We start from the raw sequence: 66,403 nt of genomic DNA on the forward strand, positions 1-66,403 counted from the left end.
TTGCAACCAATCTTGCTTTATATTTATCTATAGAACCATCAGGAAAGTATTTTCATTTAAAAATCCATTTGCAACCAATAGGTTTTACTCCCGGAGGCAAATCAACAACCTCCTAGGTTTGATTTTTTAATAGTGAATCAATTTCAATTTTAATAGTTTCTTTCCATAATAAAGAATCAGAAGAAGAGATAGCTTCGAAGTAAGTCATAGGATCCTGATCTACAAGATAAGTATGAAAATTATCTCCAAAAGAAGTTTCTTTCCTTTGCCTTTTAGTCCTTCTCAACTTTTCAAGATGAGTTTCTTCAACTCTATTATCATCTTTTGTATTATCACTAATTGGTGCATGAGAAATCTTTTCAGATAGTGGATAAATATGTTCAAAGAATGTTGCATTCTTTGTCTCGACTATAGTGTTGCACTTAAAGCATATCACTTTTAATAACAAGAAATCTATATGCAACACTATTTTCAGCATAAACAATGAACATGTAATCAGAAGTTTTAGACCTTATTTTCCTCTTTTTAGGATCAGGTAATATAACATTAGTTAGACACCCCCACACTTTTAAATGTTTCAAATTAAATGGATAACCCTTCCACAATTCATAAGGTGTCTTACTGGTTTTCTTATATGGAATTCAATTTTTAAGATGATTGTTGGTCTCTTAAGGTATGGTCACTCAAAAGGGGGGTGAATTGAGTAATTAAAATTTTTCTCTCTTTTAATAAATATTATTGATTAATTATTTTCTCTAAGAATATATATAAATTGTTTTCTTTTAATTAAATTCTTGTTATTTAATTTTAAACAAATTAAGATTTTATAACTATGTATATGTAAGTTTGAGATTAATAAATTGCAAGTCACAAGATATAGTAAGAATAAATAAATGAGGCATAAGACAATTTATAGTGGTTCGGTATCTCTACACACATCTATTCCACTCTCCCAAAGTCTCAACCACCTTTGGGGTTCCACTAATCTCACTAAGGTTTTCACACTAATTCACTTTGAAAACTAGATACACTCCTAGATTACAATAGATTTTAGGAAAACCACCAACACTAAGGTTTTCTCCCTAACTTACCTTGGAAACTAGATTCACCTAGATTTTAACGGTTCTAGAAAACCTATACAATCCACAATAGTAATTTAAATGTTACAAATAATTTGTCCACACTTTGACATAAATAAGCAATTAAGAACAAATTATACAAGGAAATAATATTTAAATAAATAAATAAATTTGTAACTTCAAATGGAGAAATTTGGATTTGCCGTAAAAGACTTGAAGAACTTTTCTCCTCTTTCCTTGTGTCTCTTCGGTGGATGTGCAATAATATTTCGAGAGCCTTGGATTACTTGGATGCTTTTTTTAAGAGCGTTTGAAAACTTTTGAGTGCTTTAGATATGCAATGGAAGTACTTGGATACTAAAAAAATGAGTTTGGGGGGTATTTATAAGTATTTTAGTCACTAAAGAAATGGTTAATATAAAGTTTGAAATTCAAAAAATGTTTAGACTTTCTCTGTAACGACCCGTTAGTGGGTCTAGAGTTTTACTTGAATTATGAATTCTTATATATGATAAATTAACCTCAAGAATTAAGCGCTATAGAATTGTGATTTTGCCTAATTTAAGGGGTAGATTTTTTAAAGAAAAATTTGGGGTGAGGCTTAGTGTATTGGGTTGTGTTTTATTTAAGAATGAGGTTGAGAAGCCCTTGGGCCTAAGAATATATATTGGGCCCATTGTGTTGGGCTAATGAAATGGGCATTGGGCCTATGAGCATAAGGATTTGTGTATTTTAATTAATCAAAATGAATGAATTATGAAAAGTCTAATGAGGGCTTGATGTTGTTCATTGTGTGTGTGAAAAGTAAGGGTGAAATAGGAATTTCATAAATGGGTATTATTATAAATGAATTTATGAGTATTATGGAGTAAAAAAGAAAATGAAAAAGAAAAGAAAAAGAGGTAAAAGACCAAAATGGGTTTAATGAGTTGTGGTATGTGTGTGTAAAGGAGAGGGTCGAAGTGGTAATTTGGCCAAGGAAGTGGTTGGAAAGCTGATGGGCGGCCATTCCTCCCCCATGCTTCTTTCTTTTCCATGTCTCTTCTCTCTTTCCTTCCCTCCTCTCCCGATCGGCCATCTTCTTCTTCTTCTTCTTCTTCTTCTTCTTCTTCCATTGTCAATCTCTATTGAAGCTCAAGGTGGAAGTTACAGCTGGTTATTCTTCTCTTTGGACCGAGCAGCATTAAGGCAAGTTCTTCTTGCATTTCTTTTTTGGTTATGCAAGTTTATCCTCCATTTCTTTTACATGGAAAGTTCCCTACCTCCTTGTTTCTTTTTGGAGGCAAGTTCTCATTCTAAATGCAAGTTATTGTTCCTCCTATGTTGTTTTAATGCAAGTTCATGTTGATTCTCCTTGTTAATGCAAGTTTTGGTTCTTTTTCTCTTAGGTCAAGTTGATTTCCTTCTTGGTTCCTTTGTCTTTGAATCTTCTATTTTATTAGAAGATCTAATCATGAGTTTATATTGATTGGTGGATTATTTTCTCATTTCCTTAACTTGGTGTTTTATCATTGGTGGGTCTTTTTGAGAGTTTTCATTAGGGTCTAGTTCACCCTAAAGTCTCAAAGGAATGACACTTGATTGATTAGGAATGTTAGAGAAGCAAGGTTTGGTGTATCTTGCTTGGGATGTTGAGTTTTGTGGGTTATCATTGTTATTTTTAAGTTTCAGGCCTCTGTTAGTCGACCAGGTATTTCTATCGGTCGACCAAGTATGTGTTTTGTTCTCTGTTAGTCGACCAAGTGTTTTAGTCGATTGACCAAGTGGGCTGTTAGTCGACCAAGTAGTTTCAGTCGATCGACCAAGTAGGTAATTTAGCTTCTGTTAGTCGACCAAGTGTTTCAGTCGATCGACCAAGTGTTTTAGTCGGTTAACCAAGTGGGTTGTTAGTCGACTAAGTGATTTCAGTTGGTCGACCAAGTGGGTAATTTAGTTTCTATTAGTCGACCAAGTGTTTCAGTCGATCGACCAAGTGTTTTAGTCGATTGACCAAGTGGGCTGTTAGTCGACCAAGTGGTAATTTAAGCTTCTGTTAGTCGACCAAGTGTTTTTACTCGGTCGACCAAGTCCCTATTTAGTCGACTAAGTCTTTTTCATCGGTTGACTAAGTCCTTAGTCGGTTGACCAACTCTTTTATTCGGTCAACCGACAGAATGTATTAATTCTCTCTTTTTGGTCTGATTCATTTCTAATGCTTGTAATTCTTCCCCAAAGCTCTTGTGATGTTTTAGTTGACTTCAAAATCATTTCGGGGATATGTAGGTGTTCCAAAAAATGGGGAAGTTAATTAATGGTGAGAATTGAAAATGGAAATCATGAGTTTTTAATGGTGAATTCATGTAATCAACTTGTTTGACCTTGAGAAATGGTATGGAAATGAATTTCAGTGAATGATGCTAAATTATGTGATGAAAATACCATTGGCTCATGTGAGGATATAATCTTGAAATGTCTAAGTGTGCATGATGATCATGATGGGAACATTTCTAATAATGAAGTATGTTTGATATGTTCACTTGAAACCTACATGAGCATTGCATGGTATTATTATTTGCGCACTTATTATTTTGCGCTGCGGCTATGTACCGCGGGGTGAGAAAAGAATATCCTAAAGAGCGCCTGATGCGGGTAAGGTGGCCATAAACCTGGTAGGCGATGCTCAAGCCAAGTGAATAGCTAAATGATTTTTTTATGTATATGTATGCATGCATGTGAATGAAATACCTTGAGGGCCGATATGCTGCATGGAAAATTATATATTCATGAGAAATGAAATGATGCATGAAATGCATAACGACAAAGGCATGGAAATGATAATAATGATGGGATCTAATGGGAAATGCTACTCGTACTTGGGAAGTCGAGTCTATTCCACTTTGGTTTATCCATGCCTTAACTCTATTGCTTCATTTGTTGTAATATATACTTGCTGAGCCTTGTGGCTCACCTTGTTTATTCATGTCATTCCAGGTAAGGGAAAAGCAATTGCTGAGGGCGAGTCCAGTAAGGCTAGAGCCCGGGTTTAGTTGTGTACAGAGATATCTCAGCCGAAAAAGTTCATGGGAGTGATTTGTTTTGAGGACATGTAGAGTGAGATTTATTTTGTAAATGATATTCGCCTTTATATTTTGATTGTATGGCCTTGAGCCTAAAGAATTGTGTAAGTTAAATCGCCATTGAAAATGCTTTCTTTTGGCTCCTGATGATTAGTGATCAAGTAAAATATATATATATATATATATTTGATGTTTAATTTGAGTTTTTGTTTCTGTATCCATTTATGTGACGACCTCCTTTTGGATTTTCCTATGCTAGCGGGATTATCCAGGAGAGGGCCGCTACATTCTCAAACAATAAGAAAACATGTCTTACTTTTAATTCAAAATAAATTTACTTTTTGCATGAATAAGAAAAAATATTTATATCATAAAAATATTTTTGTTAATCATCAAAACTTAATTAATATGAGCAAGTTGGCTCAACATTCTCCCATTTTTTTATGATGGCAAAAAAACATAATTTATGAGGTGATTAATGTGATAAAATGTTTTTAAACTACCCCTTAATTTTATACTATGAGCTCCCCATTCCAAAAATACTAATAGCACAAAAATATTTTGGATATAGCTTAATAGATAAAATAATTTTTAAGAGTTTTAAAGACCAAACCTGATTGTCAAATCTGATTGCCTTGATTGCACCTGCTTGATGTCCTATCTCTCATATATACTATTTCCTCACATACAAGAAAAAAATATCATAATACATTTTTCTCCTTCATACAAAAATAATATACAATTCACACTCTCATACATACAATCTTTCATCTCATAACATCTTATTCTTCTCCCCCTTTTTGTCATAATCAAAAAGACATTGTTAACAAAGAAAATAAAGATTTAAACAATACAGTCCATGAGACACTACAAGAAATTTGGACATTAGTGACGACACAAAATCGTCACATATGATTAGAATTTCGTCACAAAACTGTATTGGTGACGATTTTATAGTGTCACAACCATCGTCATGTTAGGTCCGTAGAGAAAAGTAATTAGTGATGTTTTTTATATTTCGTCACAAATACATAAAGAAAAAGTGACGAAATTTTTGTCGTCACCAAAGGAATCTCCTTTAGTGACGCGTAATTTTACCACGAAAACCAATAAAATTGCGTCATTTTAGAGTTCAAATCGTCACAAAATTATTGTGATAGGGTTTGTTATAGTGACAAAATTTCTATCGTCACTAAATACTATGACAATAGTGACATTAATATCGTCACTAATACTATAGTCTTTTTATATTTCATCACTATTAAATCAAATCGTCACAAAATATCATGTAATTAATGACACAAAAGATCGTTGCGAAAATATTGATTTTGTCACAAATATTGATTTTGTCACTAATAAATTGGGTTGATATCTTAATTAGTGATGCATAAATATCGTCACCTATCAAATATATTTTTTTATATAATTTTGTCACCAAAAATAGAAAATTTTTGTCACAGATAAACCTTTTCATCACTATAGGCATGACTTTTGTAACGTTAATAAAATTGTCAAAGAATAGAATAACCAATTGATGACAATTTAAAAATGTCTTAAATTCATATAATTATATATTTTCTTTAGTGACAACAAAACAAAATGTCACTCAAAATTGTATGTATAGATGGTGGCCAAAGTTTTATTGTCATAAATTCATAAATTAAATTTGTTAATTTGGTGACAAAAACAAGTCGTCACCCAAAATTGCACAATCTAATAAGTGACAAAATTATTTTTGTAGCAAATTGTATAAGGCTGTAATTTTTTTCTTTGATAAATATTATACTCACTATCAATTAATCTAAAATTTGAAATTAAAAATAGTAAAATCATATTACACAAAATAAAATGATATATGATGAACAAATCTCTATCGCAAAAAATAAATCTCAATATGACACATCTAAAAATATAAAAAGTAATTAACATCTAATTAGTATCTCAATAAAAGTTCTAAATTAAAAAAGTAGATTTTACAAAACTTGTTCAAATGTGACGATACAAGTACCACGACAATATACTTCAACCTCTTCACTCCAACCCTTTAGTTGATTGTGCATACGATTCATTTGAATTTGAAATCAATCACAATGGTAATTGTATTGTGGTCATAGTGGTAATTGTGTTGGAAGGATAGAAACATGCAATGTAAGATATAAATTTTATCAGGTTGGACACATATAAAGTTTATTTAATAATAAAGTAAATAAAAAAATAGTTATTTTATTCTTAACTTGATTTGGGGTTAAAGGAGCTGATTGGATCTCTGAACTCATGAAAAATTATAGTAACTAACTGTAATTGCCCAACAAAAATGGAAAGACAACACAACAAAAATCACAGAATCAGGTGTGGGCAAACCTTTTTGACATCACATCATTCCACATGCAATGAGTTGCCAAAAATCCAATAATAGTTAGTACTGTATATAGTAATGCAAGCTGAACACGTAAATAAAATGTATATAAGCCTTAGAATAGTTGGGGGGGGAAAAAGGAATAGAAATGATCCAACTACAGAGTAAAATAACAAAATTAAACCTTAAATGGCTAAGGCAATGACCAGTTATATAATGGCAAAGGCAAAAGCTACACACCTGTGCAGCTTGGAACCAATTCTTGACTATAATGGTAAGGACAAAACCAACCATGTATTCGAGAAAAGCACTCTTGAAATGCTGGCTTGCTTTTCCCCCTGGAGACACCAAAACACAATGCCAGTGCTACAAAAATGTCTGACAAGAAAGGGTGTGAGGAAACACTAAAAATAACCAAAAGAAAACAAACAAGTGTAATTTTTAAAAGCACCATTATAACCATCTATATATAGGCTAGCTAAGGCTGCTATATGAGACAACTTATTGTCGCTATTGTAAATGAATTGAGAATGCATGCCTAACAGATTAAAGTAAATTACGTGCATTAGGTAAATGTAAGCTCATACTAGAGAGGTTACTGATTCCAAAAGGTTAAAATATATTACTAGTCTTAAATTTTTCACTTCATAACAAAGTGATTAAACTATGCTTTAATTTTGGTCGGTATAACTAATAAATTTTAATTTTTGTTAAAATTCAACAACTCTTTTAATTTTCCTTCAAAGTTTATTAACAAATTAATATTGAAGTGACAAATATTAATATAAACCATGAGATTACTTGATTATGAGGTTTTGGCTAGCTAATTTTAACATTAAATGATATATTATATAATTAACAGTAGGGAAAAAATATATATTTATGGAATTTTTTATTCTTAAAATATATTTAATATGATTAATCACACTCAACACCCTTAAAACTTCAACCAGATGATTATTAACAAATCCTAGTAATTTTACAGAACTTTTAGAGTACCACTTGTAATATAAATTTAACAGTTAGGAATATATATAATATTATAATATATAATATGTAACTTACCCTATTTAATAAGTCACACTATTTACTATAATAAAACTAATATGTGTGTGTGCATGCTTGTGTATAGATATATGATTTAGCATGAATAAGAAAAGGACTGTGAAGAGAGGACAAGATTGTCTCCTTCCTTTTTGCAATGGTGTGGATTCAACAAATATAACTAAAGAGGTACCTTTGCTTTTTGTATAATTAAATTGACATATCTCCTCTCATTTTTTATGTCTCAACAAAATCAATTGTTGTCTTGACATGCAAATAGGAATTGCATCCAATATGCATGCGTATGAGTTCCTATCTATGAACTGTGGACAAAATTTCTCAAAAGTAGCCGGATAGATTTTCAAACATTTAAATACGCTACATGGCCAACCTTCAGAAAGATAGATTTTTAAGTTCAACATGAATATCACACCTAGGATAACTATGTCCCCAAGTCCAAGCTTCGAATATGGGTGCGTAGCATCTATTGTTGGGAATAAAAGCTTCAAAGAGTTCATGTTATTACAATCAGAATAGTACAACTACAAACCTAGTGATTTAAGAAATAATCAGATTTATGTATCTGCAGTAAAATGCGAGCAAGAAGAATCAAACCTTATACAAGTGATGCGACTGGCGACGATGCGAGTGACGGCGATGATGAGGCTGGAGCGACGGCAGCTTAGGGGCACAGAGAAGGATGAGAGAAGAATTTAGGGATTTTGGGGACACATAAGGATTTAGGGATTTTGGTGCTCCGACGAGGATATGGGAGGGGTTGTATTTGGCCATGGGAACTAGGAGGGAAGATTCCCACCTCTTTCCCTTGGTTTTGTTTTTAATATTTAATAATTAAATAAAAAATAATATTAATAATTATTTAATTAATAAAAATAATATAATTTAAGATTATGATAGCTGGTAAAATAATTTAAATTATGATAATTATTAAATAATTTCAATATAATAAATTAGTTTAATATATAATTTTCTAATTATAATTTTTTAATATATCTTATTATCAATAAATAACTAATGTTCAATAATAATAGTTTAATAATTATATTTATGTATTTATAAAAAAATATTATTATATTAAGAGTTGTTTATATAATGTTAGTCAAATCTTAATTTTTTTATTATTTTATGATTAAAAATAAAAATTTTAGTCAATAATGACGAGAAAATTTTTTTTTAACAATGTCAATGAAAACTGCAGCATGCTCAAAAGAGATGAGCAATAGGGATTTAGGGATTTGGTAAGGGAAATAGGCGAGAATCTCTTGTTACTGTTTTTTTGTTGTTTTATATATATTTTTTTATTTTTTATTTAGTTATTAAATAAAATAAAATAAATTATAAAAATAATATTAATAATTATTTGATTGATAAAAATAAAATAATTTCATATTATGATAATTGTGTAAAATAATTTAAATTATCATAATTATTAAATAATTTAAATAATAATTTATCATAATAATTTAGATTATGATAATTATGCTTTGTTTCACATAAAAGTGTGCAAACGATTGGTTCGATTATAAAATCGATCGAAAAGTAATAACGAAAATAACTGAATTGCATGTAATAACCGAATCGAACTAACCAACAAACCCCAAATAATCAAACTAACCAAAACTGAATAATTAATCAAACAAAATTAGTAAAAATTGAACTGAATCAAGAATCGAACTTTCCAACAAAATAACCAAACAAACTGAACTAAAATCTAGCCTTATTGTTGTTGTCGGCCACCTAATAGGGTGGTGATTCCAATTATATATCAAAACTAATCATTGGATTCCACTAACCACAAAGGTTTATATATCTAAAAATCAAATTGATTTAAAATAAATAAATTAAACTTAAAATAATATGACATGGCAATATATTCATTTTTATAGCTTATGGTAAAAACTCATTCTAAAATAACAATAATAAGAACAATAATTTTTAAAACTCATTCCACTTTTTTTGGGATTATTATTATTTTTGTAGTTATTATTGTTATTATAGTGCACTATTCAAAGTTAAGTGTGATTAATAACAATAAATTAATTTTATTTTTAAATAAGATACATTTATTACATATTATTTTTAACATTCGAATAATTCTATTAGTTAAATAAATAATTTAAATCATAATATATTTATCATTAACCAATAAAATTATTTCAATTTTGAAAATAAAATACAATAAATGCATATAATCTAACAAAAAAAAAATACATTTATCGATATTTAAACATTGCCCTAGTCATTCAACTTAAAGTTTATTTTCTAAAATAAAATTATATTATTGTCAATACGTCATTGTTTATTCGTCTCATTTGTTTATGTCTTAGACAAAAGACATGAAACTTCAACATGAATATTAATAAATTTATGATACTCACAAATGTGACTATTTGTAATGTGTCACAAATAGATATTCTTCCATATCTGATACCAAATAAATCGTCACCCAATGTCTTCACCTTATATATCAACATAAAAAATTACTAACAATAGGTGACGAAACTCACCATCACCTAATACTATTCACCAATATGACGATATGTAATGTGTCACAAATAAGTATTTTTAAATACGTGACGCAATAAAATTATCACTAAATGTAATACTAATTAGTGATATTTCTAAAATCGTCACCATATGCATCAAATTAAAATATTACTGACAAGGGGTGACGAAACATAATGTCACATAATACTATTCACACATGTGACGATATGTAATGCATCACAAATAGGTATTCTTGCATACATGACAGAAAGAAAATCATCACCGACTGTAATACTTATTATTGACATTTCAAAAGTCGTCACCTTATGCACCAAATTACAATATACTAACAATAGGTGTCGAAACTGAACGTCACCTAATATTATTCACAAATGTGACAATATGTCAAACATCACAAATGGGTTATTCTTGTATACATGATGCATATCATATCGTCCCCAAATCTAACACTCATTAGTGACATTCCTAAAGTCGTCATCTTATGCAACAAACTAAAATATTACTATTAATAGGTGACCAAAGTTAATGTCACCTAATACTATTTACAATTGTGACAATATCCAATGCGTCACAGATGGTCATCCATTTATTTGTGACACAAACATATCGTCACCCTATGTAATATTATATGCTGACGTTTTATTTTTCGTCACATACATATACAAAGCGTCACAAAATCACTTTTTGCAATCGAGTGTTGGCGCTAAAAGTTGGTGCTAACTTATGCATAACGTTTTTTTGTGACGAAATCTCAAAATCATCACAAAAAAATAACAGTTCACGAATTTTGGTGAAGAAATGCTTATATCGTCACAAAAAAGTATTTTTTGTGATGAAAATTCATTGCGCCACTAAAAAATTGTCATTAATAGCAAAATCTGTTGTAGTGAAAGACATGTACCAAGCATAATCCACAATATGATGGATAATGAACAAAGAGTATTGAAAATATAGATGCAACGTTAAGTACCAAAAATAGTACATCATAACCATCATGGAATTTTGTGCTAACCATTCCAACCATAGATCCAAGATTACACAACATAGAATATATCTGCAAAAAAAGAAATCATAAAATAACATTATAGAATCTACAAAGTAGTAATCTAAGTCACCTATGTTGATAGTTTTGGATTTCACCGATGCTCAGTGCTGATGATGGTTGCCGAACACGACAGGTCCAAGTTCATCGATATTACCTGGGAATGGCTACTGGCCGTTGCTAGTTTCAACTGGGTAAGGTTGCGAACTAACCTCTTGGAAATAAGTAAACGATACATTTTCTTCTTGGATGACTAGGTTTTCAAAATTTCAAATAGGGTTTGGATCATCTACAAGAAAAGATCCATTGTCATAATATGGGTTTGAATTGGTTTATGGGTGAAACCAATTTTGAACATTGAGAGAGTTTGCATAAGAGTTTGCAAATAGTAATTTCTCCAATAAAGCTAGATGAAATTAAAGATCGACGACTTGCTGTTTGAGGGCAAAAATATAGGATACACAACCATAAATATGATCTTGAAGCTTAGCTTGAACTTCATACAAGAGTGTAGCGACAACCCCATAACAGTTACTAACTGGAAGGTGAGCCAAGAGCTTTGAGGCATTACTGGCACCAAAAACCTTATGGATAGCTACAAAATCAGTAGGTCCTTCTTCATGGAAGAAGAAAGGGGCAAAGACACATGATTGGGTATATTTTCTTCTTAATATTTTACAAGCACCGCACAGAGAACTCGGTCTTGACATGATCTTCTATTTTTAAAAAAAAAACTAGGTAGATCTGGGTAGATTTAGCTAGATTTGGGTACTGGGTAAATCTGACCGAATCTGGGTAGATCTGGCTAGATATTAGGACTGGGTAGATCTAGCTGGATTTGGGTAAATCGGGCCGGACAAATAGACAAATTGACAGACTTGGAGGCCGGATCTGGATAGATTTTGGCAGGAACAACGAATAACTATGAAACCTTAATAAGAACAATCACAAAGATAGAAAAAAATGAAAAAAATGCAGATGAAAATGAGCTCACTGTGAATCCGATTGGTGCCATGGATCTGATTGCCTACATAATAGAGAGGTGGCGACAAATGCAGACCTAGGTGGTAAAGCTTGGCGGATTGAGTAGTAGTGGCCACCACGGATCTAGGCGGCAGGAATAGAGGCCGTGAGCTTTGAGGCATTACTTGCACCAAAAACCTTATGAATAGCTACAAAATTAGTAGGTCCTTCTTCATGGCAGAAGAAAGGGGCAAAGACACATGATTGGGTATATTTTCTTCTTAATACTTTATAGGTACCGCACAGAGAACTGGGTCTTGACATGATCTTCTAGTGTTTTTTTTTTTTTTTTAAGACTGGGTAGATTTAGCTAAATTTGGGTACTGGGTAGATCTGATCGGATTTGGGTAGATCTGGATGGATGTTGGGACTGGATAGATCTAGCTGGATTTGGGTAGATTGGGCCAGACAGACTTGGAGGCCGAATCTAGATAGATTTGGTAGGAACAACGAATAACTATGAAACCCTAATAAGAACAATCACAAAGATAGAAAAAAAAATGAAAAAAATGCAAATGAAAATGAGCTCACTGTGAATCCAATCGGTGCCGTGGATCTGATTGGCTACAAAACAGAGAGGTGGCAGCAAATGCAGACCTAGGTGGTGAAGCTTAGCGGATTGAGTAGCAGTGGCAACCAGGGATTTAGGAGACGGCAACAAAGGCCGTGATCTAAAGGCCGCAACGATAGAGAGGCAAATTTGAAGGCCATGATGATAGAGAAGTGGCAAATAGTGCAAATCTAAATGCTGTGACAACGGAAAGGGTTTAAATCAGAGGCAAAGGAAGAAAGAGACGATGGAGAGGCAGATTTGAGTGGATATAAACTCACTATGGATCCGATCTGGCGAGAGCAGCGGCCGACGCAGGTTTGGGCAACAGCAACAGCGATGGTGAGTGCAGATCTTGAGGCCGCAACAATGGTGAGCGCGGATCTGGGCGGCAACAACTACGACAAGAAGACAACGAACGAGGGAACGATGGAGACGACACGAGCGATGAGAGACAGAGGGAGAGAACAAATGGGTTTCAGATGACTTCTTCTTTCTTCTTTGTTTTTAATTTAATTAATTAATTAATTAATATTATTATTATTATTATTATTATTATTATTATTATTATTATTTTTATTTTTATTTTTAAACATAAATGAAATTTGCACAAGAAATTTTCCCACTTCAATATTTTAAGCTAATTAAAGAGATTTATTATCCCTAATTCCCTTCTAATTTATTCTTGAAAACTTATTGTGTTCCAAATATACAAAAATCTTTTGATTTTGGAACTCATTTCCAATCTTTATTTTTTTTGCACAATATTGATCCAAAATTCATCTTCTAAGACTTGATCCATGCAAGTTGGCTCAATCATTAGATATGAATGCCACATTGTAAAGCATATAGTCCTTGCACCTTGACTTGGTTCTCCAATTATTTGATCTATTGGATGATTTTGTACAAATTTATAATTCTTGGGAAGCATACCTAAATCATCCTTGTCTTAAAGAGATAATTTTATCATCTAATTCTCTTAGTTTTCTTTCTAAAGATTTGAAAATTTTTATCATTTGAAAACAAAAGCACAACCAAGTAATCCTAGAGAAATTTTCTACTACAACATATAATGTTTTCCACCCAAACTTTTAGTTTGTGTGGGTTCAAATAGATTTAAGTATAAAAGTTATAAATGCTTACTGATTGATATTTCACTCATAGATTTAGACTCCACTTTGCTTACTTTAATAGCAAGCATCACAGAAAATTTCTTCACTAATTTTCATTTTAGGAAGCCCGGCAACTATATCAAAATTTTCTTGATTAGGTTTGGATTTACATAACTTCATATTTCTTTTATGCCACAAAAATAATATCCTTATTCTTTACTATTTGGCATTATCTTGGAAAGAGACAGACTTTCCATCTTTGGAAGTGAGATCTTATAAATAGATCTCTCACTAGTCATGTGACGTAAGCATCCACTTATCCATATATCATTTATTACCCATTGTGGTCCTCACGCACATTTACATATTTGATAAGATCACATTTTAGATTTGGGTACCCATCTAAAAATGGGTCCCTTAAATCTTTGTTCATTAGGATCAAATGATTTAATTATTCTTGATGTATGTGGATGAAGAGCAACATTTAAGATTTTATGATCTAACTCATTCATTGTTTGTATTACCCCTTTGGGTATTTACATTTATACTATGTTGTTTCTCTTAGTTTGGGGTCTTTATCTAGATTGTTTTCATTCTCTCTTAGGTGTTTTATACCTTGATTTGGATTTTGAAATTTTCTTTAAAATTAATGTGGCTAAAATTTTTTCTATGCCTTTCTTTTCTACTAATAATTTATCATTTTAAATTTTTAATATTTTGTTTTCTTCTTCAAGATTAATTAATTGATCTTTTAATTTATCTTCATTTTCTTTCTTAAGTTCTTGTGATTTTTCTTTTAAGTTTTTATTTCACTCTTTAATTTTCATTTTCTTCTTTATGATTCTTCTTGATTGTTTTTATTTCTTTCTTAATAGATATATATTTTATATATAGTTCTTCATATGCTTTTTGTAATTTTTCTAACTCTAAGTTATCTTCTTTTTCTTCTTCTTCTTCTATAACCATAAATCATACATGTGCATTTTCCTTGTTGGATTAGAATGATTCACTATAATCATCCATATCCCATGCAGGAATGACATTTCTCTTTGATTTCTTGGTTCTTTTTTCTTTCTTCTTCTTTTTCTCCTCACCTTTGAATGCTAATGTTTTCTTTTCATTATACTTTTTAGCATTTTCATTGATTTTCCTTAGCATTTTAAAAATATTTGAGACTTTTTCAAACCATCCATTTAAATTACTAATTGTCTCACTAAGTTATAACTTACATCTTTGATATTGAGACATAAAAAAACTCATTTTAGAATTATTGGTTCCTTCATGAATTCTCTCTAATTCTTTCCATAATTCATGAGATGTGGAGTATGATGACAATTTTTCATACTCACTATGCATTAAAGAACTAATAATTAAATACCTTGCCCTATGGTCCATTTCTATTTTTTAAGGTCTTCCTTTAACCATTATTTCTCATATTGAGATGATAGATCAAATCCATCCCTAACAAGTCTCCATAAAATATAGCTTATGAAATGATATAGGATTCCATCATAATCTTCCAAAAAACATAATCCTTTATAATGAGCATTGGAGAATTATAGGGGATTGAGACATTACCTAGGGATTGACTAAAATAAGAGGCTATTATAAGATATTATCCTAAGATTTGAGATTGATAATCACAAATATTTTAGGACCCGCTCTGATACCAAATTGTTGGTCCCTTAAGGTATGGCCACTCAAAAGGGAGAGTGAATTGAGTGTTTAAAATTTTTCTCCCTTTTAATAAATATTATTGATTAATTATTTTCTCTAAGAATATATATAAATTATTTTATTTTAATTAAAAAAAATTTATTTAATTTTAAACAAATTAAGATTTTATAACTATGTATATGTAAGTTTGAGATTAATAAATTGCAAGTCACAAGATATAGTAAGAATAAAAAAATGAGGCACAAGATAATTTATAGTGGTTCGGTGTTGTTGGTCTTTTAGGGTATGGCTACTCAAGAGGGGGGTGAATTGAGTGATTAAATTTTTTTTCCCTTTTAATAAATATTATTGATTAATTATTTTCTCTAAGAATATATATAAATTATTTTCTTTTAATTAAATTCTTGTTATTTAATTTTAAACAAATTAATATTTTATAACTATGTATATGTAAGTTTGAGATTAATAAATTGCAAACCACGAGATATAATAAGAATAAATAAATAAGACACAATACAATTTATAGTGGTTCGGTGTCTCCACGCACACCTATTCCACTCTCCCAAAGTCTCAACCACCCTTGGGGTTCCACTAATCTCACCAAGGTTTTCACACTAATTCACCTTGAAAACTAGATACACTCCTAAATTACAATGGATTTTAAGAAAACCATCAACACTAAGGTTTTCCCCATATTTTACCTTGGAAACTAGATTCACCTAGATTTTAACGGTTTTAGGAAACCTATACAATCCATAATAGTAATTTAAATGTTATAAATAATTTATCCACACTTGGACACAAATAAGCAATTAAGAACAAATTATATAAGACAATAATATTTAAATAAATAAATAAACGGTGGCCTCAGTTTGAATGGAAAAGATCGGATTCGGCTTTGCGATCTCTTTTTCTGCTCTTGCCTTGTGGCTCTTCGATAGATGAACAATGAATTTTTTAGAACCTTGAAATGCTTGGAAATTAGCTTGAAAGCTTTTGGGAGTTTTGGACGTGCAATATGTGTAATGGATACTCAAAAAATGAATTTGGAAGGTATTTATAAGCATTTTAGCCACTAAAGAAATGGTTAATATAAAATTTGAAATTCTAAAAATGTTTAGATTTTCTCAAACAATAAGAAAACATGTCTTACCTTTAATTCAAAATAAATTTACTTTTTGCATAATAAATTAAGATTTAAAAATTCAAATATAAGCTTTTAAGACATAAATGATTAAAACAAAAAAATATGTCTAAAAATAATCTTATTTAATTCAAAATAAATTTACTTTTTGCATTAGTAAGAGAAAACATGTGTAAAATCAATTCTCTTTAATTCAAAATAAATTTACTTTTTGTATAAGAAAGAGAAAATATATTTAAAAGTAATTTTTCTTTAATTCAAAATAAATATACTTTTTGCATAAGTAATATAAATTTTTTTATCAATAAATGAAAATTAAAACATAAACTTTTGAAACATAAATAATCAAAAGAAGGAAACATTTTTAAAGATAAACCACATTTAATTCAAAATAAATTTATTTTTTATATGAGAAAGAAATACATTTATATCATAAAAATATTTTTGTTAATCATTAAAACTTAATTAATATGAGCAAGTTGGCTCAACAAGTGTCTCCACATACACTTACTCCACTCTCTCAACCACTATTCGGATTCCACTAATCTCACTAAGATTTTCACATTAGCTCACATTGGAAACTAGATACACTTCTAAATTATAATGGGTTTTAGGAAAACTACCAACACCAAGGTTTTCTCCCTAACTTACCTTAGAAACTAGATTTACCTAGATTTTAACAGTTCTAGGAAACCTATATAATTCACAATAATAATTTAAATGTTACAAATAATTTATCCACATTTTGACATAAATAAGCAATTAAGAATAAATTATACAAGTCAATAATATTTAAATAAATAAATAAATTTGTAAGTTCAAATAGAAAAGTTTGAATTTGTCGTAGAAGACTTGAAGAACTTTTTTCATCTTGCCTTGTGACTTTTCGGTGGATGTGCAATAATATTTCGAGAGTCTTTGATTGTTTGGATGCTTTGCTTGAAAGTGTTTGAAAGCTTTCGGGTGCTTTGAATATACAATGGAAGAACTTAGATACTAAAAAAATAAGTTTGAGGAGGTATTTATAAACATTGTAGCCACTAAAGAAATGATTAATATGAAGTTTGAAATTCAAAAAATGTTTAGACTTTCTCAAACAATAAGAAAACATTGTTTTATCTTTAATTCAAAATAAATTTACTTTTTACATGAAAAATCAAGATTTGAAAATTCAAATATAAGCTTTTTAGACATAAATTATTAAAATAAGAAAACATGTTTAAAAATAATCATCTTTAATTCAAAATAAATTTACTTTTTGTATGAGTAAGATTGTTGTATATATATATAAGTTATAAATGGAAACTTGCGAACAACCCAAGGCGTGTAGGAACACTATCTTTAAGAATATTATCTCGTATAGGATATCCCCTGTGATTCAATGGGTGCTTCCTCGAGAAGAGGGATGCAGGAACAACTAACAATAAAATATAAGCCCAACAAGAGCAAAAAATGAGGTAGAGTTCAATCAATTTTTTTGTGTATAATAGCTATTTATAGGTTGAATTTTTTTTTCTTCCAACAATTATTTGTTTAATAAACAAGGTTATAAAACCTATGTAATTAGTAGCTGTTAAAGAATTTAATTAGTTCAATAAGTCCAATAAATATTGTAGCTGTTAAAATTTGATTTCAAAGATTAGTAACTGATAGCTATTGGTATAATGAATTTGACAGTTAATAGAACAATGAATTAGACAATTTTCAGGTAAGGAAAAAATAAATAACACAAGAGAAAAGGTTATGGGTATTAAGCTTTTGAAATACTCTTATATACAACAAATCTAAGAAGTATTGAAGGGATTTTTCCTTTGTGAATATTTGGTAATATATTTTTATTTTTCTTGTTATATTCAAATTTTGATGAAAATGACATAAACATATATATATTTTTTAATTTTGAACAAGTACAAGAACTCTATGCATACGATGAGTATGAGAATTAATAATTAAATATATTAACTGATGAGTATGAGTTTAAATAAATACAGCTGCAAATATTACATTATAAAAATGATACAAACACAAGCACAAGGAAAGATGCAATTATGCCTTTTTCAATTTTAAGAATGTTGTTGAGAAAGGGACGGTGGTATAAGTGATATATTTATAATCAAGGGGTCTTTGTCAATTAAGCAATTCAAGTAGGGATTCTCGGCCAGAAAAGTCTCTGCCATCTGGACATCGAAACGCTTCGTCCCCAAGGAGCTCGATTCTGCAGTCTCATGAACAGAACAGTGATCCAGCGAACTCTTTTGCCCAAGTCTGTTTTGCTTACTGGTAATTCCTTCGAGTTGACCCTATTTTGCTTATTTTATACGGATATGAATATGCGTGCAAATGCACATGATTTCTTCTTTCTTTTCTTTTTTCCCTAGGTCTGTAATGTTTATCCTGGGTGCATCGACGAGCGGCGAAATTTGAGGGCCGATTGGGTAGTTTCTGGTAAGATATTCAACAGCAAAAGATAATGGTGTTAGTGTTGGCAATTGGGGATCTTCACATCCCACACAGAGCACTAGATTTGCCTCCGAAATTCAAATCCATGCTTGTTCCTGGCAAGATTCAGCACATAATTTGCACGGGCAATCTCTGCATCAAAGTAAATTGTTCGTTCCTGTTGATCTTTTAGTTTATTCTTTTGAAGGAAATTTCTGTTGATCTTAATTTTTAATGTAACCCACCATCTCTGTGTCAAAGTATATTCTTCCGTTCTCATTGAGCTGAGTTACGCAGTCTCTTGATGCTTCCTTGTCATCCAATTACAAATGCGAGGGGCATCACTTTGATTGTTTTTTTGGCTAAGCATTTTGACTGGTTTTGATTGACTTGAATACAGTCTTTAATGTTAGAGGGGGCATTCTGAGAGAATTTTGGATGTTGTTTCTGTGTTGTGATATCTAACAACAATTTCTCTGCGCGATAAGCATTTGCAAGCATGAAAAATAACTAATATGACATATTCAACTTACTTAGACATGTTAGTCACACTGAATCCATATCCTTGGCCATCAAGGAGTGATTCCTTATCTCCAGTTGCCTTTTATACTTGGCTTATTGCTTAAGCCTTAGACTGTCTGGTCTCGGGATTTTTTTTTGCTTTAACATGCCTAATGCAAAAATGCCCTCTGGTATTCACTATTTAACTAGGTCATCATTGTAGTCTGTTCTTCTTTGAAGAGCTAGGCCTGGAGGAGTATACTTTTTCAGCTTGCTTGAGCCATTTTTTTTTTGTTTGGCTGGTGGTTCTCCTGGACAAGGCCAAAGACCTGGTAAGTTTAATGGTCTGTTTGGCTAAAAGGAAGAAGGGAAAGTAGGGCAAGGAATATGGAGGAAATGACAGGGTACTTAATGTTTAGTTGGTAGAAGTGAAGGGAAAGGAAGAGAGAGGGAGTGTTGTCCGGTCATTCCCACCAAATACTTTCCACCTTGAAACGTGCAAAAAATAGGAGGGAAGGGACTTTCTATTCTTTGCATTAGAGATGATTGCAAAAATAGAGGTTTTTGTCTGTACTCTGGTCTACAATTGGCTATGATTTCTTTTTCTCCCCTTTTCTACACATGTTGTTTTGAACCCAGGGAACTTTCTTATAAAAGTCAATTGTTTCTGGTGTTCAATATTTATTAACCTATTATGCTGTTGATTTAATAGCAGCATAAATATGGAAAAAAATTGGATTACTTTGGGAGTTTAGAGGCGATTATATTTTAAGAAGAACTAAAATCACCAGTAGACACACCTATAAAGCTAGCAAGTGAAGTGGAAGAAACTCGTATAAAAACAGGTAGATGAAAACCAAAGAAAATTTTGTTGGAAACCTCTGAGCATAACATAAATATAATGGCCTTACAAAGGATATGACATTGGATAAGGATGGTCGAAGAACTAGACTTTATGTAGCCAACCCCACCTAGCTAGATCAAGATGTGATTGTTGTTGTATTTTTCCTTTCCTTAAAACAGTTTTTGCACATATGTCGTGTAATGCTATTGGCTTCTCCTCTATGCAGAGGCACATGAATCATGAAATGTCTTGAAAGAGCATACATAAACAATTACACACTAGACTTCATTGTCAAGGAAACACTCAAATAAACCTTGTCTTAGAATGCCTCGTTTTGATTGCTTGAATTCCCACTAATATAATGAAATTTCCATGAGGAATCATGGACTGTTCTAGCATATCCTTAGATTACGATATGATTAGAATCTCCCAATGGTGGAATTTTTTTTGAGAGAGTATTCTAATACTAGTAATAAAGCTCAACACTGCCCCCCCCCCCCCCCCCCTCTCTCTCCCTAAAAAAAAAAAAAAACACGCACACACACAACACTTCATCTTCATGTGCACTTGTATGCCATCTACCTATGTAAACATAGACATTAAGAAGCATGGATTCATATATGTGACATGGATTCAAACATGTTGAGATGGTAATTTTTTACCAAAAAGAAAAAGAAAAGTTCACAATTTGGGAAACAATTGCAATCACTATTAATAATATTTAAATTATAGTAAATAGAGAAAGAATTTGTTCTTGCAGTTGATGTATTGGTAATGGGAAAAAAAAAGTCTTAGTATCTATTTTAACAAAACGATATTCTGTATTTTCTTTTTGGGCCTAAATGAACATATGACAAAAGACAGAAATACATGAAAGTCTAGAATTCATGTAGCCGGCCCCAAATAGTGGGATAAAGGTTGGATATGTTGTTGTTGTTGTTGATATTTTGTATTTTCTTTTTATATCAATAGTTCTAAGCTGTCAATTACAATGTGTTATTCATTAGACATATATGTGCTTCACATGTCAATCGCTAATAAATATGAAATATAATAGGATATCTTTGGATGAACATGAGATACGTGTTTAGGAGTGTTTGCTAAGAATTGGTATTGGACATTAACACAACACCTCTTGGAAGTGCCCACCCACCTTGTAAATGAAGCGACATAGAATGAACAATAGATAGCATAAGATAGAAAACATATTTTGACAGTGATGCTGATTATTGTCCAATTTGTATTTCTTCTGTTTTTCTTTTTTATAAAATTGAAAAATGTTCATGCGTTTGTGATTGAAATGTACTTTGGAAGAATGCTTCCATGAAATTTTACCTGCGGAGATCATCTACTTTGTTGTTATGAAATTTCAAGTTTCTAACAATCTAGCTGCATATTTCATGGGTTAAGACCCAAGGTATTTATATTAGGGTAAATTGCACCCACACCCCCATGTGGTTTGAGCCATTTGCACGAATACCCCCATGATTTAAAATTGGCCCTAGAAGTCCATGTGCTTTCAATTTCTTGCACACACACACCCTCTTTGTCACAAACACCATTAATTAAACCCTAATAAAATTAAGATCCAGTTAATTAAAACTAAAAATTAAAATTAAAATTGAAAAAATCTAGTAAAATATAATGAAAAATTAAAAAAAAAAAGGAGTTCCTGAAATGGCCGACAGAATCCATCAGCGATGGGTTACACCAGTGACTGGAACCCATCTCCCGTCGCTGATGATGGGTTCCATCAGCCATTTTAGGTTCTTTATCCTCATATTTGTTGTTGTTCTTTTTGGCAATTGCTTCTTCTTCTTCAATTGCTGCTTCTTTTTCTTCTGCTTTTCTTTGGTGATCTCTATATCTCTTCTCCTCCCATCGCTTTCTACTGAATCATATTGACCCTAGTGGTGTTGAATTTGCAATTCATAGAGAAATGGAACCCCCAACCCCACTTAGTTCGATCTCTCTAATGCTTGCTATTGCCAATGGGTTTTGATTCCCTCAATAATGGTGCCTTGCTGGTGATTGGTGGCATCAGCCACCACCAGTAGTTTTATATTTTTAGTTTTTTTCTTTTTTAATTATAGTGAGGAATGGGCATTTTGGGTATTTTTTTAATTTTTTTTATTTTACTTAATTTTTGTTTCTAATTTAACTTAATTAATATTTAATTAACTGAATTTTGGTTTAGTTTGGATTTAATTAACAATGTTTGCTACGAAGGAGGTGTGTGCAATAAATTTAAAGCAAAATGACTGGTAGGGCCAATTTTAAACCATAGGGGGTCTCAATTCAAATAGCCCAAACCACATTGGGTTTGAGTGCAATTTGCCCTTTATATTATTCATGCCCTTGCTGCAAGATGGTCAATTATAAATTTACTTGATTTTTAGTCGACTCTTTGATCGAGGATTTCTTCCTATGCAGTCGACATAGATGTGTATTAGAAGTTGGTTTTACTGTCAATTTGATTGGGCCTGCAATACTGAGCCACTAAGGATGAAAAATCCTGGCAACATTCATGGGATAGATTCTTTCTTGCTAAAACCTTGTTTGGCAACCTCTAATGGAATATTTTTCTGAGTAGGAAGTTCATGATTACCTGAAGAGCCTTTGCCCTAGCTTGCATATAACCCAAGGTGAATATGATGAAGATGCCCGTTATCCAGAAACGAAAACACTTGTAATTGGACAATTCAAGCTTGGGTTGTGCCATGGTCATCAGGTTTGATTTTCTTTTCTTTTTTCTTCATGAGTTTGTGTAATTTCCTTCCTTTTTTTGTTTCAGAAGTACAAGTTTGCTCCTATCATTATTACGAGACATGTACTAGTCACTTGTTTTTGTTCTTTTCTTCTAATTCACAAATATAACGCCCTAAGGTTGGGGTGAACATTGCATGCATTTTTTCTCCACGTTATTGCAAAGCATGTGAATTATATTTAGGAATCTACTCCAATCAATGATGGTGTGCCAATATATATTATTTCAAATATTGAATTTCCTTGGTTAAAAAAATAGCCTTCTGAATTCTTATCTTGTTTGGTTTGTGGATAACTTTCTAATAAACAAGTTGAATGGTGGAATGTTTGTTTGTTTTTTTTTTCCCTCTCTCTCTCTCTCGTAGAACAAAGGAATGGTAAGGACAGGATAAACATGGAATGTATTGTTTGAGAGAAATATTTGAGTTGGGCATGTTATCATTAATTATGTGTTAAAGGGATTGAGTTCAAGGGTGATTAATAAGGACAGTAGCTATTTCTTTGCAAGAAGGAGATGCTTTGTTAGTTCTTCTTCCCTTCTTACCTATGGTGAAACTCAGGGCTCGTTAGAGAGAACCCCTAGATCTCTTGCACACAGTGCTGGAAATAATTCTTATTACTTAAACTTTAACAAGCTAAAGGGTATTTATAATAACCTCGAAGCAACTAATTAGGCAGTTCTAACTTATTAAGGAATAAACTAAATAAGGAAGAACCAACTAAATAGGAAGTTCTAAGTGTCACATTCCTGGGGTTAGCTAAGATTGTGATAGGAATTAGGAGAGAAATCAGAATTGAAGGAAAGGAGAAATTAGTAGAAAGAGGGAGAGATAGTGAGAGAAAGGGGGGGGAGAAACAAGAGGGAGTTGGAGAGAAATCTTAGAGAGAGAAATGAGAGTTTCATTCATTTAATTCAAGCATAATCCTCTCCTCTTACAATTAGCCTTTTTATAGGCATAGCTAGCTGCTTAAGTAATTTCTAACAACACCCATGTGTTCCTAACAAACAGCTAAATATCCCTAACAAACTATTATACCCTATTACAATAATGCCTCTTTTATTGCTCCTAGGGTCATGACAATTTCCCCACCTTGAAAGGTTTTTGTCCCCAAGAAATTTATTGCAATCGAGTTATTGTTTCTTCATCCAATGCCCGCTTTTTCTATCTGTTAATTCCTCTTTCTCTCTCTCTCTTTCTAGGCCTTTTCTTCTTCATTCTTAGGTTTTCAAGATCAATTCCAAGTATAAATTGGCCCAGAATTTCAATAGGAAAAACTTCATCGAGTTCCAGCCCAATACAACCACCCCTAGTAATAGCTATACAATCAAGCTTGGTCTCCAATCTATGAACATGATTAGCCACTTTCGGATTGACATAGCTAGTAGCTGAACCTTGGAGTCCAATGGAAGGACTATTCATATTCGTGACTTTCGTTAGTACTTCATTGCCATGCAATACAAGTAAGGAGAGCAAATCTACAGCCATAGTTGTTATTATATCCCCATTCAACCCACAACCATGCTTTGCTGCAAAAATATCAACAATAGTCTCGAAATGCAGCAATGGAGGATTGTAGACTTGCCTTGAATACTCATACCAAGGATGTTTGTGAGCATTAACATTAGGAGTTGCTGCCACTTCAATTCCAGCCAACGATTTCTCAACCATTGACACCTGGCCTCCAACTTGGCCTTCTTCCCTAACATGATTTACAACTAGATTAGGCTGTGCATCACCAGAATCATCAGCTTCTTGTTCTTGTAAAGTGTGGCCAACCCCAATCTCCTCATGTACTTGGTGAAGAGGCTTTTCAAGCTCCTTCTTCTGCTGCTTCAAGAGATCAATAGCATCAAGTGTCTCAGGACTAGTGAGAGTGCTTGAGAGGCTACCAACTAGTTGAGTGCCATCCTCCAATTCCTTTTCCTCACTCTTCTTCCTCTTCTCCTTCTTCCTTAAAGTTGGACTGATCTTGTTGCAGAACCCCAAAAACATCACCCTTGAGAACTTCTTTTCCAAAGGAATCGATGTGTTCCTTTAATTCTTCTTTTGCATCTGTTGTCCTATCCACCTGATTGTTATCGATTCTCTTTGGATAATGCCATTCACCACCAATACCATTTCCGGTAGTGTAGTCATCCTTCTTGTTATTGTTGCTGAAATCAAAATACTTTTTTTTCTACCCAAAATCTAAAGTAAGCAATGAATCGCTCTTCCATAGCCTTGACTTCTCCTTCGGCTGCTCCATCTTAAGGAAGTCCTCCTTATTAAAACTTCTATGATGATTCTCAAAGAATTCTGTAGGGAAGCTATAATGATACTTCTTAGTAAGTATTATTGCAAACTCCTGCAATTGTTCGTTGAGCATTCGGCCGAATTCCTTGCTTGATTCATGTACACACTTCTTGTTCCCTTGTCCAATTGGCTGATTCTCTTCTCCTGTTTCCTGTTGTTTCTAGCTGAAATTGCAGCCTTCTTCTGCTGCCATTGAGGCTCCAATTGCCTCATGCGTGCACTATTTTCCATGACTGATTTTTCACAAACAGTATACTTCGAAGTCCAAGTAGCAGGAGTTCTATACATGATGAATCCCCTTCTCTTGTTATGATCAGTCTTAATTTCAACAAAATAATCGGACTCCAAATCCTCTTCACTTAAATTTACCCAAATTTCGCCTTTGTATCCGCTCTTCCAATTCATCACTATCACCCTCCCAAATTAGGTTGGAGTCGCTAGTTATGGGCCCGGTTCTCTCTAGGTTGACTCTTACAGAATGATCGGAATCCCTTTTCGATCAAGGTGGGCAACTCACTTCACCCGTACAGTCATAATTGCTTCTCAACCCAAAATCGCAACACCACCATGCCTTCTGATCCAATGGCCACATCCACAGAATTCCGAACGGAATTCCCGATCAAAACTACAACACCACAACCGCACTTGTAGGAAGCTTATCTGGGAATAGTCTTTCGATCTAGTCGCGCAACTCCCTAGGCTATTCGCTTCACCTCCGACGGACTCATGCTCGCCTTGGACAGTTGCAACCCTCTAGGCTGTCTGCTTCACCTCTGGTCACCCACTCCAGTCACGACCTTCTGGGCCAAGGACCACTAGTAGATAGCTCCTTGAATTTGCCTGGGTTGCCGAGAATCGTGGTCGTATCTCACCTCCTCTATCATGGTGGAATCTGAAAATTCACTAACCTAATATCGTCCTTTGAAGTCGCCTCCAGAAGTCGACAACACGCTTGAGTTTCACAACCGAGCGTCATTATTGGCTTCACCTCCAAAAATCAACAACACTTCCAATCCTTCCTTTGACTCGACCAGTAGAGTCTTAGCCGAAGTCACTCCTCCTACTTCTATTCAAATTCGAGCCGACAATCACCTCACATCAGCCCAGGAGAATCGCTCACCCAATCACCATCCAATGAGTGTCAAAATTCACCTAAATTTAGTGCCTCTGAGCAGCACTGAATTGTCGATCAAAATCGACAAACGCGTTGGATAACACCCTCCGGACTCACTCACGATCTGCTCACTGCTATCTTCTCTGAATTCCTTCGCTAAGATAGTCAGAATTTGCACACGCATAAGCAGCGAAGGCTACAGATGTTCAACAGTATTCAATGGAATCACCGTCGGACTAACCTTCAAAAGTCGGACACACTAACTGGATTTCCGAATTCATAGCCGAGGAATGACTGCTCTGATACCAATTTGTCACATTCCTAGGGTTACTAGGATTGTGATAGGAATTAGGAGAGAAATTAGAATTGAAGGAAAGGGAAAATTAGTAGAAAGAGGGAGAGATATTGAGAGAAAGGGGGGGGGGGGGGGAGAAACAAAAGGGGGATTGGAGAGAAACAAAAGGGGGATTGGAGAGAAATCTTAGAGAGAGAAATGAGAGTTTCATTCATTTAATTCAAGCATAATCCTCTTCTATTATAATTGGCCTTTTTATAGGCATAGCTAGCTGCTTAACTAATTTCTAACAGCACCCATGTGCTCTTAACAAATAGCCAAATATCCCTAACAAACTATTATACCTTATTACAATAGTGCCCCGTTTATTGCTCCTAGAGTCATGACACTAACTTATTAAGGAAATAAACTAAATAGGGAAGGATCAACTAAATAAGGAAACTAACTAGTCCTTTTTAGTTTAGGATGCCTTTGATACACATGGGTGATTGGTTGCTTTGCTGGCTTTGCTCCTATAAAGCTCATAACATCACTTTCCATGTTAGAAATGTGCTTGTCCTCAAGCACAAAGGAAGGAAAATTGGTCTTCAAAATATTCTCCCATGAAGCCTATACCGGAGATAATCCCATCCAATGCACCAAATACTCTTTGCAACCTAAATGAATATTGTAACGCCCCACTTTTCCAAATACAAAACAACGAGAAATATAAGAAGACATCACCTACGGGCGTTATTGGAAACCCTTACCAACAGAAGCATTGGATCAAACCTGCTAGCTTAACCAAAGCTAAATAAAGGGGTTTCCACTATATTTCCTTTATATGTACAAGAAATGCATACAACTCGCAATAAATGCAAAAGATGCAACTCACTACTTGAAGTTACAACTGCAACTCACGCCCAAACTAGCGAATAAACCCATATCATGGAAGCCTTACATAACCCCTGTTTATACAATTGCGATACACAAGTCTCAAATAAATGCAAAGGCTACATAAGATCCATAGCACATGATCAACATGGAGTTAAATTAAACATCGGCCTCCTCGTAGCCTTTTCTCCTGCTTGTCTCCGGGGTACCCGGCATGCTAATATACCTGGGACATTGAATGTTCTAGGGCATCAACCCAAGTTAGATATTGGCATCTAAGTGAGATGGTTTCAAGAAAGAAGTAGATCATGTATGAAATGTAAGTATGCAAAGTGAAACCCCCTTTGTGGAAGCCATGCCAGGGTGTTGCAATCACCCCCGCGCACGCCATGCTCACCTCAAACACGCATATGTGACTCCGCGAGTCACTCATGGCGGTCACTAGCTTGCCACAAACAACCACATGCCATGAAGTGATGAAACAAGTAAAGTAACATGCTAATCAAAGAGAGCAAATGAGTATGTCCACATTCAACACAAATGGTTCAAGTAATGATCAATATGAAGCACAAATAATGCAAGAAACCACTCACCTTGATCGGTTTACCCTTCGATAGCACCGTTTACAGCTCGATTTCGAGTACTAGGGGTTGTTCTGCAGAAATCACGCATTTCGATGAACCAAACCTTAAATATTTCTACATGGAGATTGTAGATAATTAAATTAGGAGAACAACGGTGAAAATTTCAGGACAAACGGAGTCTGGACGCGCCCTCACGCGCCCCTGGAAGGTTGGCCACGTGCCTCCCCCTTCCTTGTTACGGATTTTGCAACCCAAAATTAAAAATGCTATAACTTGCTCATTTTAACTTCGATTCGCTCTCCGTTTAAACCTACGGACTCCTCTTTTCATGCTCTACGATCCTAAGGAAAGAAAATTGACTTACCTCTTCGAATTCCCTTCTGTTTTGGCAGTTTTCCAATCAAGTCTCTCTTTCCTTTCTTCTTTGGTTTTTCTTTGATTTTTCTTGCACTTGCTTGCTTCCTTTCTCCTTAGCTTCTCGTGGCCTTAACTCCTTTCCTTTATATAGCCTTTAAATTCCCAAATCCTCAAGATTTCACTTGGCCTCCAAGTCACTTATTTTCCACCCTAGTAATCATCACAACTTTGAAATTCTTCCAATCTTCCAATATAAGCCTCCATTTCTTCCAATCCAAAGCTTCCAAATGCATCCTCACGTGGCCTTCAAGATAAGTCTTATCATCTTCTTCCCTTGCAAGCTAAATCCTAGCCAATCCTAATCCTCCAAGTTAGACTTTAGGGTAAAAATTAATCATTACAACCTTTGAATATTTTTATCTTCCTATTCAAGCTTCTCCTTTCTTCCAATCTTAAACCTCCAAATACTCCCTCACGTGGCTTTAGGATAAGCTCTATTATCTTCTTCTTTTGCAAGCCAATACAAGTCTTCCAAATTAAGTCTTCCAAGTCAAGTCTTCCAAGTTAAGACATTCCAAGACTTTTGGTGTAAGATTAATCATTACAACCATAAGACTTTAAGACTTTAGGAAAATTCTCAACCAATCCTATCTCTCCAACACATGGCTTCTAGGATAAGGATTCATTATTGCATTCATTTCTTTTGTTGGAAACAAGCTATCCCTTTTACAAGTTGTGATATTTGCTTTTGGGTCCTAAAACCATTCCCATTTACACTTAAGCCCTAAACTTCTATTTGAAACACTTTATTGCAACATTCAACCTTTACATTAAATTTTGGGGTATTACAAATATGGGAATTGAGAACAGCTAGGGGGGCTAAATTTAGGCTTATCTGCAGGAGATGGAAGTGCTAGAGGTACTGTAGGCAACATCCCAGGGAAATGCTTGAGGCAAAAGACGTGAAGAATAGGATGAATGTGGCTATCATTAGGAAGAGCAAGCTCATAAGCGACAGATCCAATGCGACGAATCACCTGAAATGGCCCATAGAAGCAAGGTGAAAGCTTCTTATTAACCTAGTGAGAAACTCAATTCTGACGAGAGGGCTGAAGCTTAAGCCACACCCAATCCGCAACTAAGAACTCTAAATCACGCCTCTTGTGATCGGCATATTTCTTCATATTCTGCTAGGCCTGTAACAACAGATTCCACAAGGACTGAAGAACAGAATCCTGCTGCCTCAAATCATGATCAACAGCTTCCAATCTAACTGTACCAGAATCATAGGAGTAATCTGGGAGGAGCATGCCCTTAGGCCACTTCAAAAGGTGCGGCCTTGGTTTGTCCATCTGATTGTGGGTGGTAAGCTGAACTAAAGTTGAGAGTAGTACCACTGAGTTTGAACAACTCCTTCCAAAAGGTATTGTAAAAGTGACATCTCTATTGCTTACGATCGATTCTGGCAGCCCATGTAACTTAAAAATGTGATCACAGAAGACGTGAGCCACAATAATAGTAGAATATGGGTGCACCAAGGAAATAAAATGTGTGCATACTTGGAAAATTAGTCCACCATGACAAAACATTCTTATCTTGGGACATTGGCAATCCTTCAACAAAATCCATAGAAATATCAGCCCAGACCTCAAGAGGCACAAGAAGAGGTTGTAAAAGTCTGGCTGGCCTCAAGTGTTCAGTTTATTTTGCTGGAAAATCACATGCTTGTACATATTCTTGGATTTGGGTGCGCATTCCTTTCCACTAAAAATCTAATTGCACTAGATGGAGAGTCTTTTGATAACCCTCGTGTGGAATCATGAAAAACAGATGTAACAACTTGTTGAAGTGGGGAATCAGGAGAAAGGTGTACCTGCTTCCAGTAAAGAATCAGCCCATCGTGGACTGTCCATTGTGTCCCGATTCCCCTTGCTATATTCGCACTGCCATAGCTGCCAATTTTGCGGACCCCTGAATCTCCTCCTTGACCGAATCAAACTGCATCAGTTGAGGCATGGTTACAGCATCTGCAACTATATTTTGTTTTCCTGGCCAAAACTCAATATAAAAATCATACCCGATTATTTTGATTAACCACTTCTGTAGGGGAGAAGAAATTTCCCTTTGCCCCAATAAGAATTTCAAATTGTAGTGGTCAGTCCTCACCAAAACAGATCTCCTCCATAGGTAGGAGTTCCAACGCCAAATCACCTTTACCAACCAATTAATTCTTTCTCATGAACCAGAAGACTGATGGCATTGAGAAAGAGCCCGACTATAGTAGGCAATCAGTTTCCCTTGCTGCTGCAATATTGCACCAATTCCCACATCTCCACCACAAAAGGCTCTGTAAAATCTGACAAAATCAAGACTAGGGCTGTTGACAGAGCCTGTTTAAGTCAATTAAAAGCCTCCAACGCTGCACTTGTCCATAGGAATGAATTCTTGCATGATAAAGATGTTAGTAGTGAAATAATGGACCCATAATTTTGAATAAATATTCTATAATATCTTGCTAAGCCCAAGAATCCTTGTAGAGCCCGAACAGATTGGGGTTGTGGCCAATCCTTGATGGCCTGAAGTTTTTCTTGATTGATTGGCACTTGGCCGAAATTACATGCCCTAAATAGGCCATTTTTGCTTGCACAAACATACACTTAGATTGCTTCAAAAATAAGTAGTGAGAACACAAAAAAGAAGACACTAGCCCCAGGTGCGGCATATGCTTAGCCTAGGTTCTACTATAAATCAAAATATCGTTGAAAAAGACTAAGACAAACTTGCGTAGATAGGGTCTAAATACCTCATTCATCAAAGCTTGAAAGGTTGAAAAAGCATTGGTTAGTCCAAAAGGCATGACCAAAAATTATAAGATCGAACCACCACTAGTCCTGCTCCCGAATCAAATGAATCCTATGGTTATATGCCCTTGGCGGTGGTAATCCTTGTGGTTTAGCAAAAAGGTTTGCAAATTCTGCCAGCAATTTGTCCACCTTTCTATGATCTCACTCAGGAAGCTCAACCGCCTTATAGGTCATTGTTGTTAAGAGTGTATCCTTTTTTCCCTGTAACCTCACCTCTTTCCTTCTCTGTTGGAATGCCATCGCCATCTCCATGAAATCCCATTTTATGAGTCCGAGAGTACTCAACTAGTCTACTCCCAAAAGTACATTAAACCCACCAAGTGGTAGCACATACAAATCAACCTCAAATTGCACTTGTCCTATGGTAAAGACCACCCCTCCTGCACAATGTTGTGTTGCGCACCTGTTCGCTATTGGCTACCATAATCAAAAAACCTTGTTTGTGTTGGTCCCTTGACACACACAATGGCCACTCAAGAGGGGGGGGGGGGGTGAATTGAGTGATTAAAAACTTATTGAATCGATTATTTCCTTTTTAAAACTCTTGAGATTTTCTTATACACAAAATACACTTGTTATAAATATATATGTTGTTTGGAAATGATAGCAATATAAATACACAAACAACCACAATATAAACACAAGATATATAGTGGTTCGGTGTATCCAACACCTACTCCACTCTCTCAATGTCAAACCGACACTTGAGGTTCCACTAAAATCACCACTAGGTTTCCACATAAGAGCACCTAGCAAACTTGTACACCCCTGAGGTTTCCCCTTAGCTCATCCCGGAAACTAATACAACACAATAATACACCTAGATTACTTGGGCTCTAGGATGCCACTCACAATCCACAATCTAATACAAATAAATCAATCCTATGTCCAACACACTTGGACTACAATGGATATCAATACAAGAACAATATACAAGGCAAAATGAAATGATACAAGTTACCAATAAGAAGAAAACTTCTTCTTTGCCTTGAGGCTCTAATGGATAGATCTTTGAAGCTCCTTGGGCCTTGGATTACTTTGATTGAGTGCTTGAGAGCTTGGGTGTGCTTTAGGAAGATAGGAAATGGTAGAGCATTAACCTCCTCTAGATTTCTCCTCTTGATATTTATATTGGGGCTCCCAAAACGACCTGCAACGGCTCTAAAAATCCGACCGTTGGAGTCTGGCAGTCGACTGCTCTAACTGACAGTCGACTTCGCGACGCCCATAGTCGACTCTCGCTGCTGACAGTCGACTCTCGCTCAACCCACAGTCGACTTTCTCACAGACAGTCAACTCTCATTGGCCTACAGTCGACTCGACAAAATCCACTCTCAGCTACCTCGATTCTGCATAAACAATGCTTGGTTATGTCAACTGATGCACATCCACAGTCGACTACCATTTTGACTTACAGTCGACTGTCCCTCACCGGGAGTCTACTCTCAGTCCAGATTTCAGAAAAATAAGATTTGCTTTGATAATACAATACATAACATAAATTCATTACAAGATATTTACTTAACAAATATCAAAAATCCATTAGGGGTTTTAAACATACTAAAAATAGTTTTACTAAAATTATGTTTTGTTAAACATCAAAATACACAATAGGTTGATTGGAGCAACTTGGCTCAACAGTTTGCTCTTCAAATATTTTGACAAATACATGGCTAATGGACTCGCAAAGCTATGGGTGCTCCTTGAATCAATGAACATCTACACCTTCCCTGCACCACAGCCCAAACTTGCATGGTTTAAGTGTTTGCCACTCCTATGATTGCACGTTAGGATAGGTTGGTTCATCGAGTAATTCTTGCCCTCCATCTTCCTCTATTTCTTCTTTGACTATGAGGTCTAAACAAAACAAACATATGTAGCGGTGATTAGGAGTAAACAATTCATCACAGTTAAAGCACAACCCTTTAGCACAGTGTTCAGTCATCTTGTTACAAACCTAGGGATAGTAGGGATAATTGGGGAAAAAGCCTATAATTGTTGTAACTAACAGGGGTTAGTAAACTGTATATTGTTAGTGGGTGTTATAATTGGCAGTTACATAACAACAGAAGGTAGTAGTTGTCAGATCTTCGATTTGATAAAAGGGTTCTCCTGTAATTGAGGAAGAACCAAGAATAGGCGAGAGACAAATATGAGAAAGAGAGGGAAAGAGAGAGATAGCATTGAGAGAATTAGGAGGAAAAAGATCAGTGGTATAATCCTCACATGATCCCCATCCTCGTTGGTATTCTCTTATTTATGGGAGAGGCGGTTATTTATAGCTTCTAGATCAGCTCAAGTGGCCATGTGTACTTGGCTCTAATCCCTTACACACAGCCTCTAGATACAATCATATAACTCCTCTACTAATCATGTGTACCCAATTACAAGATTACCCTCGGGCTGTGACAACCCTCCCCCCTTAAAGTATTTCTTGCCCCCAAGAAATCAGAGAAGACTGGCCACTTCAGGATACCATTGGAGAAGGTTTGGGAGGTACTCTCAAGTGGTGTTGTCAGGGTGCAAATGGGTCCATTACACCAAGACCTGTGTGAGAGGCAAGGAGTCCTAGTAAACCACTCTCTTGTCGAGGACTTGCCTTGGCCTCCACTTCTACTATGGTATCTTCAATCAGCTACGGTACCACCTGGCTTACCCTTTTTGTAGTGCCCACTGCCTTTTTCAAAAGGGAGACATGGAACACTGGATGTAGCCCCACCCCATCTAGGAAGTAGCAGCCTCTAGGCCACGGGACCTACCTTAATAATCCTGAAAGGCCCATAGTACTTGGGACTGATTTTTAATGTAGGGCCCTTAGTGAAAAGATGTTGTTGGAACCTCTTCACCTTCAAAAAGACCTCCTCACCCACCTCAAAAGCCCTATCTATGCGATGTCTATCCACCATCTGCTTCATCCTTTGCTGGGCCATGGTAAGTTCTTTCTTGATCACCTACAGGGCCTCTTGTCTAGCCTGTAAATACTGATTTGTCGTGGTCTTAGATGGGGTGTAGTGCATAATAGTAGGGATGATAGGGGGTGGATATTCGAATAGGGCTTCAAAGGGAGTCCTTTGGTGGACAGTGTGATAGTTGGTGTTATACCACCACTGTCCAAAGCCATCCATCGATTCCAACTCCTCTGCCTGGTAAAGCACAGACACCTTAGGTATGTCTCTAAGCATTGATTCACCCATTTAGTTTGGCCATCAGTTTCCGGGTGGTAAGCTGATGACAAACGCAATCCTATTCCCAGCCCTTGGAATAAAGTTTTCTAGAATTGACTGGTAAATACCTTGTCCCTACCTAAAATCACGGTTCGTGGAAACCCATGCAGCTTAAATACATTGTCCATTAGTCTTCTTGTCACCTTTTGTAGCAGTAAAGGGGTGTGCTAATGCAATGAAATGGCTGAACTTTGTTATTCGATCAACCACCACTAGAATAGTGTCAAAACCTTTTGACTTGGGCAGCCCTTCGATGAAGTCCATGGTAACTTGTTCCCACACCTGGGATGGTATCTCCAAGGGTTGGAGAAGTCCCGGGTAAGACACTTGCTCGTGCTTGCATCTTTTGTAGATGTTGCACCTTAAGACATACCTTGTCACGTCCTTCTTGAGCCCTGGCCAGTAGAATAGCTGCCTAACTCGATGATAGGTTACATTCAACCCCGAATGCCCTCTAATGGGGGAATCATGTAGAGACTGTAAAATTTGCTTCTTCAGTTGCTCATCCTTTCTAATCACCACCCTACCATTGTATCTGAGCAGTCCTCCTTTTAGAACATATCTAGAGTCATCTTGGGGTTGCACAGATAAGTGGACCAGCACCTCCTTGATCCATCTAGTCTGCTCATAGCTATTGGCTATGCCCTGCACCCAATCAGGTACCAGGGCTGAGATTACATGGCAACTTCCCTCAATCTCCCTTATTGACAAGGCATCTGCCACTAAATTCTCTTTCCCCTTTCTATATTGGATCACGTAGTCAAACCCCATTAGCTTAGAGATTCCCTTTCTTTATAGCTAATTGTGAGCCCATTGTTGTGACAAAAATTTCAAGCTCTCATGGTCTGTCCAGATTGTGAATGGTCGGCCCTCTAAGTAATACCTCTACTTCTCCATAGCCATTAGGACGACCAACAACTCTTTGTCATTGATACTTAGGCCAAGATGCCTGGGAGCAAGAGCTTGACTTAGATAAGCTATTGGCCTACCTTCTTGAATTAAGACTACCCCTACCCTCGTGTCATAAGCATCTGTTTCCAAGATGAACTCTTTAGAGAAGTCCGACAATGCTAGGATGGGAGCTTGGGTCATGGCCTCCTTAAGGGACTCAAAAGCATTCTCAACCTCTACATCCCATTGGAAGCTATTCTTTTTTAGCAAACTGGTGAGGGGTTTACTAATCACTCCATACCCTTTGATAAACCTCCGATAGTAGCCTGTGAGTCCTAGGAACCCTCTCAACTCCTTCAAGGTCTTAGGTTTTGGTCACTGTTTCATAGCTGCAATCTTTTGGGGGTCAGTACTTACCCCCTGGCCAAATATGATATGGTCGAGATATTCCAGTCTAGCCCTTGCAAAAGTACATTTGGACCTCTTCACATAGAGTTGATGGTGTTTGAGGATTTCAAAGGCCTTCCTTAGATGGATTAGGTGTTGGTCTAGGTTAGGGTTGTAGACTAGGATATCATCAAAGAATACCAGCGTAAATTTTCGAAGGTAGTGAGCAAATATGTGGTTCATGAGGGCTTGGAAGGTTGCAGGTGCGTTTGTGAGGCCAAAGGGCATGGCCAAAAACTCATTGTGTCATTGATGGGTGCGGAAGGCTATTTTAGGGCAATCCTCAAGGTTCATTCTAATTTAGTGGTACCCTGAAGTGAGGTCTAGCTTGGAAAAAACAGAGACCTCGGATAGCTTATCTAGGAGGTCCTCAATAATGGGAGTGGAAAACTTATTTTTGATGGTTATGGAGTTGAGCTGCCTATAGTCCACGCAAAACTTCCATGAACCATCATTTTTCTTTACTAAGAGAATCAGGGAGGTAAATGGGCTTTGGCTTGGTTGGATCAGGGATTTAGCCAACATGTCCTTGATTAGTTTCTCGATTTTGGCCTTTTGGACAGGAGAATATCGATAGGCTTTGAGGTTGATAGGTTCATTGTTTGGTTTAAGACGGATGGAGTGGTTAAGGAGTCAAGGAGGGGGAAGTGTGGAAGGTGTGGCAAATAAATCCTCAAACTCCATTAACAGTGTGTGAATCGGGCCATGAGGGTGTACCTGAGTGGTTGTTGATGTTAAGGCCTTGGCCATGTTCTGCCCTTCACTTCTCTGCTTTCCTACAGCATGTTCCTCCTCTTCCTCTTCCTCCACCTCCATCTCCCAAGTATATAGGGAGTGTAGCTTCCCTATTGATGTGCCCCCCCTGCTCCAATAGTCTTTGCATCCTTTTTCTTGTTACAGCCTTGCACTCCCCTACTTCTTGGCACCCCACTAGGGTCACCTTATGGCCTTCTCTATCAAAGGTGACTTCTAAGGTATTGAAGTCAAATATGAGGGGGCTTACAATATGCATCCAATCGACACCTAGCACAATGTGGCATCCCCCCATCCTTAGGATCTGCAGATCAGCAGAAAACTCATGCCCATTCATCATCCATTTGAACCCAATACACTTAAATTGGCTCACCATCCAACTCCCATTAGCTATCAAGACTGATGGTGGGGTTGTCTCGTGTAAGTTGCATTGAGAATAGTGGTTGTTTCCTCATCGAGGAAACTATGAGTGCTGCCATTGTCAATGAGGACTACAAATTTCCTCTTTCCCACTACCCCCTTTACCTTTAGCACCTTGCCTAAGGCCTGGCCTTGCAAGGCATGCATTAATATTTCTCCACCTCTTTGCATTCAACAAGTTCCCCTTGTTCTTCCTCATCCTCTACATCCCTTTCTTCTTCTCCTTGGCCTTCCATTGTCAATAGCAACCTCTTACATTAATGCCCTTGACCATACTTCTCCCCCACACCGGAAGCAAAGGCCCAATTGCCTCTTTTGGTCTATAGTCAAAGCCTTGGCTATGGTTGGGCCCGGTGGATTCCTTCCCATTGATCCACTTCTCGGCCAAGGCTGGCTACTTTCTCTGTTCATCCCACTGTAGGGAGTCTCCTCTCTACTGCCTTTAGAGGATAGCCTATGCCTCTTAGCGAAGGTTTCCAATGATAGTTCGTGAAGGCAAGCTTGCTCTGTTGCTTGTCCAACTGATGTCGGATAGATAATCTTCACAATGGGTCAGATTAGGTCATCCAACCCATTGATGAAGCTGGACACAAAATAGTCTTCATCCAATGAGGGGTGTGCAAGGGATAGCAAGGACCTAAGCTCTTCGAATCTCACCTGATACTCCTCCATCGTTCCCCTCTGTTTCAACTTATTGAATTCCTTACGACGTCGGTCCTTGTCTTCTCTCTGAGCTTGTTGTAGAGGCCATTAACGAACTTCAACGAACTCCACTCCGTCCTTCCTCGGCTCCAATTCTGGAACCAGGCGTCTGCTACATCATCCAAGTAAGCAGTCTCCGTCATGTTCACCTTCTCCCTCTCTGCCACCCGGTATTGGTAAAATACTCTTTCACACTACGAGATCCACCACCGGGGTCTATCCTTCTCAAACGGAGGAATGTCCATCCGTGGCTCTAGAATGGTGAAGTGATTACCTCCAATCACACGAACGATTCCAATTGTCCTCCTCTGTTTCCACTCCTTCCCCTGTCTCCCCTTGATCATTGGGCCTCTGTCTCGCCCTCGACGTCATCAAAATTGGCGCCAGTGATGTCCTAGGGGGAAAATCAGTGGGGAGGCTGGCATGAGGCTATCGAGTGAAGATGCTCTAGGAAGCACTCAATTGCTGGTTGAATTGCTAGCTTAATCCAGCAATCTCCTCCCGAAGTCCGCTCACTACTCATCCACGGTTCGATCCAAATTGGTCGCATACTCTAATTGGCTTTGGTCAATCTCCTCCTGCGTGCTTCTGATGCCCAATTCTAAGATATCCAAGCGATCCTCTACCTGCTCCTGGAACTGTCGCATCCCCACTTCCATGGCATCCAACCTGGATTATGTCTGTTTTGCCCGTGTTCCTTCTACCATTTTTGCAGCTCTCGGTCGTTGGCTCTAATACCAAATGTTAGATCTCCGATCTGACAGGAGGGTTCTCCCATAATTGAGGAAGAACCAAGAATAGGCGGGAAAGACGAATATGAGAAAGAGAGGGAAAGAAGAGAGAAAGAGAGAGAGAGAGAGCATTGAGAGAATTAGGGAGAGAAGATCAGTGGTATAATCCTCATATGATTCACATCCTCGTTGGTATTCTCTTATTTATGGGAGAGGCAATTATTTACAACTTCTAGATAAGCTCAAGTGGCCATGTGCACTTGGCTCTAATCCCTTACACACAGCCTCTAGATACAATCGTATAACTCCTCTACTAATCATATGTACCCAATTACAAGATTATCCTCGGGCTGTGACAGTAGCCTTTAAGAAGGCTGTTGTAGAAGTGGAATACAGCTTTTGGAATAACAGAATCTTCTATTCTCTTCCCTCTCGAATTCTCTCTCTCTCTCCGTTCTATCTCTCTCTTCCATCTTTTTCTCTCTCGACCTATCGGTTTCTTTCCAATTCTATTCTTTCTCCCAGAATTACCTAATTGTCTGACCATCTATCTGAGGGCGTGACACATCTTTGCGCATCAGCCTTTTAATGGTGGAAAGATTGGTTTGTCTGTCACCATGGAGTTAGGGGGCTGTTGCCGTGTGGTAGGAGGCTTCCCAAATTGCTGTCGAGATTCCTGATATTTGAGTTCATAAATCTGAGCCAAACACATAGCTACAGCTAAGCTTTTAGGGGCTTGTACTGCAACTTCAATCTGAATAGGATGTTGTAACCCACTAATATACAACTCCACTTCCTATGACTTTGTCATCTTCTCAGACCTCACAAGTAGTTGCTCGAACCTCCTTTGTTGATCTACCACTGCACCCGTTTGCCTCAACTTTTAACTAGTTCACCTTATCTTCCTCCCTGAATGGGTGGGCTGAACCATGTTTGGCATTCTTCCTTGAATTCTGCCCATATGAGCGTTGGATTGTCCTCTTCGACCTTCATAAACCAAACTTGTGCATCCCATGTCAAGTGGAAGGATGCCAATTCTACCTTATCCTCCTCTAGTGTCCATTGATGTTGAAAAAAATGCTCACAATGCTTCAACCAGGCTAGCGGGTCCTCCATGCCATCAAAAGATAGGAACTCAAGCTTAGAATATTGAGGAATAAATCCTCCTCTGCTGCCTGTAGGTTTGACAGTCTCATGGTGTGTGACTGTTGGACGCTATGGCTCTGTCCTCCTAAGGCCACTGACTCTGTCTTCGTTGATTCAACATTGCATATTAAGTTTTGGATATATGACGACATCCTCTCCCTCTTGGCAACCTCGATGGCATGGTTATCTTCATACTTATTCATGAAAGATTCAAGGAGTTGACCCGTTGTCGCCCATGGTTGGCTCAGATACCAATTTGTTAAGGGATGAGTCCAAGGGCAATTAATAAGGACAATAGCTATTTCCTTGCAAGAGGAGGTGCTTTGTTAGTTCTTCTTCCCTTCCTAGCTATGATGAAACTTGGGGCTTGTTAGATAAGACACCCCGATCTCTTGCACACAATGCTAGAAATAATTCTTATTACTTGTCAAAACTTTAAAAAGCTAGAGGGCATTTATAATAACCTTGACACAACTAAATAGGAAGTTCTAACTTATTAAGGAATAAACTAGATAAGGAAGAATCTACTAAATAGGAAGTTCTAACTTAGGAAATAAACTAAAAAAGGAAGAATCAACTAAATAAGGAAACTAACTAGTCCTTTTTAGTTTTAGGACACCTCTAATACACATGGGCGATTGGCTGCTTTGCTGGCTTTGCTCTTGTAAAGCTCATAACATTCTGTTTTGTTAAATTTTCTTAGCATAAATGATATGGCGCAAAATGTGTTCACTTATAGGAGGTTTTCAGTACTGAAGGAAAAACTATATTTTTTACAACTGCATTCTATTCCCCTTTTATGAGCGTCCATTACAAGCTTGAATTTGTTTGTCAGTTTTTATTCTTGTGGAGGATGCCTGTCACATTTACAAGAATCTCAGGCATAGCTTTATTAGGGGGAATTCATGAAACAGGTTATTTGTTCTCGAGTGTCCAAAAATTATTGGAAATTTGTTTAGCTGTTAAGGAATCAAGCGGCATCGAACACTTAAAAGAGGGTCCAAGGAAGCCAGCATTGCGTCCATACTGTTTTTTTTTTTTTTTGTTAATTTGCATATTGCCGCGTGTTTGATACAAATAGAAAGCTAACACTGAACGGCTCCTTTCAGAATGAACGATGTAGTATTCAATGATTTACCACTCTTCCTTCGTAGCAAGTTTAGAGGTGGCATAAATTTTTGTACCAATTCCTATATCTACTGGTTTATTAATTGTTTCCGAATACCGCGTTGAGATACAACTATTAATTTTATCTGGTTCATTTATTTGATTCGAAAGTACTAATCCATTCTTGCCGTGCATGCCTTTGAAGATTGTCCCCTGGGGTGACCTTGATTCTCTAGCCATGCTGCAGAGACAATTAGATGTGGACATCCTTGTTAGCGGCCACACCCATCAGTTTAAGGCCTATAAGCACGAAGGTGGCGTTGTCATTAACCCGGGATCTGCCACTGGCGCTTATAGCAGCATCACGTACGATGTGAACCCAAGTTTTGTGCTCATGGACATTGATGGCCTGCGTGTTGTAGTTTATGTTTATGAACTCATTGATGGAGAAGTGAAGGTCGACAAGATTGATTTTAAGAAGACAGCCACAGTTGCAACCCCTTCCACGCATTGACCTAGCTTCCATCGGTATTATAGGCTTTTGCCATCTACCTACTTTCTTTTGCTTGTCTTATACTTGTCAGCCTTATTTTTGTGACCGGCTTATGTCCAAGTTTCATCCGGTTAGATTTCACACTTCGTGGGGCTTGTAGCCTTTTTTGCTTGTAAGGATTCTGTACAGAATAAGTGGTGGAAGTTCAATTTCACTTAACCCTTAGCTTTTTTAAGTGTCTTTGCTTCCCAGTACCTATAAGAATTGTGTACTAGAAAGCAAGATCCAAGTTAATCAGACACTAGACACTTTATTTGGGATTTGTTTGCTAAATCTGCTACATCTACAATTCGTTACTCTTGTAAACGTACAATTCATTACTCTTGTAAACGTCTACCTTCTTTTATACATTCACAAGCCATAGATTTACGTACAGTTCAGAAATCTTAAATAAATTGACTAGCATGATATGCTATTTTAGACCTGGAAAACCCCAACTCACATGAGATGTAACAAACCAGCCCTACCTGCTACAATTTTCAAGCTTTGGTTGTTTACTTCTCGACAATGAATTCTTGAATTTCGATTCCTGTGTGTCGAGCACCACCTTGTATTCTCAGCATAGCTTCATCACCAACTTTAAGTGAAGTCACAGGTATTGCTGTAGCTTGATGTCCATCTCCTGCAGAGTAGACGTCAAGGATAAGTAGAGAAAATGGCAAACCAACTGTGGGGGTAGAAGAGACCGTGTGAGTGTTGGAAATGTCCAGGATAGACCTTTTTGTTGGTAACAGACTAAGGCAACTGTTTCTGCATTCTGAAGAAGGATGCTATAAGGAGTGTGATCATCCGAATCTATCTGCAGTGTCAAACGTTTTAAAATAGGATTACAAACTCACTTGATGAAACAACGCAAATGATTTTCTTTTAGTTAGTTAAAAAATTATAAACTAGTCTGAAACTAAAATCGACTTTTCCCCTCACAGGTTATGAACTCAAGATGCCAGCTGCATCAGTCCAGTTGCTGAGGCTAGTACTAGTAGTTGGTAGTTACCGTGTTTCACTTTCTTAACTTTGGAGCATTTAGATTTTACCAAGCAAACATGTTTAAAAAGAACACTAAATATGTAACAGTTCTAGCGGATTCAACTAGTGCAATTAAGGCTAGCGATTGTGATTGTGTGAAATATGTAATAGTTCTGTTTTGTTTTTCATTTTTTTATAAGTTGTCCAGGCAATAGAGTTATTCTAGATCCCATTGTTGGACAAGGGAGGAAAAGAAACCATCTACAAGTCAATATTATCTAGCATATCCTGACTTCAATTCTGTTTTAATGTTTTATATCTCATTAACAACCCATCAATATATATCATTACCAACCCATCAATCACTTACTTTACTCTTTCTCAGAAACAATGCTTCTCACTAGTAACTATTCTTTTCTGAAATCTATCACAGCTGTCTTCTATAGGTGCATGAAATTCTCAATATCACAACAATGGCCTAATTAAAGAATTGTGAAGGCTTCAAGTTTTTTCTCACAGTCCACTCTCCACTAGGTAGTAGTCTATGCTTCAAAGAATTGATGCAACCCAAAGTTCTGCTGGAAAACCTATTTACAAGTGCAATGTCACTGGGTCATCTTAAATGCTACCAAAGCAGTTGAAATATTCAGTCATCCAAGTATCCCCATTGCATGTGAATTTTTCTTAATTCAAATTAATGGAAAAATCTATTAAGTTTCAGAAATTGCTCAATTATGAACATTATGATAGGACAATGTTACCAACCTTTGCCTCAACAAGGATTAATGGTCTTGTTTCTATCTTCACACGCCCAACTATAGCAGTTCGTTGAGTTCCGCTTTGATCAACCACAATTACCTCTTTACCTGCTTTTAACTCTGAAAGGTAGCAAGTCTTTCCTCCGGGAACAGCAACATAGGCATGCACGGGCCCCTAGAAGCTTACAAGAGCGAGCAGCATTAGGAAGAAAAAATAAAAGCAATAAATAAATGAGAAAATGACTCCATATACTTCCCATAACTTCGAAAACAATACGATAAACAATTTGTGTCTTGTAAACTTCCCATGACTTGTGCTTCGAACACAATGATAAGCAATTTGTGTTTCATATATATTCTAGCATTCTCTTACTTAAAACCAACAGGAATACAAAATAGGCTTTATATCCCTCATAGCAAAGCACGGATCTCTAGGACGATCTTAACCTTGTAACTTCAAGTTCCATTGGCATGATCATTTCACTTCAATGGACAAATAACTTATGTACCTGGAGTAACATGGTGTTGAAGGATTTTGATGCAACCGTTCTAGAATTTTAGAATGCAAATATTGTGTATCACAATATAAGAACTCCTATTCTATTCTCCTTTTTCTCTCAACACTGTTAGAAGGTGGAAACATATCATGAATTTCGTGAAATCTATTATTTCATGGAAACGTAACTAAGGAAATAACAGTTATCACAGGTAAATGAGAAAAAGAAAATGTGATGGTGATTAAATATATTAATGTACATAAGCAGCCTAGGAAGACATTCGATTGAAGGATTGAAACTAACAAGTCAATACTCAGATCTGCCATGGAAAAACTCACCGCATTGACTCGGAAAGGTCTGCTGGAAATATAATTGGACTCCAAGCATTCTGAGTGAACAAGGAATAAACCTCTTGCAAAGGACCCAACCTACACAAGTATTCATGAAACAAGAAACGTCATACTATACGTGGTTAATGGAAGTTGAGCAATAGATCAAAACTGGAGATATAAATGGGATACTAGGAGCAAACCAGGAGCCCTTCACCAGGTCTCATGATGCTACAGAGATCCACACAGACTCGATCGCCCATTCCAGCCATTTGAACTTCAGTTACAGTGGCTTTGGTTAAGGCCAAAATATTGCTTGCTTCATTGCTTCTATCAAAATACTCCTGATAACATTAACAGTGACTAAGACCAATGTTTTACCTAGAAAAGAATTCCCGTTCTAGAAGGTGTGTACCTTCAGCTCAAGGACTGCTTTGACATCCTCACTTTTCAAAACAACTCCACCTAGACCCAGCTCCAAGGCCTACAAAAGCAGAAACATCAGAGTTTAGAATCTGCATTAAAGAGTGTAAACACAATTTAGAGAATTGAGAATATAAAGATTTTTATGTGATCATTTATTGATCTTTTTGGGTCTCTCATTTAAAATATTTAAAAATTACCTCAAGGAAAATTTGAGCTTCACGGGTGGTTTTCGAAATGGCAAGAACTGTTTTTTGACTGCTATGAAAAGCTGCAACAATATTCTCTGCAGGTATCACCTAAGAAAGTCGTTCATTAAACAAGCCAACTGATGTATTTCTAACAACCAAATCAAATATCCAATCGACCACCCATAAATATGCCGATTGATAAAAACAAGAAGCAAGAAGTTGTTATAGGTGGCATGGGTAAGAAGCATCAGAAAAACGACTGTGGTACTGACCAGAACTTCAAATCCTGTTACAGTTTAATACACAAAATAACTGCTGTCCACCAGGCAGATGAACGAATAAAATAACTAAAAATTCTGCAACTGAAACAGAGAAGTCCTGAGGATAGTATTTAATGGTGGAGAAGTAGATTAGTTAACAAAAGGCTAGCAGTTGACATGGTAACCCTACGGCAAATACCAGGATTGTCATATAACTGAAAAATGATAAAAGGGCTAACATCATAGTCAATTTATTCAGCAATATTCCCAAATGCAGATATCTCCATGTGATCATCAAGTTTAGAACAAACTAGTCCATAGACATGCATAAAATTAGCTTTGATAAAGGCATTGCAAAAGCATATTAATGTATTTAGAAAAAAAAAAAAAAAGCATATTAAGACTTGAATACCCCAACTAACAATAACATTTTCTGCTTGCTTATCTTCTGGATGAAGTTGCTCCAACTGTTCGGGAGAAGAAATCTCAAAGAAAGTGGCAACTCTTCTGTCCTTACTATCAAAAAGCTCTCCTTTTTCTATAAAGAGGGGATGTATCAATGCCATAGCTGTACATTTCAAAACCAGTAAAACACCCTTAAAACTTGGAAACTTCTGCAATGGAATTGATAGTAATTTTTCAAATTGGTTGATGGTGTAGAAAACAGCAGTGCACATAATGGTTGTGAAGATTTGTTAGTGTGGGAGAAGGAAGCATGCTTTGGTGATTACCAAAGCAAAACTACAATAAGCAAGATCAATATTCAAGTGAATTGCACATAAAATGCCGAGGACAGATGCCCATTCTACATATTTTTGAGGTAAGTAAAGAATAACAAGTTTCTGAGTTCCAAGCTAATATCCAACATGTAAATATACATGATGCTTATACCTAAAAGATGTCCTGCACGTTGATACTTGTCCAAATCTTAGGCAAAAAATCTTTTCCATATCAAGTAAAAGAAACTTGGCAAGTCATTACATCACTGAAACAAATAAAAACTTTCTTGATCGTATCTGCAATGGTGCATTTGGTCCAGTTAAGGGATCAGCAGAAGTTAGAGATCTCTTGAATAAAAGAAAATAGAGACGGACTATGATCCTTGGTAAAATAAAAGCCTAATGTTCAGTTTGATAAAGTAAAACACTAAACCAAGCTGCTATGAGACATTAAAGAAGTTTCCCTGAATTCACCAGTGTTCCAATAGACACAGAAAGCCAATGTGATTCAGCTTAAAATTAAACTCCCATGCATGCTATAACTGAAAATCAACCCAATACTAGGCCTAAAATCACCTCGGGTCTCAAAAACCGAATGTGATGAAGTGTTATGGATATAGCCTTCTGGTATACGTTTGACTTGGCCATGTTTGCTAAGCCAACTTCTATGTCAAATACGAAAGTAAAATTTCTTAAGTGTGTTTGGGAGAGTGGAAAGTCATGGAATTGGATGGAATGATGAGGGACGGAAATAGACTCAACTACTCATTTTTTCCATCCAATTCCGTTACTTTTCATCCCATCTTCTCCCAAACAAAAAAGAAATAAATTTTTATTCCATTTTCATTCCACTCATTTATAATTCTTTTCATTCCATTCCATTACCAAATCTCTCCCAAACACAGGGAAAGGATAATTCACGGATATTAAAATCACTGGCATACTCTTTCAACAGATAATCAATCAATCAAGAAACTGTATTCTCTGGCACATATTCATAATTTCTGTTCTTATTCTCTAACCCAACCAAATCACAATCAATCCTTTTCCTCTCCTCTTCTTTCCCCTCAATAAATCTAAAAGCCAAACTTGGCATTAGTACTTGATTTTCTCAACCTAAGCGGAAGACATGTATCATTTGAACCTAGCAGATAGTACGAACATTTGAGAATCTCAACATTCATGAAGAACAGGACATGAATAATTCACGTCACAGCGATGCCCCAAAGGGAAAGCTAAGTAGAGGAAGCTTACAGGACCATTGCTGAGCAAGGTCTCGAGAATGGGAGGGGAAGAGGAAGGTGTTCCAGCCTCTCTCAACGGCGGCCGTCATCACTTGCTTGTTCTCCGTCCATATCCAGACTTTCTTCTTCTTCTTCTTCGAAGGACTCGACATCTGTGAAGATGAACACACGGCCACACAAGAACTGATACCAAACCGAACACTCTCGTCACAGCTATACCCGATCGATCGGCAACATTTCCCTGTTCGGGAAGGGAGAAAACACGGCAACAGTGAGCAGGCGAATTCTTATCCTTTACATAGATCAGTACTTGAACCGAAACCCAATTCCATATATGAATGTAGAGATATCGAAACGGAAAGAAAGGAAGAACCTCTTCTGATTCTGGAGATTCCAGAGGAAAGCGAGGCAATCGACGCCGCCATTTTCACGATCTCTGATTGCTAAGTTAAGTGGGTTCCGTTTCTTTCATTTAAAAATAAAAATAAAAAAATTGCTAAATAAATTATTATATTTCATTTTTAAAATTAAATTGGCTATTATATTTTAAAATAAGTTTATTTAAGAGTTAAAATTAAATTGATGGCTACATTTTAAAAAAGATATAAATTGCATAATGGCATATTTAATTATTTTTAAAATAAAATGATCGTATTAGCTACAAAAATTAAAATATAATAATTTATTTGATACTTTATAAAAAAAATAAAATTCATTTAAGGATATGTAGAATTAGGCTTGTGGGCCACCAAATGCCTTCTTCCCGTTTTGGATATCCTGCGGTTGGCTGCTACTTATTGCGCCCCCAGTTTGGATCATGTTTTTTCCTGCGCCCCCAGTTTGGATCGTTGGGAACCCTAAATTAAATGGTGCTAAAATATTTTAAAATTCACTAAACCCAATAAATTTAAGTAACATTTGCTAATTAATATATAGATAAAAAAATGTAAGATATAAAAAGTATCTTAAACACGTACTTTTCTTGTATTTCTTAAATTTTTTAAAAATAAATCACATAATTTCTTATTTTAAATTTTCAAAATAAATTTATCTCTTCCTCCTTTCGAATAATTTATCTTGAACTTTACAGATAAGTTATCTTGATAAAAGATTATCTTACTCATTTTAACAAACATTACCTTATAAATCTATTAATCTCTCTTAAAATGAGTGAATTAAGTTCACTAAAAAATTATCTTTATACACATTTTAGTGAGTATTATTTTTTAAATCTATTATTTTTTAAGAGAGTTATTTATAATATCTTTATACACGTTTTTTTCAAGGTTCAAGCATAAACCCTAACACCATGCTTTTTGATCTAAAGTATTAAACCCTTACAAATTGAGATAGTTTGGGGTTTGGGAAACACTTGAAAGAAATCATAGCATATTTAAGTTAAGTATACAAATGACTTCTCGGATAAAAGTTTTAGTGAGTATAAAGGATGTGATTATTAAATACAACAACCTCTCTAAAAAAAATAATAAATAAACAATAATTAAATTTTTTATCTAGATTTTTCTTAACTTCAGTTCTTTTCAGTTGAGGAATATAATATAAGTGTGATGAACTCATTATTGGTTCCTAATGATTGTAAATATACCTCAAGAAGAGGGGAATTGGAATTAGGTAAATTTTCGATAAATTAAAGCTTTGATAGATGGCAAAACACTATGTTTCGAAATATAGAAATATGTTTCGAAATAAACATTTCTGTTAAGTAGATTTCGAAACCTACTATATATGTTTCGAAATCTACTTCACTATTTTACTTGATTCGAAATCCTTTATCTTGTATTTCAAAATAACGTTATTTAGAAATGATGATTTATATAATTATGAGTATACCAAAGATGTGTATATCAAAGATATATTTTCTATGAATATGTATAAGTTTATGCTCAATAAAACTATTTTAGACTTTGATAACAAAACTTATGCAAGCATGTACAATAGGCAATAATGATACATGAAAGCTAAAAAACACTTTGCACACAAGATATATAGTGGTTTGGCACCTGCCTACTCCATTACCTTCAAGCTTACCCACTTGAAGGATTTTGCAATCCCAATCATTTTTACTAGTGATCAACCACAATAAGGATTTTACCACGGTTCACCCCAAAACCTTACAATGTGAGTGTTTACGGACTCAACTCAAACCTAGCACCAAGTAAGTTTTAGGCTCAACTCAAACCTTACACCAAGTGAGTTTTAAGGCTAAACTCGAACCTTCGACACAATGAGTTTTAGGCTCAACTCAAACCTTTACACCACAATGAGTTTTAGGTTAAACTCAAACCTTACAACAATCAAGATAAATAAAGTTTATCTTTACAACCCAATGAGTAATAAATGACTTACCATATAGTTGTATAAACCTCTTAACTTAAGGTGAGGAAAGCAAGAGAGATGAGACTCGTTGTTTGCACTTGCTTCTCCTTTTTCACATCATAATGCACATCTAAGAATGGATGAATGGATCCTCTTTGAAAGCTTGTCAAACGGATTTAGATCACATGTGCTTGTGTGTATGTCTCTAGTGTGTTCTCTTGTTCTTGCTTGTTGTCTCTCAATCAATCTCTATCAATCTGTTCTTGTCTTCAAATACCTGCTATTTATACCAAGAGATAGAAATCTGATCGTTTATAGCCGTTAGAGACAAGACAGAAAAGTAAGTTTCGAAATATACAAAATGTGTTTCGAAACATCACATAAATAGACCAAGGTTTCGAAACATAGACAACAGGTTTCGAAACATACAAGCTTCCAGTTGGACAAAGCACTTAGAGACAACAGACAAGTGGGAGACAAACACTTATGCCCACTTTGAATATTTTAAAAGCACTCACATTCAAATTCAAATTTGAATCTCTTAGCATGGAGAATGCATTTAAAAAAAATATATATGATTGAGAAGCTTTTAGATAGATACAAAAATACAAAGCAAAAAGTATCTCGGATCTCTACTGACAGAGACATAGGTTTCGAAACATATTATCATAGGTTTTGAAATATACCTCTCTGGAAATTAGGTTTCGAAACATACCATCATAGGTTTCGAAATACAGTTATCTGGAAATGAGGTTTCGAAACATGATATATAGGTTTCGAAACATAGTTCAAAACTTGAAACAAATACTAATAAATAGATGTTTCGAAATAGCATATGCACTTAAAAACATTGAAAACCTTTTCAACGGGGTTTCGAAACATGCATAGGAACATGACAGATATTCAGAAACATTTGCATGAAAGCACAATCCACAACATATATACATTACAGCTTATTTACATTTTACCTCCATTTACTTTAATACATAAATGTAAATAACAAAGTACCCCCTATTTGGATTCAATAAAAATATTTAGAAAATCAAAATCCAAAACAATAAGAAAGTAGATTTTGGATTTTAGTACAAACTTACGATTTTGCAATTTAACCACCTCCAAAATATATATTTTCTATTTAATGAAAAGTTCATTAAAAATCGTTTTAACACTAATGAATGTTAGATATCAAATTAGCAGGAGATAATTTTCTAAAAAGAAAACTCTTTTTATATATCTCCTTATAAGGTGCTAACCTTCCAAATTTGGTCAAAAATAGGGTTTTCATTTTCACAAAATAATACTTTGATATTGAAATTGATATATGTTGAAAACCACACACTTGACACATAACTTAGAGATTAAACCAATAGATATTTTTCATCATTAAAACTAATGTACAAAAGTACAACAACACTCATAATTTTTTATTTTTATTCTCCTAATATTTAGTCTATTTAATTTTAGGTTTTATAGTGTTCATTTGTGATGTTTTTTTTATTTATAAGACATTAGTGACAAAGTTTAATAAATTATGTTTAAAAATAAAAATAAAATAAATTTTGTTCTTGTTATTATGCATATTTTTCTTTTGTTTTTATTTTTCTTATTTAAATTTTATATACTAAATATTATTATTATTTAGGAAAAGCAAGGAAATCAAATGGGAACAGTGAAGCCGTGCGAAGCCATGGAGAAAGAGAAATTGGAGCAGCCATGCCTTGGGAAATTAAAATTGAAGTTGGAGACAAAAGAATTAATCAAGGGCCCGTGGAAGCAATCGAAGACTCAAAAAGTGTAGTTACGTTTGGAAGTGTAATTAAAGATATGTATTTTATATTAATATAATATTATTTAATTGAAGGCCCAATTGAGGTGGGCCCATGGTGTCATAAGAGAGCTAGGGCGCAACCGCACATAGTATATATATGAATCATGCTAGATATATAACTATTTTGTATATTTTAGACTACATAAGGGTGTATTATGATCAAAATATCATACGTCTCACGCGCCTCTATGCGCCTTATGAGAGACCTTTTTGTCATTGATACACCTTCATGTAGCCCAAGGAGTACACAAAGGTGTACCAGTAGCATTTTCCTATATATATACACATCTTAACATTTTAGGAGGATGGACGGACAGAATTAGGAAGGGAGAATAGAAGCAAGGGCACAACAGCACGTCGGAGGCATACAAAACAGGAGACGTCTCTCCCTCTTCTCTCTTCCTTAGGTGTTTTCTTTTATTTTTGATGAATTGTTAAATTCTTATTTCAATATAAGGATAATTGAAGTTTTGATTCTATAAGGATTGGGAGATCGAATTGATTTTTATTATTTTTCTATTTATATATCTTCTATGTTGGTTGAAATTATTGTTTTGATTGATTAATACAAAGGATCCGTTGTGTAATTATCAAAACAATATATCATCAATTAGAAATCTAAATCCATAATTGTTTAGATGTTCTAATATTGATGGCAAATAACATAATTGATTACGGATAAATTTTCAATTTTTGTTAGGAAGATATATAGTCTAGCTTAAATAAATTGAGCTTGTGTGTTCATTGGTTAGAATTAGTTGTATTTCTAGTAATTAATGTTGTTGGTAAATTGAACCTTAAGAGCTTGTTTAGGGTTATTTATTAAGGGAGTGTTTGTTAATCAAGATAAGAGTGAGAAAATGTCATATACGGGAAGCATTCCGGATGTTTGGTTTTTTCAACGTGTTTGTTAAGTTTATCTGACTATTTTCGAAAAAGTCTCACGTGACCTCTTATTTCCCCCTTTCAAGATAAATTTATCCAACCTCCCTACTCGGATAAATTTATCTGACTCTTTCAAGATAAGACTCAATTACTTATCTGCCCCTTGTAGGATAGTTAATGTCATTTAATACATTTTAAAGATTTAAATTTATTTAAAAAACTTATTTATTTAAGTCTTATAATTAATATTATTTAATACATTTTAAAATTGTTATATGTTTTAAATTGTTATACATTTTTAATACATTTATTTACTAATATAATTCATTTCACCAATTTTTAAATTATTTTATTTAATTTTATATTTTATTATCTATTCTAAAAATATGTTTTGACCACTTTTAATTATCTAGGTGAATTATTGTAATTCTAATAATAATTATTTCTACTTTTCAATTCTTTTTAAATTTATTTTTGAACATGAATTTAGAAAATAAAATATTAATTTTTATTTTTATTTTTTTGACAATTCATACTAATCATAAAATAGTATTTTAATAATAAGGATATTTTGGTAAAAAAAACTCTTATCTTCGTACTTATCATATCCATTAACAAACACATAAAAAGAAAAAATATAAGTATCAGTGGATTCTAAAAAATTTAACAAACACTCTGATAGAAATCTTGAAATACTTTCCAGCCTTATCTTGATCATTCTATATCTTAATTCGGAATGTATTCCAACTTTATTTTGATACATCTTATCTTGTTCATTTTAACAAACGCCCCTTAACAAGAAAAATAATCAATGAGATTGTCTTGATTATCAACAAAGTAAGGAGATATAGACTATTAGAGCTTATTAATAACCATAACTAATTTAGTGAAAGAATAGAGGGTCTTATTTTTGCATCGATGATCAATTTCCCAAATCAATTCTAAGATTATATCTTGGACTAAATACTTGTTTAAATTGATTCTCCGTTAATTTATATTCTTGCAATTGTTTATTTCTAAATTGTTTAAATTTCAAAATTCAAACCCCCCCAATCGTTTCTTCAATTTATTTTAATTTTTCAAATGAATAGATCTAACAATTCTCTGTGGATACGACTCTACTCATCACTATCACAATTTATATTTTTAAGAATAAGAATTTATTATTTGTTAGATTCAACATCCATCACTGTGTAACTCAGTTTTGTTTTGTTTTTTTTCATCACTTTCTTCTCTTCTTTGTATTTTTGTCTGTTCAAGAGTTAGGTATATATATAACCTTCTATTTGACTGCTAGATATTTCATCAAAGCCTTTAAACTTGAAAAACACTCTTTTGTTCCATGCCAATGGTTAGAAATCAATGCAACATGTCAATCATAAGCTTATTTAATGCAAGATCATTCAAACAACATTTAATGTAATTTTGATTGTCTGATTTAGGAAATCAGTTACATTTTATGCAGTGTAACTATTATAATTTTGAAATTCTACGAGAATTAATCGATTAATATTAGAGATTAGTTGATTATCCTCAATTATTATTCGAATAAGAATCAATAATAATTGAGTGATTTTTAAGCAAGTACAATTTCTTAATCAATTAATATTCTTGGATAGTCAATTAATATCATGGTAATTTGACCAAGTGACCTTTTACTTGATTAATGGTTATAATCAATCGATTGTTTCAACAAACTCTTTAAACATTTGCAGAATTACTCACATGATACTCGATTATCCTTTTCTTACTCTATTAAACTTGAAGATTACATCTCTTATACCTTATCTTAAACATGTTGATATTACTCGAATACTATAGCAACTTATTCAATTGTTCTACTGATACTCGAGATATTAGTTGATTAATATTCAAAACTAATTTATTAATTAACTTTAACTTGATGTTATTTGACTAATATAAGATATTACTCGAGCAATTGACTTACGTTAAATTTGAATTCTAAACTCCTGATTATCTTTACTCGATTAGTTTAGGATTAATAGTCGAGTGTCTTGTGTTGAATTCTTTAAATTGAAGTTCTCGATTCTTTATACTCAATTAACTCATTAGTTTACTCGACTTCCATATTAGTTGAACCGTTGATATCTTGATTATGTGTTTTGTACTTATTTAACACATATTTTGTAAGAAATATCAAAATCAAATAACTAGACACAATAAAATAAAGTCTAAGAATCTATATTGTATATAATATTCTAAAGTGTCTACTTTTAAAATTCTCTTTGGTCACGTGCCAGACTCTTCTCAATTTTTTTAAATTTCTTTAAATACCTGTATTATCACAAACAACATTAAAGTCTAATGAAATTAAATTAAGTTGATTAATCTTAATTAAAGTATATTAAATTAAATTTAAATGATAAAACTAAAGACATAAAAAAGACATTGCCAATCCAATCCAATCCATCATTTTGGCAATGGGGACAATGAATTCCAGCAAACCCGTCGTCTTCTACAATGGATTTCAAGAACCCATCCTCTCTTGTGGCCATCAATCCATTTATGGAAGAATAAGATGATAATGACTTAGTTAATTGCTAGTGGAATAAGGTCTGATTACAGGGAAAAGGTTGGATTCTTTGTCCTGTCTTTGTAAAATAAGGTAAAATCTTATCAAAATATAATTACAAATAAGTAAATATTAAATTAATAAACACAACCATTACATCTCATGTTCCAATGTTCGAACAATTTAAGTATACTATGTAAAAATTAATAACATACCTCTAGCCATCATTTAAAAATTTAAAAACATACCTCCAGCCATATTATCCAAGATTGAAGCACCAAAATTTGGAGTAAACTTCTTAATCCAAAAATATCTTCTAGTCAATAGCCCACTTTATAATTCCTTGATTTGACAGGCTGTTTCTTAAGAGAAAACTGTAGGAATTTTTTCATACAGGTTTTGGCTAGGGACCCTTTGGAGTTATTATATAGAAACCACTACCCCACTTCCCTCTATCATAGAAATGTGGGTAGTTTTCAAAGGCAATTAATTAACCCACAAATGAAAATCCACATGTTAAATATGTGGCCCACATATAGTATACAGTTACATTCTCTCACTTGGTCCACGTATTTAACGATTAACTTTATAGCGGGTACTTAATATGGACACATACAAAAATTGCCAATAACCAACTCAAATAGAAATTCATAATACTTCAATCATGGCGGTCATGCTCTATATCATCAAACACTTCCTTCCATGTATTACAAGTACGATCACTTTTAAAGAGTACCAAACTTTATGAATGAACTTCCTATAAGTCATTCGAGGTCCAAACTGTAATAACCACAATGGATATCCATTAAAAACTTGAAGTGCATTGATAACATTGTTTCATTACAAAAACAACAAACTTTAAAACAAAAAAATGTCAAAGTCAAGTCATGATTAGGCAACCAATCCCATGTTCTCTACATGCTCTTTATAAACTTTAGCCGGCAAGCCCTTAGTCATGGGATTTGCAGTCATAAGATTTGCTTTTATGTGCTCAATGACCACTTCATCTTTCTTTATATGATCTTTGACAACCAGATACTTAATGTCAATATGTTTGCTTCAGCTTCCATTTTTGTTATTTCTTGAAAAGAAAATTTTAGCTGAATTATCACAATAAATCTTCAAAGACCATTCTATAGAATCGACAACTTTTAAGCCTTTGACAAAATTTCTCAAGCTTAATGCCTGTGTTGTGGCTTCATAGCAACCAATGAATTCTGCCTCTATAGTAGATGATGCAATTATAGTCTGCTTATTGCTTCTCTAAGATACAGCTCCTCTAGCAAGAAGAAAGATGAATCTTGAAGTAGACTTCCTTGTGTCTATACATCCAGCAAAATTTGAATTTGTGTATCCAACAACTTCAAGATTGTTAGAATGCTTGTATGTTAGTTTAGAGTCTTTGGTTCCTTGAAAATACCTCATCACCTTTTTGGCAGCTTTCCAATGCTCTATACCCGAATTACTTTGATATCTAGCTAGTACACCGACAACAAAGGCAATATCAGGTCTAGTACAGACTTGTGCATACATTAAGCTACTAACAACAGAAGCATAGGATATAGATGCCATGTGCTCTCTTTCCAATTCATTTAATGGATACTGACTCTGACTGAATTTATCATCTTTAACAATGGGTGATACAATCGATGCACAATCCTTCATCCTAATCCTTTCCAAAACCTTTTCAATGTAGGCCTTTTGAGACAATCCTAATGACCTTTGAGATCTGTCTTTATAAATCTCTATACCAATGACATAAGAGGCTTCACCTATATCCTTTATTTCAAAGTTTTGACTGAGAAATTATTTTGTGTCATGTAGCAAACCCAAATCATTGCTTGCAAGTAAAATGTCATCTACATATAGGATAAAGAAAATGTATTTGCTCCCACTGACCTTAAGATATACGCATTGGTCAATGATATTTTTGTAAAACCAAATGAAGTAACAACATTGTGAAACTTCAAAAACCATTGACGGGAAGCCTGTTTTAGCCTATATATAGATTTCCTTAATTTGCAAACCATGTGATTTCCTTTATTGTTAGTAAATCCTTCAGGCTACTTCATGTATACTTTTTCTTCAAGATCCCCATTCAGAAATGTTATTTTCATATCCATTTGATGTAGCTCTAAGTCAAAATGAGCTACTAAAGCCATTATGATTCTAAATGAATCCTTCTTAGAGACAAGAGAAAACATTTCACGATAATCAAAGCCTTCTTTTCTAGTGAAACCCTTAGCTACAAGTCTGGCCTTATATCGTTCTATACAGGGGCGAATCCAGCAACGTAGGGTGGGCTAGGCTGGGGGTGGGATAAATTTGATTTGGGCTGGATTTTACCTTAAGAATTTTCATTTTGTTGTGGGCTGCCCTGGGCTTCAGCGCAGGGCAGCTCACACATGGATCTGCCCCTGGTTCTATAGTGCCTGGTGTATTTCTTTTGGTCTTAAAGACCCATTTACAACCTACGGTTGTATGTCCATTAGGTAACTCAACGAGATCCCAAACTTTAATTTTAGCCATAGATTCCACCTCTTCCTTCATAGCATTATACCAAAAACTCGAGTTGTCTCCTTCAATGGCTTGTGAAAACGAGCTAGGATCATTGTCAAATCTAATATTTATATTGGACTCTTGAAGATATACAATATAATCATTAGAAATGGTTGGTTTCCTTACTCTTGAAGATCTCCTTATACCTACTACCTCACCTTCATTTTGTATGTTTTGAGAAATAGTAGGTCCTGTATGTTCTTTATTGAATGGTGATTGTCATTCTGTGTTTTCCTCATGCAGTAACGGTTGTTCATGAGTTGGTTCATTTCCAATTACACTTGAGTCCCTAATTTTGAAAGGAAACAATATACCTTGATTGGAAGATGATCCAACATCTTTCTTTATTTCCTGAAAATCAATATTTCTAGGAAATTCATTCCCACTCCATGATCCTCAAGAAATTTTGCATTTCTAGCTTTGACAATTCTTGGAGTGTGCGAAAGGCAATAGAATCTATATCCTTTAGAGTTCATTGGATAACCTAAGAAGTACCCACTGACTGTCCTTGGGTCCAATTTCTTTATGTGAGGATTATAAACCCTCACTTCAATTGGACAACCCCAGATGTGTATATGTCTCAAACTCGGTTTCCATTTGTTCCAAATTTTGAAAGGTGTTTTAGGAGCTGCCTTAAATGGAACTCTATTTAAGATATACATAGTAGTCTTTAAGGCTTCACTCCATAAGTTTAAAGGAAGATTTGAATTGCTTATCATACTTCTTACCATGTCCATTAATGTTTTGTTTCTTCTTTCAGCTATACCGTTTTGTTGTGGTGTGCCAGGCATTGTATATTATGCTATAATGCCTTGTGCTTCTAGAAACTTAGCAAATGGACTTGGCATTTGTCCCTTATCTGTGTACTGCCCATAATATTCTCCACTCCTGTCTGAGCTTACAATTTTGATTTTCTATCCTTTTGTTTCTCTACTTCTGCTTTATAAATCTTAAAGGCATCTAGTGCCTCATCCTTGTGATTTAGAAGATAGAGATACATATATCTTGTATGGTCATCTATGAATGAGATAAAGTATCTCTGACCATTCAAACAAGGAGTAGGAAAAGGTCCACAGATGTTCGTGTGAATGATCTCAAGAATGTCAGAACTCTTTTGGCACCGTGGTCTTATTTGTCTACTTTCCCTTAATGCAGTCAATACAAGTCCCAAAATCAGTAAAGTCAAGAGCTGGTAAAACTCCATCATTTACTAATCTTTTAAGTCTTTCTATGGAGATATGTCCCAATCTCATGTGCCATAACTTAGATGAGTTCTCTTTAACAATTCAACGCTTATTGCCAATACTACTACCATGCAAGTCGGATAGATAACATTCATGAGTGGGATCCAAATCAAATTTATACATTCTATCAACCAAAACACCATGTCCAACAACAACTGAATTCTAAAAAAGGCTAAAAGATGTGTTTTCAAATACAAATTTAAAACCCAAATTAATGTTTAAGTCTTGAAATAGAAACTAAATTACGAGAAAAGGTTGGAACATAAAAGGTGTCTTTAAGATCTAAATGAAAACCAGACTTTAAAACTAATATAAAGGTTCCCACACCTTCAACAGTTGATCTCAATCGGTTTCCAAAATAGATACTTTGTTCATTTGGTTGTGGTTTCCTTAGGTCTAGAAAGCCCTACATAGTTTGGCAATGTGAATTGTAGTACCAAAATCAATCCACCATGTATTGTTTGAAACATTAACAAATGAGATTCATGACACACCAAAGAGATAGGATTACTTTTATTTTTGAGCCATTTCTTATACTTAAAACAGTCCTTCATTTACCCATTCTTCTTGCAAAAGAAACAAACATCCTTATTGTTTCTTCGCTTCATTGAAATTTTGTTCTTCATCTTAGGACCACTTTTACCCTTGTTCTCATTTTCTTTATCATGAGTTGTCAGATGAGCAGTCTCCAACTTCTCATGCTTTAGCCTCTCTTCCTCCTAAACACACATTGTTTGGAGTTCATTCACCTTCCAATTTTCCATATGTGTGTTATATGATATCTTAAATGGACCATACTCCATAGGAAGAGAGTTCAGAATGAGATAAACAAGGGATGACTCAGAAATTTCTATCTCTAAGGATTTAAGTCGAGCAACAATGTCTCTCATCTCCATTATGTGCTCATGCACACCTTTAGAATTGTCAAACCTTATGCCTGAAAGTCTTTTTATTAGGGTGCTGCCCAACATTTTGTTAGAACTTGCAAATTGCTCTTCAATAGCCTTTATGAAGTCCTTGGTCTTATCACATTGAGGGATTGATCCCCTAATGCTCTTACTGGCATGAGTCTTCATGAGATTCAAGCTTAAGCGATTGGATCTCTCCCACGATGCATACATGACATTCTCTTTTGGCGTACTTGATTCGTAGGGACAGTGGCCAAGTCGAGATCCATGCACCCCAAAGCAAAAGCAATGTTCCACAAAAATACCTTATAGGTGCCGTTTTCGAAACGTTTCGAAAACGTTTCTTATTCCCTATTTCGGACCCTATTTATGCCTATTTTTTTAGAAAAATGTCCATTTCCACGTTTTCATTTCCTATCAAAAACATTTCTCATTTCTGTTTTCGTGCAACATAGCCCCAAAGTTAGGATAACTTTCTCCTTCCAATCAGAAAAATTGTCACTACATAGAATTGGAATACGAATAGAGTCGTTGAAAAAACTAGGAACCACTGCATAAGATAAAACACATACATTATTGCTATCAAGATTATCTTTATATTGAATTAACCAATGCCAATTCAATTTTGTAAATTCAAACCTTCCTCTGGGTAGAGGTTGTTATCTCACATTGAATTTACAAAGACTTTATTGCAATTAAATCCTTTAAAAATAATTATTTCCCTTTGGGGCCAAACAATCATTTTACTAATTAATTGCACCTTATGAGATGTCAAGTATGTAATCACTTAAACAATATACATATGTGATTTGATTCTTCATAACATAATATTATAGCTAAAGATGCTTTGGCTAATCTTAAGCTATAGTAATATATCAAAATGGCATCTCTAAACATAAGATTATCTGAAAAATTTGTGCGATAATAGCCTTTAGTCCTTACCAAATATGTTGCACAAAAGTAGTTTTTCAAATATATTATCTCCAATTCTAGAAGACATACATATAATTTTCAATGTCTCTGTTTTATTCTTCTGAACAAGTAAGATATTCCTAATATATATATATATATATATATAGCATATGTGAAAAACAAAAACCATGTTAAAATATTGTTTAAGAATTCCATGTTAAAAATATTCTGCAACTGAAAGTGCTATCAAGAATATATATTATAACAGCTGGATCACCATGATTAACCTCCTCCCATATTCTGTTGGGCCGGGTGTGGGAGACGCTCGGGGTGAGCGATTTCACCTTTTGAACCAAGAATATATATTATAATAAGCATCCAAATTTCAATGTTTATACATGCTGCAATGACCATGTCTTGAAAATATCACTCATTTTAATTTACTGCCTTCAACATGTTATATTAAATAAAAAATGTGTGCAGTAATAAACGATTTGAAATGAAATTTTTGACACGTAAAATAAGACAAGAGTCGTTCTACAGGGCTCGACGAGCCTACCGAGCGGCTCACAGAGAAGGGGCAAAAAGATGATTTTGTCCCGCCCACTTTGTAAATTTGCAAAGCGGGCCACTGTCTCTCTCGCTCTGCGCGTCTCCCCTGCTTGCCATGGCCGCCACTCGCATCTCCGCCGCGCCTCGCTGCAGCCACTGTCGGCGAGGCGACGAAGGCGGCGAAGCCGGGCGACTGTAGTGAGGCGTGGTAGAGAGGCAAGCGGCGGCCATGGTAGGCAAGGGAGACGCTCAGAGCGAGGGGAAAATCCATTAGAGGGAGAGGGGGAGAGCAAGGAGTGAGGGCAAAATAGTCTTTTTGCCCCTTTCGGTAAACCCGTCGGGAATACGTGAACAGAATATCACTAACACTTTTTGTACACTTGTCTATATAAATCACTAAAATAATTCCCAAATCATGACATTATCTAGCTGTAAATTATGAGTGGTGGGTCATGAAAATGATAAAAAAATTCACAAGAAAACTGCATATCCAGGACGTGTATTTAGGAATTTCAGATTTTAATTTGTTACGCAACAGAAATTCTGCATAAACTAATCTAAATAACATAGTAAAGGGTTGGCTCTGATGGCACATGTAAAAATTAAAAACATACCTCCAGCCATCATGTAAAAATTTAAGAACATACCTCCAGCCATGCATGTTATCCAAGATTGAAACACCAAAATCTGCAGTAAACTTCTTAATTCAAAAATGTCTTCTAGTCAATAGCCCACTTGATAATTCCTTGATTTGATGGAAAACACAGGCTGTTTCCTGAGAGAAAACTGTAGGAAGTTTTTCGATACGGGTGTTGTCTAGGGACCCTTTGGAGTTAATATATAGAAACCACTACCCCATTTCCCTCCATCATAGCCCACAAATGAGAATCCACATGTTAAATATGTAGGGCCACATATACTATACAGTTACATACTACACAATACAATACAACATAAATTTATTTTAAATACGAAATCAGAAAATACTATCTTATGATCGACCATCTTCTCCTCTCCCTTGAAATGATCAAATCACTTGTGACAAGTTTGAATATATTAAATTAGATGATGAACTATCTAGTGACACCTTTAAATAGGTCTTCATGCATATGAACAAGCACATGTTATGTATAAACTTCCACCACCTATTATAAAAAACAACATGGTAACCACTATTTACCGTTTATCAATTGAACCCATATTGATTGGTTTAAAGTGAAACACCAATCATCAATTGATGATAATGTACCTTCTTATTCAGTTGCAAAGTCATAAAAGATGATGATATGACCAAATATGCATGGATAATGCAATAACTATAAACTTCATATTCATCCATTAATTTCATGGTTATAGTGCAATTTATGTCAATTAAACAATCATATACGTAATAAAATGTAAATTACAGGGTGTTGGTGCAATTTGAACAAAATTGAAAGGGTATATGAATAGTAAATAAAACATAGTGAGTTTAAGTGCAATACCATAAAAACTTAAGGGGTAGAAGTGTCACCTCTTGAAAGTTTAAACTTCTAGAAAATTTCATGACTCCCACTTTCTTTTTTGTTCAAGATTGATCTTCTTGAACAACCCCCTTTTAAACCACCACTAAAAAATATCGTTTGTAACATGTCACTCCTAGTGAGGTATTATAGACAACACCAACCTTTCTATTTAAAAAGAATAAGAGTTATTAACTAAAAATAATTAAGTTATGAGTCATTAAATTGTTCTCCTACTAACTAGGCTAATGAAAACTTTGCGAAAATATAAAACCATTCCCAGTAACTACTTTTTATCGTGTAAAGTAAAGATAAACTTTTTATATTCTACATTTTAAAATTTAATAATTTCATATAAGCAATAGTACATCATGTAAAGTAAAGATGAACTTTTTATATTCTATATTTAAAATTTTAATAATTTCATATAAGCAATAGTACATCGGTCATGCATTCAAGATTGATTAACTAACATATATAAAACGTTCAAAACTTAAGACAAGTATAAATAATATCAAAAGTAAATCAAGTCTTCGACTCGTTGTACACATATCCTTTAAATAAACAAGCACCATTACCTAGTCTCAGTTAGGAATTATATTCTAAATAAAACAAATAATACCTACCCAATGTTGCCATACACTTTTAAACTTCATTCAAATCAGCAATACCTATCCTTTAATTCTTATCTTCTCTTTGACCTATAAACAATCATTCGATTGCTATCCTGTCTTTGTTGGCTAAGGGAAAATTTGCACACATACACATATATATATCACATTCTTATCACCTTGGAAAGTAACTTTCCAAGTTTGATGATGGGAAAGTGATTCCCACAACACATAGAAATAATGTGATTCCTATGATAAAGCCACATTCCCCGTGATCTAATTTACCAAATGTGGCAATCACTTTCCCCCTCATGAAATTCTTGAAAATGTGAGTCACATTCCACCTACCAAATGTAATCTAGAAATCTTCTACAAGCAAACTAGAGTCCAAACTCATCGAAAATTAAAGAAAAAGCCTATCAAAATTCTATCCCCCTATTTTTCGTCACAAGCTTTATTTGAGCTAATCCAATTTTATTTTCTTTTCCTTTTTCTTCTCTTTTCCTTTCTTTTCTAGCATTCTCTTTTCCTTTCTTTTCTAGCATTGTCTAGTCCCTTTCTAGTAAGCACCTAGTCAGTGATTGAATCTTTCTTCTTCTTTTTTCTCTTTCTTTCTTCCTTTGTTTTCTCATCATTTCGAGTGAGATGACTTAATTGTTTATACGTATACACTCTTGTATAATTGCACATTGACCCACTTAATCTACCTTATCTCACTTAGCTTCTACGAATCTCTTATGAGCCCCATTTAATCTTCTTTATTTCACTTAAGGGCACAAATTTTCCAAAACTTTCTTAAATGCCCTTATAACTTTTCCCAACATTTATTAATTTTTTCCACATTCGCCCTGAACTTTTAATCTTTAGTCCAACCTTGTGATTTCTTAAAACATTCTTGAGTCCAACCTTTGAGGTCCGCTTGTGCCCATTTTAAAAATCTCCATGATTCAAGCCCATTAACTAGTAATTTTTCTTATTTTGGGTAACTGGGAACCTTTGGGTCATTTGCTTTACCCAATCTCACTTGAGAAAATAGACATTTACTTAGGTTTAGTTTGCTTCCCAAAGTCCCTCAAAATAATTTGATTTTTTAGGCCGACATTTTAGTCATGCAGACACTATCCTGTTTCCGAGATGAAATCCTATTACTAAGCTCGTCTGGAGTTTCACATCTTTATTCCATGCTTATGTGTTACTTTTTGAGGTTTTGAAAACACCTTGTTACTGATTCTATACTGTCCTGGCTCTTTGGGGCACTATCCCTCAAATTGGCTCTTTTTAACCCTCAGTTGTCCTTCTTAACCCTTAGATTCTCCTTTAGACATGTCTTAAACCTCAATTTAAAGTAAGCATGCAAAACAGGTTTTGCATTCAATACCTCTAAAAAATAATTTCATCATTGAAATTTATTATGTCTTATTCTCCACTCATGAGACTTAAAATTAAAACCATCCTTTCATTTTTTCATTTATGATTCCAAACTTTATGTCGTTGGTTAAGTTTTTTCTCAAGCTAGTTCTTAGTTCAATAGTCCTTACATCATCTAGGACTTTTTCTATCACTTACTTAGCCTCATATTCTCTTAATCAAGGCATCCATTTTCTTCAGAATTGTTCCCTCAAGTTCTTGAATTATTTTGTGGTCTTGGTCCTTGACCAATGAAAATCTCTCAGCTTCTATTAAGCATTTCATGGTTTCACCTTCTAGATTATCCTTAATCATTCCTCGACTAATCGCATTATGGCAATGCTTCAAATTTCTTTCTCGAGAATCAACTCACATTTCCATTTCTAAAAATCTTATAGATTATTTAGATATCACTATACCATTTCTCAAATCACAAGATCTAACTAACCCTCTAATTTTGAATTTACGGTTCTCATCGTCTATTACTATCTTATTCTCTAGGAAGTTTCTAATCTTGTCACTTCTTTTGCAAGCACAACTTTTTATAGGCTGAGTCATTTTCTATCTTAAGCAATTCTACTCTCTTTCAAGAGGTTCTCTATATATGGCTTTTCCTGTCAACTTATTCTTGTATGAACATCGTACCAAGGTGTTAGCTTTCTACTATCGATCTCTTTTATATCTTGAGTCCCACTTCAAGATTCACCTGATTCTATCTGTGGGTTCTTACAAGTTCACTCTTCTTTAATCATAGAGACTCTCACTCATCTTGTCTCACTCTTAAACCCATATGATTTTGTTTTGGGACTGAAGTATCTTGTCCTTAAACTCAAACTTTGATCTCTTTCTTTAGCTATGCATCATTCCATTGGTGAAATCTTGGATCCACCTTCCTCATCATTTTTATCATCTCAGTCAAACCTTTTTGGACTATCAAACACATAACCTATGCAATATTCATTCTGGGAACTACATTGAATGTCATTACACTAATCATCTAGATTAGTTGTATTCATTGTTCACCAATCTTGGGTAAACATATAGAACACATGTTCCTACATAATGCAATAGGATTTCTCGTCCAATTCAGCACACAAGCCATCACAGCATTGCCTTCCAAGTAGCACACACAATACTACACTCGTAATCCTTTAAGAATTTCATCACCCGTTACTAACCCATGTTTTCCTATTTGTATAAAGCTCAAGCTTTCTGCTATGGTGGTTCATGCAAATCTCAATCTTTATCATATATACTAGCTAGCAATCTTTTCTAGGTCATGGGTTGAACATGCATATCACTGTCCTAGGTGACAACTGTCTTAACTCTCGAGAAATAGCTTATTTATTTATCATTAGCACACAACCTAGACCTATACTAGAAATGCCATTTCATGTTTTTTTGACCATCTTGCTTCTATTGGCAATGATAACACATATGCCAAGGTTAACTTCATTTGAATTATAAGAGACTTCGTTTACTCTTTTGTTCCAAATAAGCTCTATTCTCACCTTTATCATTTCTCAATTTATTGGCAAAACCAACTATCACAACCTCTCAAGTTGAATTCTATTTTGTTCTCATTTGTTGCCTAGATCTGTCTTATTGAGGAGTTCATTAGTCGCAAACTTTCATGATCCCCACATTCTCATAGATTCAAGTGCGTAACTATCTTATCACCGTACATTTTCCATAGATTCTTGGTCTCTCATTATCGACATGCAGCAAATCTAATTCTCTTTTTAATTTAACCTAACACTTTGAGCACGCCTTCCATAAACCTTCTGGTTGTTCTTATTCTTGGCAATCTAGTAATTAAGGTGTCTCTTAATTTTAGGTTCTCAAGTGTTTGCTTACTCAAGGCAGTATTATTTGTACTGCTACTTTTTAAGATTCCATTCCATCTTTTCTAAATATCCTCTAGTGATAAGAGCCCATTTTCTTATAATAAAATTAATGCCTCCTCATTGGCTTATCTATTGCATCACATCCCTCATGTGATTTTGGAACATGTAGTGCCCATAACATCCTTAATTAGTTGACCTTCTATATATTGCATGCCTCCATCTTAATGTCATATTTTTTCACGTTACTAATACTTAAATCAAGAGCCATCCTCAAAATCTTAAATTCTAAATCCTAAATCGTGAGTGATGTAGAAAGCGTCAGTGAGCACAAATGGCAACGGTGACGACGATGCAGGTGGTAGCCATGAGCCTGG

At 34.9% G+C, this 66,403-nt stretch overlaps 2 protein-coding genes and 2 long non-coding RNA genes across 5 annotated transcripts; 1 reads left to right on the forward strand and 3 right to left on the reverse strand.

Annotated features, from left to right (window-relative positions):
* Nucleotides 1-6,386: 6,386 nt before the first annotated feature.
* LOC127800419 (uncharacterized) lies at nt 6,387-8,212 on the reverse strand. The gene is made up of 3 exons (XR_008022810.1): nt 8,151-8,212; nt 7,969-8,038; nt 6,387-6,869 (listed from the first exon to the last, which is right to left on the reverse strand). It is a non-coding gene; the product is annotated as an uncharacterized LOC127800419 (long non-coding RNA).
* Nucleotides 8,213-18,727: 10,515 nt separating this feature from the next.
* LOC127799334 (vacuolar protein sorting-associated protein 29-like) lies at nt 18,728-42,763 on the forward strand. 2 transcript variants are annotated; one of them, XM_052333274.1, is made up of 5 exons: nt 18,728-18,892; nt 18,991-19,214; nt 22,990-23,127; nt 41,170-41,492; nt 42,444-42,763. In XM_052333274.1, exons 2-4 carry the CDS (start codon nt 19,083-19,085, stop codon nt 41,476-41,478), a joined length of 579 nt encoding a protein of 192 aa, XP_052189234.1. In that variant the 5' UTR covers nt 18,728-18,892; nt 18,991-19,082; the 3' UTR covers nt 41,479-41,492; nt 42,444-42,763. The 2 variants fall into 2 exon arrangements, with proteins under 2 accessions (XP_052189234.1, XP_052189233.1); XM_052333273.1 differs by lacking the exon at nt 42,444-42,763 and having other exon boundaries at nt 41,170-41,692.
* On the reverse strand, nt 27,762-28,781 carry LOC127799336 (uncharacterized). Its single transcript, XR_008022599.1, has 3 exons — nt 28,687-28,781; nt 28,332-28,393; nt 27,762-27,964 (listed from the first exon to the last, which is right to left on the reverse strand). It is a non-coding gene; the product is annotated as an uncharacterized LOC127799336 (long non-coding RNA).
* Nucleotides 41,811-47,357, reverse strand: LOC127799335 (uncharacterized). Its single transcript, XM_052333276.1, has 10 exons — nt 47,278-47,357; nt 46,915-47,145; nt 45,346-45,509; nt 44,691-44,789; nt 44,483-44,551; nt 44,271-44,411; nt 44,077-44,166; nt 43,249-43,416; nt 42,235-42,316; nt 41,811-42,139 (listed from the first exon to the last, which is right to left on the reverse strand). The coding sequence occupies exons 1-10, from the start codon at nt 47,327-47,329 to the stop codon at nt 42,012-42,014; spliced, it is 1,224 nt and encodes a 407-aa protein (XP_052189236.1). The 5' UTR covers nt 47,330-47,357; the 3' UTR covers nt 41,811-42,011.
* Nucleotides 47,358-66,403: the final 19,046 nt, after the last annotated feature.

Source organism: Diospyros lotus, chromosome 4 (assembly GCF_014633365.1).
Source record: "Diospyros lotus cultivar Yz01 chromosome 4, ASM1463336v1, whole genome shotgun sequence".
Classification (NCBI taxonomy): Eukaryota; Viridiplantae; Streptophyta; class Magnoliopsida; order Ericales; family Ebenaceae; genus Diospyros; species Diospyros lotus.

Excerpts from the sequence above, each read along its gene's own strand:
- LOC127799335 (XM_052333276.1), bottom strand. The coding sequence starts at position 47,329 with ATGGCGGCGTCGATTGCCTCGCTTTCCTCTGGAATCTCCAGAATCAGA. Across the intron at positions 44,790-45,345 it reads TTGTTAGTTGGGGTATTCAA|GTGATACCTGCAGAGAATAT; the intron begins GTCTTAATATGC and ends CGACTTTCTTAG. Across the intron at positions 44,167-44,270 it reads GACCTGGTGAAGGGCTCCTG|GTTGGGTCCTTTGCAAGAGG; the intron begins GTTTGCTCCTAG and ends ATACTTGTGTAG.
- LOC127799334 (XM_052333274.1), top strand. The coding sequence starts at position 19,083 with ATGGTGTTAGTGTTGGCAATTGGGGATCTTCACATCCCACACAGAGCA. Across the intron at positions 19,215-22,989 it reads CGGGCAATCTCTGCATCAAA|GAAGTTCATGATTACCTGAA; the intron begins GTAAATTGTTCG and ends TTTTCTGAGTAG. Across the intron at positions 23,128-41,169 it reads GGTTGTGCCATGGTCATCAG|ATTGTCCCCTGGGGTGACCT; the intron begins GTTTGATTTTCT and ends ATGCCTTTGAAG.